The 60,948-nt window shown below is 34.4% G+C and overlaps 5 protein-coding genes and 1 pseudogene across 7 annotated transcripts in view; 4 read left to right on the top strand and 2 right to left on the bottom strand.

Moving 5' to 3' along the window:
* Positions 1-1,247: 1,247 nt before the first annotated feature.
* On the bottom strand, positions 1,248-9,913 carry LOC110682136 (trafficking protein particle complex subunit 11-like). The gene is made up of 9 exons (XM_021858383.1): positions 9,287-9,913; positions 8,194-8,255; positions 7,854-7,968; positions 7,647-7,770; positions 6,984-7,064; positions 6,172-6,513; positions 5,160-5,329; positions 4,237-5,063; positions 1,248-3,676 (listed from the first exon to the last, which is right to left on the bottom strand). The coding sequence occupies exons 1-9, from the start codon at positions 9,625-9,627 to the stop codon at positions 2,193-2,195; spliced, it is 3,546 nt and encodes a 1,181-aa protein (XP_021714075.1). The 5' UTR covers positions 9,628-9,913; the 3' UTR covers positions 1,248-2,192.
* A 1,841-nt stretch (positions 9,914-11,754) lies between these two features.
* LOC110682135 (ATP-dependent DNA helicase 2 subunit KU70-like) lies at positions 11,755-23,819 on the top strand. 2 transcript variants are annotated; one of them, XM_021858382.1, is made up of 19 exons: positions 11,755-12,171; positions 12,274-12,346; positions 13,355-13,471; positions 14,401-14,515; positions 16,049-16,154; positions 16,242-16,359; positions 16,443-16,526; positions 16,608-16,666; positions 16,899-17,032; positions 17,130-17,173; positions 18,215-18,291; positions 18,469-18,616; positions 20,032-20,093; positions 20,490-20,550; positions 21,306-21,398; positions 21,500-21,620; positions 22,211-22,313; positions 23,022-23,193; positions 23,340-23,819. In XM_021858382.1, exons 1-19 carry the CDS (start codon positions 12,140-12,142, stop codon positions 23,451-23,453), a joined length of 1,833 nt encoding a protein of 610 aa, XP_021714074.1. In that variant the 5' UTR covers positions 11,755-12,139; the 3' UTR covers positions 23,454-23,819. The 2 variants fall into 2 exon arrangements, with proteins under 2 accessions (XP_021714074.1, XP_021714073.1); XM_021858381.1 differs by having other exon boundaries at positions 12,269-12,346.
* Positions 23,820-30,926: 7,107 nt separating this feature from the next.
* LOC110682133 (3-hydroxy-3-methylglutaryl-coenzyme A reductase 1-like) lies at positions 30,927-36,557 on the top strand. 2 transcript variants are annotated; one of them, XM_021858380.1, is made up of 6 exons: positions 30,927-31,500; positions 31,708-31,984; positions 32,679-33,612; positions 33,709-33,893; positions 34,242-34,588; positions 35,445-36,557. In XM_021858380.1, the coding sequence occupies exons 3-6, from the start codon at positions 32,894-32,896 to the stop codon at positions 35,688-35,690; spliced, it is 1,497 nt and encodes a 498-aa protein (XP_021714072.1). In that variant the 5' UTR covers positions 30,927-31,500; positions 31,708-31,984; positions 32,679-32,893; the 3' UTR covers positions 35,691-36,557. The 2 variants fall into 2 exon arrangements, with proteins under 2 accessions (XP_021714072.1, XP_021714071.1); XM_021858379.1 differs by lacking the exon at positions 30,927-31,500 and having other exon boundaries at positions 31,634-31,984.
* Positions 36,558-37,634: 1,077 nt separating this feature from the next.
* On the bottom strand, positions 37,635-41,506 carry LOC110682132 (annotated as a pseudogene).
* Positions 41,507-44,443: 2,937 nt separating this feature from the next.
* On the top strand, positions 44,444-45,985 carry LOC110681697 (SKP1-like protein 1A). The gene is made up of 2 exons (XM_021857834.1): positions 44,444-44,893; positions 45,665-45,985. The coding sequence occupies exons 1-2, from the start codon at positions 44,615-44,617 to the stop codon at positions 45,836-45,838; spliced, it is 453 nt and encodes a 150-aa protein (XP_021713526.1). The 5' UTR covers positions 44,444-44,614; the 3' UTR covers positions 45,839-45,985.
* A 9,388-nt stretch (positions 45,986-55,373) lies between these two features.
* LOC110682131 (serine/threonine-protein phosphatase 7-like) overlaps positions 55,374-60,948 on the top strand; it is a 5,797-nt gene continuing 222 nt past the window's right edge. Inside the window, exons 1-5 of the mRNA XM_021858378.1 lie at positions 55,374-56,008; positions 57,493-57,999; positions 58,915-59,061; positions 60,448-60,555; positions 60,845-60,948. The exon at positions 60,845-60,948 is cut by the window's right edge and continues 222 nt beyond it. Of these exons, the coding sequence (XP_021714070.1) occupies positions 55,571-56,008; positions 57,493-57,999; positions 58,915-59,061; positions 60,448-60,555; positions 60,845-60,925 (1,281 nt within the window). The 5' untranslated portion in view covers positions 55,374-55,570 and the 3' untranslated portion in view covers positions 60,926-60,948. The remainder of the gene's footprint in view (positions 56,009-57,492; positions 58,000-58,914; positions 59,062-60,447; positions 60,556-60,844) is intronic.

Genomic DNA, 60,948 nt, shown 5'->3' with positions numbered 1-60,948 from the left:
TGCAAATTTGACGTGTAGGCCATACATCATAATCAAGATCTTTACATTTTTCACTCTATACTACTACTTTAAAGTACGAGTACATAGTTTCTTGAAGATCAAGAACTTTTTTTGAAACAATAAATGACTAAAAAAAAAAAAAAAAACTCAAATAAATACAAAAAAAAAAAAAATATACTTTGAAGTACAAAAAAAAAATGTTGAAAAGACTTGAGAAGAAGTATGTATACCTTTACGAGTACCCAAGAAGAAGACGGTTTTTTTTTGGGTTTGAAAATTGTGAGAATATAGAGGAATAAAAAGAAGAAAAAATACTCCGTATTACTGTACTCTGCAAAATTTAGTGGTTGGGGTAATTGTGAGCCAAACTAGGGAATGTGGGATTTTTTTTTTTTTTTCCTAAAGATTTGCTATACCAAAAAAATCTTGATGCTATCATTTCGATTTTCGAGGATAAACAGTGTACAAAATTATTTTTTTTTATTAATTTACTGTTTTGGTGAAAAGATTTTGTGATTTGGTGGGTCTCTCACTCTCTCTTGCGAAGGAAAACTATAATACGGAATATACTCTACTCTAATTTGCATTGATCTTCTTTTCTTTTATTTTCAAGATACATATTGTTATAGAGTATAGACCTTATAGTCCATTATAGTGCATAAGAGATGATTAATAGACCGAGGATTTGATATTACAAAGAAAAAAAAAATGAAAATAACTCGTATTGTAATTATACAATTGGGGTTTCTAAGTTCGATTGTGCATGGGTGGTTTTATGATAATATTTATTTTAAAAAAAATTAAAGCATATTGAAAAATTTTCAAGTTCAACTCTCAAGTCTTTAGTATGTACAACTAAAAGTAGGTCTATATTTTTATGGTTCCTTTTGGAGGAATAACTCATATAAAAATGTCCTTATTATTCCAAACAAGTATTGTGATTCTAATTTGTAGGTTGTATTACAAATGAGGTTAGTAACGTTATCAGAACGAAATGATAAATTGTTTGTTACTTTCTTGATAATATACAAAAATGTAGATATTGAGATTCAAAAAACATAGTTATTGAGATTTTTATTTTATCAAACCTGATTAGAACTATATTACTTTCAAATCATCTTGTCACATGATCCCTTTCCGTATGAGTAACCATTAGTTTATAAAAAAAATATAAAAAAAAAGAGCTTAAAATGTGATAAATTGAGTTAAACTGAACCGATAATAAGTTGAAAAACATAAGGCCTAAGTGCACATGAGATAATATTGCATTAATAGTAGAAATAGGTTTAATAAATCGAATAAATAACAAATATGATAACAACGATGGTGTGTTTGTCATTTGCCAACGAGATATGAAAATTTTGATAACCCCCTAGCACGGGGGACCACTAATATCCTACAAATCAAATATCATTCTATACAAAGAAGTGTTATTATCAGTAAAGAACATTAAATTATAACAAGAAACCACCAGTAAAATCGAGCTCAGACACAAGAGCAAGCAACTAAATGCCCCAGTCCTCGATCATTTCCTCGATGATAATGTGATATAAGCAGATGATACAAAAATTCACTGTTGAAATGTAACCAAGTACAATCCAAGTTCAAGAAACACTTTTCGGTTCTGAGACGTGCAATCAATGATTCTCAATGTGCCAGTACCAGTGCCAATTGGCATCACTTTTGGCTACTTCACAGTATCTAGGGTAATTGAGGCATGCTAAACTGTGCGTAATGTATTAGGGCAGATCCTTCTGAAAATTCTGAAAAAACAACCTCTTGGCAATTCAATTCATGAATCAAGCATCATAACAGCATGAAGTCTTACCAAGCCTTCCGAAAAGTTAAGCATATACTGTCAGTTTCAAAGAATGAAGGTTCGTTCTGCACCTTTTTGGGATGATGGTTTCTTGTACTATTTTCACAAGTCAGCCAAGGAAATACCAACTTTCAAACACTCATTAGCAACACCATAAGCAACAAATTGACATGAAGAACAAGGTCAGAGTGGCACATTAGAATCTATCTTCAGAGTGTTGATATGTAGACTGAAATGATTCTTACAACAGGCCAACAGCCATCTTCAGATTATTCGACCTCAAAGACCCATCATGTCAAAAGGTGAAAAAATGGTGTACTTGTGCAATCATGGATCCCAAGTAAAAAGTATAACTTATATGATGACACTAAATCTATTCAGCGGCAAGCATCATAGGTTCAGCACTATATTCCATAGTTTTCATCTCAAACTGAGGCTTTACAGGGAACACAAAGATAGTAGAGGCGGCAACTGAAGGTTGGAAAGTAGCTGAGTATCTTGAGGAAGTCACAGTAACTCTGGGAAGCTGTAGCGCACCAGAGGCCAGTGGAACAAGCTTGTAACTTAAAATATGCTCTGACTTAGGCAAGACAAAGATTGTATCATTGTGAGACCCAGATGAAACAAAGCTTTGTGAATCCAGCAATGAATACTTTATCTCCTGAAGTAACTCTGTCTGATTCTGCACTATGATGAAGTAGGTGAAAGGATCTCCAAGGACACCATGAGGTGGACATTTCAAGCTCACTATCAGTGGAGATTGTTCCACATTCGCATCAGGAAGTTTATGTTTGGTCAAAACCCCAGAAACTCCTTGGTTTAGTGGCCCTGTATCTCTCATCCATTTGAGGCACACTGTACCAATTCTCGTCCTTGGGGTATTAGCCACAGGGATGACAGAAAAGACTTTCTTATATTCCTCACCTGGCACAACAATATTGAGTGGTGCAGCATCCGTGTGTTGGTTACTGGCTGGATGTACAGTACAAGAGTTTTCCAAGGAATTATCATCTTTTTCAATAGTCATCGACAACACCCTTAATGGCACCTCAGTGCAATTTTTAGCACTGACAACAAGTATACTTGTTTCATTCAGTGGCAAACATGGCATCTTCTCAGCATCAGCAGCGGGCTTAACTCTAGAAAGCAGTAGTGCATCACGCCGAAATGGCAGTCTCATATGATGGCTAATCAAAACAGGAGTCTGCCCTTCAATCTGCAAGCTCTTATGAACATGAATTTTTTGCATATTAACATCATGACCCTGAGACGAATAGCTTAAGGAAACATACAACATAATCGGCTTTGGCCTGTGCCATTTTATTTCTAATTTACAGGACCAAGATTCTCCGCCGTTCAGAAATGGAACGGATATCAATCCAAATGAGTGCTGAATATTTCTGATGTTGTCAGAGGTTGTAAGAGAATTTTCATCACCTGGTCCAGAAACTCCAAGGAGCTCAACATGATGACTTTCAGTTGAATGTGGCTCAAATTCTCTTGGACTCACCAGTCCACCCCCTCTGGTGTCTACAAGGTTTATTTTCAATTCACCAGAGTAAACAGAATGGCCCTTCGAGGATATAGTAACTGGAACTATGAAGTTTTCACCAATCAATGCAGGACCGTCAGCATCCACACTCAGATCAACTTGAGCATCAGGTTCTTCTACTTGAATCGCCTTTTGACCAGAAAACGCCTGAGCAGGATCCTTGGTTGGGAAACTCTCTAAACACTCCTCGAACTTCCAAAGTGGTAGATCATCCATGGAGGCAGGACTTTCAGCCCTACAACAGATTGTGAAGTGGGATCCAATTCTTACAATTATCGATATGCAATCAAGCTTTCCACTTCGATCTGTAAAAAAAAAAGAGGCCATAGTCAAGGGAAACAATATTATTAAGCCAATTATGGACACAGTAAATTATGTGCAAAACCTGACAAAGATTGTAAATGAACTGAATTCTTTAACCTCGTCTGAAGATGAAGCATGTACAACTTCTAATAAGGATACACTACAACACTTTTGGACAGTGATAATTTTCCAAGTAGAATCCACATGGAAAGTGAATGCGAATAAAATCTGGGAGTTTAATTCATTCACCGTTTGATTACTTCATATACAAAATACTTTGTATTAAATTAGCAAACTGCAATATCTCCTCTGCCTTGCAACACTTCAAGAACCATTAATAAGACACAGTGAACATCATGTGCCACTGTCAATTTTCCAATAACACAGAATCAAGTGTTACACTGACTCGTCTTTCCTTTACCTCCCAGAGTTTTATACATTTTTTATATCACTGTTGTCCTTTTTTTCCCCGTTTTGGAATCAAGACAAGGTTTTAGACAGATTACACAAACACAAAGTAACATCTGAATTGAATTACAAGCAAATATGCTAAAATACTTACCAGATTTAACATCGTAGGTCAACCTTAGCCATTTATTAGTAGAAAGTGCCAAAGCTGGAGCAGTCTCTACTCGATAACCTGCTTGATTGGTAAAATTAGCAGGTGACGAAGTTTTTTGAGAGTTCTGGATGACAAAATTACATTCTGACTGATTGAATTGGACATCTATTGCATCAATCTCAAAAGGGAGAGGCAGTTGTGATAGGAGAGACAACGTAAATTGTGTAGGCATGCCTGGCTTGACTACTTGTTCATGAAATGCAACCGAAGCAAGTAGAACAACTCTTAAGGGGCTGACAAGATCAATTTCAATGTGAAGAGGAGAATCGTTAGTTACCCTAAGATTCTGATCAGCACCTTTCAATGCAAACTCGGATTCTCCAGTAACAAGGCCCAAAATCTCCTTGTGAATGATCTCCCTCTGTTGTAAACTTGGAGGACCAGCTGGGCCACATTCTTTATAAGTAGAATCTCCAGATGTAATCGGCAATGCAGCCATCTCAAGTGAATACTCAAGAAACTCTTTTAAAGAACCATCTTGACTAGCACACTCACGCAAATAACCCAAAATTTCCCAAAGCAGCGTTGTCCAGCTTTCATGCCTATATAATTTTACAGCAGAATCAAAATATTGTTTTGCATTTTTTATCTCACCGAGAGAATAATATTCTTTAGCAATGTGGAAACTGCAATATGATGCCATCCTTGGAAATTTTAAGCCAGTGTAAACTTCATAGGACTTTTTCATAAGAGCAATGATTTCAAAAGAATCCTGGAATCTCTTTCCTTCTGCAATTGAATAGCGAATGAACTCCTCATCCGTCAGACTGCAGAGGCAGAAACAATGAAAAAGGAGATTCAACATTAGTATAATAGACTATAGCTAAATACTGAAGACTGTGTCAGCAGCAATTGAAACTTACGGTTGCAAAGCCACTTCCTCATGACCTTGCTCTAGTAATCGTGCAAACTGCCCAACATAAGCAGAAGGTATAACTGATTCAGCAGGATTATTACTTTCACCAAAAATCTCCCACATGGAAAGAGCAAGTTCCAAGCAAGATCTCTTCTCCATCAAGTAACGAGATGCCAGCTGCCAAGAAGTAACAAATATTAGAACAACTAAAAAATCAACTACAAAACTTCAAATCCTCATTAGAAACCTATTTGAAGATGTGCACAACATGCTAGGATCGGCACATTCAGCAGGATATAGAGTACAAATTTCTTCTCACCATTATTGTCCATTAAGAATCTACTCATGTCATTGAAATATTACAAATGTATTCGCTGCAAGAGGCAATGCCATAACAGGATGTGATCAACAGGTGGTAGAAGGAGACCTGATACAAGCTCATGTACCAGAAAGAAAAGCAAAAGAAGAGAACAAAAGGGAAAGCATCAAGGTATTTCTCAAGAAGAAAGAATAATGAAATAGACACCTCCAAGGACATAAGTAATGCTGCTCAACAACATGCAGGTGCATATGGCTATATTGATGGCTCTTTCACTAATGAGTTTAAGTAACTTCATTACTTGTCCAGTCTTCTAATGATGAAACATCAACAAGACCTTGAATAAAGATCCACATCGTCATGATATGGTAAAGTTTATGACAGACACCTACAATATGCAAGCCTAATGGCCTTATTCCTTACCAAAATGAAGCAAAGGGTCAAACTGAGAGTTAGCAGCATAAACAAAGATGGATTTGTGAATGAAAAACACAAGCTTCCTGGTCTCATAGGTTCTATGCAACAATAAGAAGGTGCTCACGTGGGCTGTTGGGAATTTTGATGTCCTCTGCAGTACAGAGCACCCCCAAACAGAAATAGTAGCATTGTTCAATTAGAGTTGATACACTGTTTAGTGGCATGACTTCATAATATAATTTAAGTCCTCACCCGCTTTCAACAAAATTATATAGTTAATCACCTGATAGTAATAAGCTGGTTGAAGTTCCCACTCAGTCAGAGCCTTGTCTTTGACACCTGAAACTTGGGCTGGAAGGGCTGGAAGGTTTTTGGAACTAGTTTCTAGTAGTTCGGCAAAGACCAAAAACTGTCTACTTAGCCATTCCCAGTGAAGAAAAGTAGCTTCTGCTGTTCCAACAAGCTTCTTGTAAGAGGTACAGTGCTGACGGAACCATAAAATTGCTTCTACAAGTTTACCACCATGCAGTAACAAAGTTGATATCTTGAAATGCAGTTGTTCTGCAAGTGTTTTAATCTCTACTAAGCGTTGTATAGCAGGCAGCCTGGTAGATGTCCCAACCATCTGTATATTAAAACCAAGTGTCAATTTGAAAGAAAAGGTACATCAGTATTCAACATTTCAACTTGAAAAAATAGTATACAAAACAAAAGTGCATGCAGAACATTGCTTAGGAATTTATATGTTCAATTATACCATCAAAGTGTGTAGTAAAGCTTTTTTTGCAAGGATCACTGCATGAGATAGAGAAGTAAGATGACTTTGACCTATTGGTCAGAGGATCCATAATAGGCAATTCTCTTCTGGGAAAAAGGTAACAAAAATGATATGCCATATCTGGTAGAGAAGTTACATTTGCACCTACTACAGCCTAAGCTTCAATAAAGCTGTACAAGGGCTGTGAAAATCAATCAATTGATTATCACAGTAAAATGGTTGTCCTAATTCAATTTATTACTCAAGGGCAACTAGTTGCAATTGAACTTAACATATATGACAGGATCTTCTATGAGAGGGAGTATATGTATCAATACCTCTCTCAATGCATGATATGCATCCTCATAAAACTTTAGTGCTTCAACCCAATCTCTACGAAACTCTGCATATACAGCAACCTGCAAAATTAATGACACGATAACTAGATAGAAATTGTTTTAACTCTTAAAATTCAAAGATTGATCGATGATGTATTTGACAGTGACTCTCTGCCTTTAGCAGAATATTTTGGTGCCATAAACAGCATATTAATATGAATTAAAATTGGTAATTATCACTCTGTATTTAGATCGTTTGATAGGTATAAGGTATTAATTGAAAAGGATACAAATGTATTATAGGAAGGCAATCAATTCCATGTTGGAAAAAAAATATATAAATAAATAAAAAATTCTTTAAATGGAATTTGGGCAAAATTTAAAGAGCCTAACTTCCCTTATCCTCAAATGGAATTACCCAGGGAAAAATGTACAGAGCCAAGTGAATCTGTTCAGGGTTGTAGTGTCTTAACTTCGTCTGACACTTTCTGAAGAAGGTTTACATTCACACGGTAGTTACCAACAAACTAAAGCAGCAGTAAAAGCTAGATAAAAGAGGAAACTTGTGATGTAGTGATCATTTAAAATCCATTTCATATAACATAATACAGCTAAAAAGCGTATTCATCTCTTTCATTAGTAAAGTAAAGATGAGTGATCTACCTTGAAGCAACAGCGGATATGCAATTCTGAAGAGTTGAAATTTCTCTTTTCAACCCGTGTTTTTACACGTCTTCCTTCCTCCCGGTAATATATGTGTATTAAGTCGGCCAACACGCTTCCTAGCCTGCAAAAGAAGTATATGAGGAAAGGAATACACACAAGATGAAAAAAGATGCGCAAGATAAAGAAACAAGAAGACTATCATGCCTGTTAAGGGACTGCTTCACTTCAGATGAATCTCTCATAGAAAAGTTGACAATGTACTTGGAATCCAATTCCACGCGTTTGCGCAAGGCAGCCATACGATCTTCATTCATATCATCTGTTTAATAGCAAGTTAATAATAATTCATAAGATATTCCACGGCTCAAGATACAGTTCCATTATTCATAACAATTCCGTCACATGGACTCCAACGCATGTCATGATGGTTCCTATGGGCATAAGTTTGAGGCACAGCAATTGTTGCTCATTTAGTTCAAGACAATCATAGTATAAAATCAACTACTGAAGATTCAAGATCTACCCCTCAACAGCAAGCATTTACCTTCAGGAGATGTTTGCACCACCACCACAACCAGTTTGGTATTCCTTGTACGAATAACTGTTCTGCCAACGATAATAAATCCAAAGTGAGGAAAAAGACACTATAAAAATTATTATGTCCTTAACCATTAAATTACTCTTATTAACGCATCCAAACTACTGAAAGAACTGACAGGAAAAGAAGGATTGAAATATGAAATATTAATAAGATACACGTGGAACATTCAAGTGAGGAAATCATAAGAAACAGACACGGTGAAATCCAGGAGTAACCAATGAGATTGATATTGCATTCTTCCTAACTTACATATCCCATTTCACTTTCACCTTTTAACTTTTCCTCCTCTGCCTCTCTTTCCAGCAGAGAAAAAAAAAATCTTGATAGAAAGAAACTCTTAGATCATATAATTTGGGCGAACTAGAGATTACCTAAGCAATTTTTCTAGAATTAATAATTAAAACAAAAGGAAATAGCAACCACGGAACTATATTTTTACACAACACATCCAACTATGCTTCCAGTTCGTATATCTCAATCCTCTCTCAAAAATGTTTTCTAATATCAGAGTCACTAGAGTGAAACGCTAGGTCATAATCAAGCACGCTGCAATAGCTAGCATCTACCAGATCAAATTATGCTCAAAGCCACCAACAAGATTTTAAGTTACACCTGTGGATCCTTGATTTAGCTAGAAGGTTTGTAGGTCGAACGCTACATTTAAAAAGTACATAAAAGTGGAATTACCATGACTTGCCCAGCCTAACAATCCGAACTATACCCGTCTAAGCAAACTACATAGTGGTATGATTTAATACTTATTAAACTACTGCACAAAAATATAATGTAGGGCAAAAAAGGGTCATAGCATTGCATTGAAACATTGAATAGCATGAAACTATGAAATACCAGTTAATACGATTAAATTGCAATTCCAACCCATCAACATTCAGCAAACAATAACACAAATTGCAATTGAATTAGCATTACTAGTCATCATATATTCAAATCCCAGCTATAAACTCAAGCATTTCACAAATTAAATTAGGGCTTCATCAAAAAATTGTCAAAAAGGAGAGAGAAAGAGGGAAATTACTTGAGATGATCAAGAAGAGTAGAGAGCTGAAGCCACTGAGAAGGGTCACCAGAAACATGATCAGAAGAGAATAAAGCGACAGCAACAGAGGGGATCTTAGTGCGATGCTTAAGCAACCAATCTCGCTTGAGAATGCCGGCAGGCGGCGACGATGAAGAATCGGCGGAATCGATGGGTTTAGCGAAGACGGAGATCTTGTCGAAATCCGGCAATGCTAGGGTATTGATCGGCGGTTTCTCGGCGTTGAGGTGGGCGGAGATTGTGGGGTGGAGCTCCGGGAAACCCACCAAGGTTATCAATGGAACTGGGGGTGTTCGTAGCTCTTCTGGGTATTCCTCCATTGTTGTTGAATTGAGGTGAATTGGGGTTTGAATGTGATTTAGAGAAGTGGGATTGGATCTATCATCGATTTTGGATGAACAGAGGAGAGACAAAGTGTAGAAATGGGGTGTGGTGTATTTGACCCGAGTTTGATTGCCTGAAAGTGAAGGTGAATGGTGATCGATGATGGTCCAGAAGTTGGGAAATGGGGCTAAGGGAATGAACTCTCACGGTGAGGGGGTGGAGATCTAGTCAAAGTTGATTCGACACGATAATATAATAAGTACTTCCTCCGTTCTTTTTTGGTAAAGAAAAACATATTCACCTATGATCTTGTTAAAATCATCTAAATAAGTAATATCACAATATATAATTTTTACTTATAGAGTATTAAAGTTATTAATGGTTAAACTTGTGCATCGACAAGCGTGATAAAAGAACCATATCAAGTAAAAAAAAAAAAAAATCATAGCAAGATAAAAGTGTTAATAATTTCCAACACAAGCATGACTTTTTTTTTTACAAACAAATGAGGTTTGATAAATTGATGGGAATTGTGATATTCTTAGATTTATCAATGGATAATAATCCGTAATAATAATTTAATCATCAATAAACAAACGTAGTTTTATAATCTCTATGGAAGAACAGTTTTTCGAGGTCAATTGTAACCATCAAAAATGTGATAATAACAAATATTAACAATACAAAGTTGCAAGTTTTAACTACAATCCTCATGGTTTTTTAGGAAGTCCATCTAATTCACCAAAAATTAGCTTAAACTATCTATGGATTTTCAAATAAACTACGGAGTACTTAGCTTTAATCTCTCTAGTGGCAACCCCCACAAAAATCCAAAAAAAAAACCCAAAAATCAGATCAATTGGGGCTGCCATGGATGAAAATATTCATGGTAAGCCCCAAATCCCCTATTTAGTCTATAGTTTATGTAGTTTTTTCATAGTTTATTGGTCAAAAAGTGAGTCTCTCTTTATGAAAGTTTGTGAGTCTCTCTTTATGTAGGGGTGGCAATTCGGGTCAGTGGGTCGGGTTCGGGTCAATTTTCGGGTTATGTTAAGAAACAATTAAAAATAGTGTAAAACTTAATATTATTACAAAATATGAAATTTTGGCCAAATCGGGTCGAATTCAGGTTATTCGGGTTCAGGTTTCTCTCATTGACTCTGGGTCAGGTTCGGGTCGGGTCAGGGATTGTCAACTCTATCCTTTAATGCTGCACGAATTTGTGAGATTGCTGTATTTTGGAAAGATTCAAGGACGTCATCAATGGTTTACAACCTGTTTTTCGGTGGAGAAGTTAGTAGATTAGGAGAAAAATATGTTTCTGATGTGAGCTCTGTTCTTTGTAGTGTTTACTTGATTTCTGTAAGTGTCGTTTGGCTTGTTTAATTTATGCTATTTATATGGTTTCTCCTCAAAAAAAAAAAAACGAAGTTTCAAGGTTATGTCAATTTTTAAAAAGTCTTTAAGTTACGAGCTTTCATCGAAAAAATGAGGTGATGATTCTAAGTTTCATGGTGGCTTACCACCACACTTTGACATTCCATGTTACCATTATTTTATGAGTTCACTTAAGACTCATAGTGTTTCCTTTGAACAAGTTTTTCAAAGGTGAATTTTATTTCCTTTAAAATATAGAATAATCAAGGAGCTACCAGTTTTTCAAACTAGAAACCTAAATTATTGAAGGTGATCATCATTAGTCCATCAACCTCGTCAAGATTATTGTGGAATACTAATCATTAATTAACTAACATTATTAACAATGGAAAGAGGTATAAATAGAAATGAGAAGCATATGAGCACATGGTTAAGGGGTTTGTGTGTATAGTGATATGCTTGTGACTGGTACAAGTTGATGATCAAATGGTGGTTGACATGGGTAGAGATGGTAGTAAAACAAATTCTATAACCTCTTGCACGACTTGCCTTTTAACAATTGAAAAAAAAAGTAAATACTACCTTCGTTTTTTTATTAGTCAACACGTTTTGACTTTACCACTATTCACACACCTTCTTTTGACCATATTTTGTGATTTATATGCAAGGAAAAATATAGTCAGGTGAGATATTGGTCATTTATTACAATGTATATTTTCATATTATCAACTTTTTACTCCGTATAATTTTTCTTATCGATAATTAAAGATATTAATGATTTAATTTATGCATTGACAAACATGACTAAAAAAAAACGTAACTAAAAAGAAACGGAGGAACTCCGTAAAAATTTGTGACCAATCTTCTCGTGTACACTTTGGGTGTTCCAATTCTTTGTCTTGGGCGTCATGGTCGTGCACTCAGCTCCATATAATTTCAAAAAAATAAAAATAAAAACAAAAACAAAACCCCCCGCCTTCTCCACTCCCGAAGAACTCTCTTTTTCTTCCCAAAAAAACAACACAAAAACCCTCCAAAAATTATTTTGTGAATTTTTAAGTTAAAGAGTTGACAAGCAAGCTGAATCAATGTCAACATTGGATTTAGACCCTGACGAAGTTTTCGCCGACGATGAAGACGATCTCCACGCAAATTCTCTTCTTGTATTTGCTCTACTCTTTTTTTTTTTTTTTTTTTTTTTTTTTTTCATTTTTACAAAATTTTATCAATATTTGTGTTAATTGGGTTCTGAGTTTGTAGGACAGAGAATCAAGCAAAGAGTATGTGGTTTACGTTGTCGACGCTTCTCCCAAAATGTTCGACACTTCTTGTCCTGCTGTAAGTTTTCCTTCATTATTGTAGTATTACTGTAAATCTGTAATTACTTATGGTAGGCAATTTGTTGAATATAAAAAGAGAATTAAGCTCATTTATCATATTTATATGTTAGTGCATGTGTTGTTTGCCTAATTTTCTCGAATTTTCATTGGAAGTTATATTTGCTTGAAATACCTTACTGATTTATATATACTCCCTCCGTTGGTATAGTAAATGATTCGAACTTTTAGAAACGGAGGTGGTGCTACGGATCAAGTTTTATACTCCCATCTAGAAAGACGTTCTTGTTAAAAGTTCTATCAACTAAGGATCCAGAACCTTGGTTATTGGAGCAGTACTCAATACCCATTTATTTAAGAAAAAGTTAATCACATGGGGGTCTTGTTAGTTTCGTCTTGAATTTTTTATTACATAAAATTTATTAAATTGAATTATTGATGCTCAAAGACATGTCTATGTTACTTGGACTTGGGTGCCCATGTCCAACATGGGTATGGGTCCAAGTGTCCGGCTTGCCTTTTTTGTGAAACTTTTTCCATGATTTTGAACTAAAATGAAGGGTCCAACATGGGCCCTCGAGGTGAAATGAAGAATTTTAAGAGCATAGGATGTGCGTATGAAGTTATACTGGAACATCTTTCTGAGACAAAGGGAGCCGTATGTAATATAACTACCTAGATATGGAAAAAGGCCTATTATCTTGGACATATCAACATAGTCTACAAAAGCTTGGGCGAGGGGGGGGGGGTCGTATCTTGAGAAGTAATTGCTTTTTGATGGCTTAAAATTGAAAGAGTAATTTTTAAATTTTGGGCTATGAAAATGTCTATCATCTAAATAAGAAGGGAAGAAGATTAGGATGCATGGAAATGTTTTGAACTAGTGTGTACCATGACTTTATCTATCTACAGAGTGTGAGAATTGTGATAGTCTAAGTTGACCACACATCTATGACTGACTTATTTCATTTTTGTCGACATAACCTTTGTTTTTTTATTTTCCTCGCAGGAAGATAAAAAAGACCAGTCTCATTTTCAAATGGCTATCAGCTGTATCTCCGAGTCCTTGAAGATTCGTATTATTAATAGTTCCTATGATGAGATCGCAATTTGTTTTTACAACACTGTAAGGCATTCTCCAATGTTTGGTTAAATCTGTTGAGTATTGACCCATAGTTCTACCATGAGTTATATCGTTGGAAATATTGTTACTATATAATTTAAACTATTGCAGTGTTTTTTCCCGATAGTTCGCGCATTCATTTTCATGCTTCACTGGATATTGTCCTGAATGTAGCTGATGCATTTGGCACAGCTTGTCTATCTCACATGAGTGATTAGTCAATTGAAGTTTAAATGTCTTGCATCTGTACATTCTTGTGACATGTTGCTAACTAGCTTAACTTTTCAAAACAGATCGTGACTTGCACCTCTATATGCTGTAGTTGGTTGCTCATTGAAATAAAAAATGTGACTGATATTGACCCCTGCAATCCTTCAATTTGTCAGAGATAAGATTATACTGCTAGCCTGTTGCCTTGTAACCCTCAACCTGCAACTCTTGCAAGGAGCAAAAGAGTTAGGGTCTGTAATAGGAGATTTTAGAGAAAGGTTATTTTAAATTTCTATGTGTGCATTAAGGCCATTTTGGATTTTTTTGTTTTTTTTTTTTGTTTTTTTTTTGGTTTTTTGTTTTGTTGTTTATTATGCCCTGCATCGTGTTCTAAAATCCGTCAATCTTTGTAAAAGGAATTTTTACAGTGAATTGATATGTCTTTTCCAGTTATAACTCTATGTGAATCATATCAAAATTGATGTAGCTTGCTAGTGATTCGTCTGTGATTTCTGTTTACTCCAGTCTTTTCAATTATATACTATGCGTTTTGTGGTCATTGTTGAGTGTGATCTTAATGTGCCAAGTAGTTTGTGGTTCAGTGGATTTTCTAGGTCATCGCAAGTAGCAAGAATTGAATGAGTTCTATGTGCTTCAATATGAACTATGCTTTTATATCATGAATTTTTTTTTTTTTTTTAATTTCGATTCATCATTTGCAGCGAGAAAAGAAGAATTTGCAGGATATAAATGGTGTTTTTGTATTTACTGTTGCTGGTGAAGATGGTCTTGGCAGGCCAACAGCCAGGCTAATAAAAGAATTTGATCAAATTGAGGGTAAAGCCACTATTTTTTTTTTATTTTTTATTTTTTGAAACCACTAATTTTTTTATTCGATTTGCCACGCCATAGTTCTAATAATCTTATGGTTTTTCATTTATAAAATGTTCTCCACTTTTTCTCAAGTTACAAAAAGACGAAAAGTATGAGAAGATAATCAGCTATTATAGGTTCATGTTGCAATTGTCAAACTCATTGTCCTATGTCTGAAGAAACTTATTTCATGCTGTCTATTGTCTAACTCGGGTCTTCTAGTGTGACCTTCCCTATCATTTCAAGTATTTAGTGTGCCTGATATATTGGACGGTTTGTGAAGGGTTCTTAGTTTGAAAGTGATTTTATCTTAGATATTCTGTTTTCATGTTTCTGGGGATATAATGCTTAGAATTACTTAATGCTAAAAGTTTAAAACTATTCTTTTTTTTTTTGCTCTCTTTGATGCTTCTCCGTAGTGGTAGTCTGGTAGTATTGTCAAGCCTGTTGGAATGAATTGTTTTGGTACTGCGTGTGCTATCAGTTAGGACTTTGGAGGCTTGTTGCTTCGTCACTAGAAGTGGAAGCTATTTATTCAATTTGAGCATTGATCTAAGTTTATCTAGGGGCTTGTGGGATATTTTGTCCTGCTGGTTTTGTTCCCTGTCAACTCTTATGTGTCAGTTCTTCTTTCCGTATTAAACATAGAAGGAAAAGTATTTCTCTGGCAACTTGAAGATGGAAGGTTATTTCCCTAGAGAAATGGATGAGAAATTAAAGATAAGCCATGCCCTCTTGACTACAATCATCCAGGGGAATAAGATTTGTGCGTCTAAATACTCTGGACAACACTTCATGCTTAAGAATGATTTGACGTGCTTGGGACACTTTTGCTGAGAATAAAATGAAAATAAGTTTAGGCATTGTCTAGTCTTACTCCTATATCTTTTTGTTTGCCCTATTTGCTTTTTGCACATTTTCTAGTGCAATATTGTAATTAAAATATCTCAAGCTATGTATTACAAAAAAAATAGTAAGTTACATATTTGGAAACTAAAAATCGAGACAAATTTACGAAGATTCCACATGAGTATATATATATGTATATATACTACGTATGAAGTATTAGATTCCGTAAGCATTTGAATCTCTTTTAAAACTATAAAGATTCCAAATAGGATAATCAAATATAAATAGAGAAAGTATATGATTTTGGTTCATTTAAGGATTAGTTACTAATTTCTTTGTGTTTTAGGCATATCCACATGTCAAAGTTAACTTATCACTTGGATAATATATGTTATTTGATTATCAAGCATCTTTCAGTAACAGTGCCTTTACTTTGTTCTTAGATAGCCTATGGAAGAAAGTATAAAGGTGCACATAGAGGGATCTAGAGATGTAGGAAGCGGGGGAAATGAAATATGTGGGATGGATAAATGTAGAGTGACATTGCTTTTGTTTATGAATGTATTGCAAATTTGCAATTAAATAGTTGGGGGCCTATATGAATATGATCAGCATGTTTGCCTCACTTGGTTTTTTTTGTTCATTCAGAGTCCTTCATGAAAAACATAGGAAGCCAGTATGGCATTGTGTCTGGATCACGAGAGAACTCCCTCTACAATGCCCTTTGGGTTGCTCAAGCGCTTCTACGCAAAGGGTAATATCATCTTCTGAACAGTTTGTTGTCATTTTGCTCAACCTGTATCTCTTGAATTGAAAATATGACTGAAGGGGTTCTCTTCAGATCTACAAAGACAGCTGAAAAACGTATGCTTCTGTTCACAAATGAGGATGATCCATTTGGGACTTTGAACCGAGTAACAAAGCTAGACATGACAAGGACTACTTTGCAACGAGCTAAAGTAAAATCCTCAGGATCTATTGAGCAACTCTTATGCGGGGCTGAGATGTCCCTGTAATTTAATACTGTTTTGCATATTTTCAGGATGCACAAGATCTTGGTATCTCAATTGAACTTCTTCCCCTGAGTACTCCTGATAGAGATTTCAACATGTCCTTTTTCTATGCTGTATGTGAATGTCTTCCCTTACATTGTTCTCCATTAGCTTCTTTGGTTCATATAAATACCTGAAAACCATTGCCGGCTTAGGTCATGCTTGGATTGGAGGGTGATGCTCTAGCTGAATTCATTCCCTCATCTATAGAGAGGTTTGAGATCAAAACTTTTTCCTGGTTTTCTTACACATTCTTTGCATGATCTATGGGCATATTATTGCAATAAAGCTTCCCCCTCCTGTGTGTGTGTTACCTTTGATGAAATTATGTAAGGAAGGTTTGTTCCCCTCATGTATACTTATAAATAATTTGCTGAGATTGTGAGATTAGTTTTCTGTATATCATAACACAGATGGCGTAATTCTCATGTATTTATGAAATACAGATTGCAAGACATGAAGGACCAGCTGAGAAAGCGTATATTCAAGAAACGTAGATATAGAACATATACACTTTCAATTGCGAGTGGTGTATCTATACAAATGAGTGCATATGCTCTACTTCGTCCTACTGTTCCAGGTTTTTTCATCCTAATTTTTAAATTTTAATTGTTCTCCAAACTTTTATCTCAACCTGTTTGTTATCCCCTAATATGATACCTTGCTTGGTTTTCTAGGAAATATTACTTGGCTGGATTCTACGACCAATCTTCCTCTCAAGGTTGTATTTGCTATCCTATAACTATATATTTTCTTGGCTTTTAGCATGTTTAAAATTCTACATTTATTTTTTAGCTGTTAGTTGTTGTATTACATGCAATGGTCTACAACTCATGGAATTCATGAGCTTCGTTGTAAGATAGGAATATAGGATTAAGGTAGAATAATAGAATGCCTATCAGCATAAATGTTTTATAGCATCGCTATCTTTCAACACTTTTATATTTTGAGGGGGTGGGGAGGGGTGGACCCTGTTGGGGGAGGGGGTGGGGGGGTGGGGGGAGGAGGAGGTTGGTGTTATTGTGTTAAATAAGCAAAAGAGTATATATTAGCTGTAGTGGACCGAATACAAGCAAGAAGGCAAAATGTCTTATGATGAAATGAAAAATCACAAGAAATTCTAACTATCTTAGACGTGAAGTCTGCAACTTAAAAGCCTCAGCCAGCATGAAAGTGAAAACTGAGAAGATATGTGTATGGGCCCTTTCTTATCTATAAATCAGTCTCTCCGGTGAAAGATAGGATTGAAAAATTTGGGATGTTTGATAATGTTCAAGTTATAATAAGCTAATGTTTTTATTTTTATTTTTATTTTTATTTTTATGTCAACTAGAGATTTAAGTTGCTTTTTGTATTGTATGATTCAGTGGTTTGACTACCTCGGTTAACTGAGCATATGATTGCCAAATTAAGGTGACTAATGTGAGGAAACATGCGAGTAAAAGAAAACATTAATTTTGGAGTCATTTCACTTTGAAGTTTAGGTCCAATTTTGAAGGAAGTTGGGACTTCTTTATCTTCAGAAGTTTATTACTGTAATAGTCTTCTTCTCTTCTTTTTCTTGGGTCTTTTTTAAGTTCAAAATTTGCTCAAATAAATGTTGTTGTTAGCCTGTTAGGACGTCCAAATGCCATCTTCATATAAACTTTAAACAGTTGAAGTATGTAAACTGCTGTATTGATCTTGGAAAAATATAGGGGGTTTTAAATCCTTGTCACAGGAATCCGTAGTGTTTACTATTTTGTAAATTGACTTTGTGCAGACTGAAAGGTCCTTAATTTGTGCCGATACTGGTGCACTTATGCAAGAAGCTCCCAAGCAGTTTCAAGCTTATAGGGAGTAAGTCTGTACTGATTTTTGATTAAATGGTCCAAAACATGTACCTATTATTAGTTTTTGCCTGGTCCTTTATACAACTAATATAAAAGCAATGCTGTAGTTTAGTAAATTTTGTTTTTCAGATTCTTATAATTTGTACTATATTGATTAAATGTTTTGAATAAATGTGCCCTGCAGTCAAGAAATAAAGTTTTCCAGGGAGGAGATATCACAGATTAAAAGAGTCTCTTTAACACAACTTTGCCTTCTTGGATTCAAGCCATTGAGTTGCTTGAAGGATCATCATAATCTGAAGCCGTCAACGTTTCTGTTTCCAACTGATGAGGTAACTTGGTATACTTGCAGTATATGTTGATCATCGGTCTTCACGGCTGCACATTTAATCATACAATCCTACTCATCCACAAACTTCATTTGAAAACAACAATATTAAAATTCTACACTATAACATATGAACATATACATCAAAACAATGCATGCAGGAAAATACAGAGCCAATATAGAGCACCAGGCCAATATTAATCTCTTGCATAGAGAAGTCTGGTCTTGTTTCGACTTCTATAAAAAAATTTGAGCTAGCTTCAAGGCTTAAGATTAACTTGGGATGTAATGATATTCTTTTACTCTTGCTTTTTTTTCTTGGCAAGTTGTGTCATTGAGTCTCTTAACTTACCTTTGGGTCTGTGTAGGAGGACTTGGGTTTATAAAATTTGAGTTTCATTTGGGAATCTCCTAAGATAGTAGATAATTGGTAAAGCTTTAATTTTCCTTTAGAGACCAGATCAGACTTAACCAGTCTTGTCATTTTGGTCAACCCACCCCCACCCCCCCACCCCCTGCGCAGGGTGTACAAAATGTAGGAGGAAGGAATTGTTGAGCAGGCCTAGTTTTGGGTAGCAACTAATAATTTTGGAAGTAGAATGTAGCAAAGGAGACATAATTGTTAGGCAATCGAGCATTGGACAGAAAAAATAGAGTAGAAAGATCATTTGGCAGTTGGGACTATGTCTGTAAGCCCAAATTAACAAGTGGTCAAATCTTGGACGTATCTCTTTGCTCTCTGGCTTTAAGTGGTGCTTAATATGTACTGCAATATCTGACTTTCAGCTGTGGAAAAACTGGTGTCTGGTTCAAGGTTATTCTTATCCTTTTTTGAATATATTGTGCAGTATCAGACAATAGCTATTCTCTTTCCCTTCAATTTGTTATGCAAGATCCTGATGGTTGGGCGTTATACATCTCAATCTCAGAATTATGTTTGTGAGGTCTTCATACACATCATGGCAAAATGATGAACATAAAAAGAAAAGGAGGGCCTTGTGCTATGGAATATGGATTATCATAGCTTGAGCTTCATAAATGGCAGAAAATAGGAAGAAGATGGTGAATTTTAATTAATAAACTGAATCACAGCACTTTTGTATGAGAATTCCACTTTCGAGAGGTGTATTCTCTCCTAATTTAGCCTTCTAAAGCTAACCCAAAGCATTCGACAATATTTTGCATGATTATCTCTGTCTATTTAGCTTTATATATAGAGCATTTCCATAACAAACTAACTAACTTCTCCTTCAAGCTACTAAAAACTTTATTATGATACTCCTAAATTGCCTCTCTTCCCTAACATCAGTTCATTGCATTCTGTTACTCTCATCTATTTAGTTTTTGTTGGTCTTTTTCAAATTCTTGTTTCTCAAAATTCTTTGAGAAAACATCATGAATTATGTGTATGCTTTGTAGGATACAATTGGCAGCACTAAGATCTTCATCGCGTTGCATAGATCTATGTTGCGGCTTAGACGGTCAGTAGCCTAATCTTTGATCTTTGTGCAATCAACTTGTAGTAATTTGCCATGCATGACCACCTCGACTGAGGTAGATTTGACACAACTTGTCGATTATGAGATTAAGGCTAGTGACAAATACACATTTTGGTGACCTGTCATCTGTAGAATTGCCAGGTTTTGCTTTTTACACATGTTTTCCAGAAGTAATGCAGCTAACTAGTTGCTAGGTATATGAAGTTCCTTTGTAAGTTTTATATAGATAAGACTAGTATAGATATTTGTGAAAGACATGCAGAGAGTGCATTTTCCAAAAGCAAATGTTTGTTAAAGTCAAATATAATAAGTATCAATGTTGCTTCTGTAGCTTTCTGGCTTGTTATAGCTTTTCAGTCTTTAGTCTTCATGATGCAGCTTTGCAGTTGCATACTTTGGCAGTTCAACACATCCTCAGTTGGTTGCGCTTATTGCTCAAGTAAGTTTTATTCATTTGTATTGTTTCAAATTTCTTTTTAAAGTTAGATTCCAGATATATATGGTTATCTGAAGTGATATTTTTCTTAATTCCCAAGGTATGAGAATAAAACCCTAGTTCTAAGACACTATTACATCAGGAGGAAATTCCTTGTTACCAGCTTTAACAGGATCTGACCCTTTTATGGTTCTGCTCAAATAAGCAGGGTAGAGGGTTTTCTGAGCTAAAATGAACCTTTATAAATTTATTTATTTTTGGATTTGCTCATTTCTGAAATATATATAGTGGAGTCTGGTTGGTTCATTTCAGTGTAAAATCGTTGTACGTTATGCATTTATACTTCTAAACAAATGGAGAATAAGAGAGTGGAGTCATAAAGGCAGATATCATATCATCAGTGTATAGAGTAATATACAAATTATTTAGCTTCATTTTCTGGTACCAATAAAAGTTTCATATTCTCTTCAGAGCACATCATCCAGAATTCCAGACCAAAGTTACAGAAGTTAACTATGAACCTAACTAGTTTACGCTGTATTAAATTATTTGTGAAATGCTGGATTATACAACTTAAATTTATGTCTATCTGGATTTTCAATTTCTATCCTCTTTTAGCATTCATTTACACTCCCCTCCCTAAAAAAAAAAAAAAAAAAAAAAAAAAAACCACGCATCCCCTCTATGGTCTCTATCATTTTCGCATGCCATGAAACAAACTCAGTGCTGGTTTGATTTTGTTTTCTTGCTGAAAGCAGGATGAAGTAATTACTGCACGTGGTCAGGTTGAGCCTCCTGGAATGCATATGATTTACCTACCATATTGTGATGATATACGAAACCCTGAAGAGGCAAGGAATAATTTTGTAGATTAATTTGTAGGTATATAAGCCAGTTTTTCTCAATTTTCTGCTTAATTGATCTTTGGGAAATGTTCTTCAATCTTTTGCAGCTTCATATGGATGTCACTTTTACGACCCCTCGTGCATTGAATGAAGATATTCAGAAGGCTGCAGTCCTTATGAACCGTGTAAATTTAAAAGATTTTGCAGTATGCCAGTTTCCTAATCCCGGTAATTACTATTCAAACGGTGCCCACTATATAACCGTGTTCTTATTTGATGCACATTCTGGTCACTTGGGAGTTAGGGCTCAACTGCTCAAGCAATAGATAATAGTTACAAAGAATACCAATGCTGTTTTTAATATTTATTAGCTTTAAACTGCATAAACTTAGGGGTGAATGCAGGTGATATCCCCATGTTATAGGTTACACAGAAATTGGCTCAATTTATTCAACCATGTGAACGAGAAGAAACACTTGATCACTTGGTTTAGTTTATGGCAGTGATTGATTTGGTTTGTTAGAGGATATACAGTTGGCTATATTGTCTTAGTTTACATTGTATTATTGTTCATAGAGTTTGATGTTTCTTAGTTATTCTATAGATTTGTGTTGCATCACAACTTTTAGCTATTTCATCTAAAATCATCATCTCTTCGCACTAACCAAATTTTGTTGCAAAAATTGTGTATGCTGCTGGGAATATCCATACTACGATTTTGCCATATGTTGGCTATCACATTTATCCTTCCATTTTAATTTTTTTGTCGCTCTAGCTTCTAGTAAAAGGCTGTCAAAATATGAGGTTTATTTTCTCAGCCTTGCAGAAGCACTACGCAGTATTACAGGCCTTGGCTCTGGAAGAAGATGAAATACCAGAAATTAAGGACGATACCCTTCCTGATGAAGAGGGCATGGCCAGGTAATGTGCTAAACTAATTTGGTTTCTAGCTTATGCAACTAACTTGATTTCTTCACCGGCTCTTCAAACCTAATTGCCAGGCTTGCTGGATTTAATCATTTAAAAAAATATTGTACCCCTCCTGTTTCCTACTCTACTTTGCTGTTCCTGCTTGCTTTAACACCATTTTTAATGCATATTATTGAGCATTAATTATTACTTATTTTTAAAACTCATGAGAAGTTAATATTTGAAAACTACGCAAGACTTTAGTCATTCCACTATGAGTATGTTTTTTCTTACGCATCAGTCAGTATTCATGCATGGTCAACATATTGGCTCATAACCATGAGATAGTGGGATCAATCCCCACTAGAGGCAACTTGGGGGTGGGGATTCCCTTACTCCCCCCCCCCCCCACTCCCAAGGGGCCTTGCCCTTGTGCCCAGGCCGGGTTGACCAGTGCGAGGCTCAACCGCTCAACTCCGGTAGGGTGCATTCTCCTCATAAACCGAGACATTCCTACTAAAATGTTTTTTATACATTGCATCAACTTTTCAATTTTTCTAGGAACATCAATATGAAATGGAAGGAGTATTATCTACAAAGATCTAACCTTTTTTTTTTTTGTTATTCTCAAATAGAAGTGGACTGAGGCCACAGAGCCTTAATTATTTGTTTTTCATTTGTGCTTCATAACCTGAATCTGCTGTGTTATATCCACAACAGGCCTGGTGTTGTTAATGCAATAGAAGAATTTAAGTTGTCTGTCTACGGAGATAAGTATGATGAAGGAGAGAGTATTGTTTCTGAAGCTTCCAAAAAACGGAAAGCTATCGCTGAAAAGGCAGTACAAGAGTCTGCTAATTATGACTGGGATGATCTTGCTGATAATGGAAAGGTTTGATCTTAATTTGAAATCCTCTTGTTCATCATAATGCTCTGCCATATATACACTTTCTTAGATGATCTTTGCTTCTTTTTTATTCCCATTTTTTTCGTCTCTTACTCTCGATTTCCTGCTTGCTTCTGTTTTCTGTGTGGCAGCTGAAAGATTTAACAGTGCCAGAACTTAGATTTTACCTCACAGCCCACAAACTTCCTGTTACTGGAAAGAAGGAAGCTCTCATTAGCAGGATCTTGACTCACATGAAAAAATGAATCTGGCATTCACAGATATATTCTGGGGAGAAATTAGCTAGGATTTTGACTGTACAAATGTCTGTAGACAGAGGGCAAATTTTCACAACACCAACATCACTGCCTCTTGGGCTCTTACCATGCTTGTAGAGGTATAATGATGTATGCCATCCTTTTCAACTCTATTTTTTGAACATTTTGGTGTTATTCTTGAATGATTAGATGCCAAAGATGTCGATGGTTTGATGTTGTACAGGATAAACAATCTGCTTAATATTGGTCTCAGTTGTTTCTTGTTAGTTGTTACTATGTATTCATCGTTGTATTTTCTGCCGCTCTGATTTTGTTTGTGTTCATATACACCCAAAAGAACTTTGCAAAATCTGAACTTATTTAGTTGTATATTCGTGAGGTCGCTATGTGCCTTCAATTACTGCATGAGATGCAGAGTCCCGTATGGTGCTATATGCCTTTAATTACTGCACGAGATGCAGTGATGCACTGCCTTGTATGGCAGACAGACGAATAGCAGATAGTAAAGGCAGCATCATCTCTTTTTATTTTTAACTAGTTAGGTTGTGTCTTAGGTAAGTGTAACCTGGGGAGTGCATATTATGCTGCTAAATTGTTTTTATTCTTATCTTATTTTTTCTGTAACTTCATCTGACACTTTCCTGAAGATTCTTCAAAAGGTTCTCTTTTTTTCCACTCTTTAATTCTTTTGAAATCTTCTAAGAATCTCTCTGTTGATCAGTTATCAATCTTTGTCTGTTAAATCCCGTTAAATAAACTTAACAATGGCAGCATCATTTTCTGTCTTGGTATCTCTTTTTGGGTGTTTTTTGACTATAAATATGTTTTGTCTGATTGTTGAGGAAGGTATGGAGATAAAAGGATTATCGAACCCAAAAATACAAATTATTTATTGATAAAGTAGGTTTGATGTATCTGTATAAAATGTCCTACATATGGTACTCAAAAGTAGACAGAAGATTTTGATTCTATTTTCTCGTCGGCTCAAAATTTTGGTACAGGATATTGGTGGTGAGATTAGTGACAAGAGTATCTTTCAAATGTTCAGGGCTTTAAAATTATATTGAATGATTAAGATCAGGTATTTATTTCGTACTGTTTTTACCGGTTCGGAAGACGAGATCAATTGTACCCGCAATTTATCTTGAAGCATATTAAGCGACAAATTGGCCGGCAAAACTAGCTAATTTTGTTCAACATTAGTTGACATTTGAAATTATATTACTATCTTCGATTTTTTTTTTTTGGCAATTTTGGATTATTATTTGTGAGATATAAAATATTCTAAAGTTGCAATTAAAAAAAATTGGAGGTAGTAGATGAATATACTAGGGATAGTTTGACAATGGCTAAAGATTATGGCAATAATTATGAATCCTTAATATTATCAAAGTACTTTTATTTATTTATTTTTAATTATTACAAAGTAATTTAAAGGAAATTGGTAAAAAAAAAGTTTAAGGGTTGAGATTTAGTACAATTATGGTGGCCATTATTAATTAATTACTTGTATGTTATAACTAAAGCCACATAAAAGTCTACAGATTTACTTAAAAAAAAATTCCTTATTTATGATTGGTTTTCATGGAAACATTTATATAAAATCGCCCTTATAAAACCATTTTTGTGAATTATAGAAAATATGTGACTATCCTAGGTTTTTTTCCCTTGGCCCAACTCACTTCCAGCGTGTAATTCCTATTCACTACACCCCCCTTTAGCCATAAATACCTACCCCCTGAAATTACCGTAAAACCCTTACCCCCACTAACCACACCCCACTAATTGCATCCCACTAACCGCACTATTAGAACTTGCAGTTAATTCTCCATTTCTCTTCAACACAATATTCTCTCTCTTCAAATACTCAAAATCGCTACAATTCAAGAAAAAAAATCTTCAAAATTACTGCAAATTGCATCAAAACAACTAAAAATGTCTACATTCGAGATGAAGTTCGTCAATCGCAAATAAATTCCGAAAAAGAAGAGTAAGAATTTGTTCATTTAAGTAGAATTTTGAATGTAAACCCTAGTTTTTTTTTTTTTTTTTTTTTTTTTTTTTTTGCGTTTTGATATTCTAAAACAAACTCTACTATAATTACACTTATTTTTGTGCAAAATAGACTAAAATCTACTATATTTGGCGAAACAGAGAAGAATACTTCGAAGGTTCCGTCAGAGAAGACGATTGCTGAACAAACGTTCATTTTCAGTAAATGTTCATTTTCAATTTGATAGATGTTCATTATGATACTAGTATATGATCATTTATATTCTTACCTTATTTGGTGGTATCTACTAGGGTTCATTCTTGAGAGAATATTACTCTAATTTTGTTTATGATCTTTACATATTAATGAATGTTTACTGGTATATAAACATATGTTTATTTGAATGTAATTACGTACATTTTCATTCTCATATTGAAAATATCCACATAGATTATAATAATACATGTTTAACTTCATATTAAATTATATGCTCATGAGCATCATTTGAATGTTATACTACATACATTTTCGCTCAAATATTGATAGATGATTATTCGAATTTGATACATAGATGTTCATTTGGATATGTGTATATTATTCACACATATGTTAATGTATGTTCATTCACATGTCTAAAAATGTTCAAAAATAAATTACATATTTCTCATTTATCATAAACCTTTGATGATTTTATTTTAAAATATGATTTTATTTTAAAATATGTTCAAAAATAAATCACATATTGTCACTTACATTATTTGTGATATATATATGCTCATGTTATTTGTGATAATTTGTTCATTTATATAAAACAGAATGTACATTTTTGTTTTGCAAATTGAACATTTATTAAATTTGTAATATCAATATAATGTTTATGCATATATATTGATTTACAAACACAATATATATTGTAGTTATGTTCTATATAGAGTGAAACACACGTTGCAATAATTTAGAGATGAAAACTATGAGCCTAAATTTATAAGGAGATAATGCCATCAATTATATTGAAAGATAAAAATGAACAACATAGTAATATGTAGGAATCATATTTTGATAAAAGCATGTTGAACCACAAGTAAGTTAATTTGACATATAGCATAATGTTCATTTTCATAACAATGAATACACACATTGACATTGTAATTTGTTTGACTTACAGATACACCAAATCAAGAAGCTGAGAATACAATACATTGCTCAACTGATGCTATTTGGATTAAATAGAAGCTAGAGACAATAGAAAAGGAGCAAGAAGATTTATGGAAGCTTATATTACTACAAATATTATTCTTTAGGTTATTTGATCATTTATGGATTTCTAAATGATCAAGTACATTAATATTCATATTTTTTTTTTTAATTCATTATGACATCACCACAGACCAATTTGTTTTTTCGCTCCTTGCAGGCGGAGCGGCATTTCGACAGGGAGATTCTGAAATTGCGGAGGCTTGGTTCGATCAAGCCGCCGAGTGGCGGATGCCTCCGCTCGGTCAACCGTCTCTTCGTGTGGGCAAGCTACGCACCATTGTGCGAGCTCGAAGTGATGAAGTGCTTGTTATATATATATATATATATATATATATATATATATACATATATATATATATATATATATATATATCAATAAATTAACGAAATACAATAAAATGTTCATTATCAAGAAGTTATATGTTCAATTACGTAACATTATAACGAAATACAATAAAATGTTCGTGGTTATAACGAAATATAAAAAAATGTTCGTAACCAAAAAGGCAAATGTTCAGTGTCAAAACAAAACATGTTCAGTTACATATCACTTATCAGAAAAAAAAATTAAGCTGGAACAAATATATGTTGTTTCAATCCAAATTCTTACTTATTATTATTGGCCAACCTATTCGCTACATTAGTGTAAAAAAGAAAAAGCTAACAACCTATCATACTTAGAAGAAATATGTTGATTAGCTACTACGTTGAACACTTTGAACATCTCTTGGAACGCTTGAAGGAACTTGAAAATTTCTTGGAACACTTGGACGTAATTGAACCTTTTTTCTTGGCACACTTAAAGAAACTTGGACATCATTTGGAGCACTTGAATGAACTTGGCCTTTTCTTGGAGCACGCACTTGATCTAGTGTTTTCATGGTCGAATTTGACCTTTAAAACCAAATTTTCAAGTCAAAATTGGTGTTTTGCTTGGGTGGGTTGCGGGTTAGGGAGGCTGGAGGTGTGGGTGGGTTTCGAGCTGGCTGGAGATGTGGGTTTCAGGCTGGCTAGAGATGTGGGTGGGTTTCGGGCTCGCTGGAGATATGGGTTTTTTTTTTGGGTGGGTTGCGAAGGGTGGAGGTGTGGGGTGGTGGGTGGGTTACGGTTTGGGTGGAGATGTGGGTTTTGTTTGGGTGGGTTGTGGGTTACGGAGGGTGGAGGTGTGGGGTGGTGGCTGGGTACGGGGTGGGTCAGGGTTAGGGCTTCTGGTGTTAGTAAGAGTCGTGGTGGATGGTGGTGCTGATATTTGTGGGGGTCATGGTGTGGGTCGTGGTGGGCCGGTGGTGTTGGTGGTCGTGGCTGGTGTTTTTTTTTAAAGTATTTTTTTATTATTTTTATATAGAGCTGATTTTATTAGTTGTATTAATTTTATTGTTGTATTAATTTTTTTTTTGATGTAAATGTAATATTACAACAAATAATTAATAAAAATATTAATGTTTTTACATATGTTTGGTTTGTGAATCAATTTATGTGAAAAAAACCAAAAAAAAAAAATTTTTTTTTTTTATTTTGTATACCTGTAATGGGCAGCGGTTTGGCACCAAAACCGCTGCCCTTTCTCTAGTAATGGCAAGCGGTTCTGAACCGCTTGCCATTTAAATGGCTAATGGCAAGCCCCCTAAGCCCATGCGGTTCAAAACCGCTTGCCATTAGGGGGTTTGAACCGCTTGCCATTACGTTTATTCTACTAGTGATTTCTTGAAACAAGTTTAGAACCTTAAACATTTTTAGGAACACGAGGAAGAACTCCAACATTACCTAATGCTTCTATTATTCTGATCATTTCTAACAATATTGAATTATTGACACGAACATGAACATTTCTTGGACACTAGCGGAAATTCCAGCAGTATTAGAACAACTTGAACGAATTAATTAACTTGAACAGTAAGAATACATTGATCATTTATACAAACATTCGATTTCTTCTCTTATATAAAAAATATTGATCATTATCAAAAGCATATATATATGCATGTACATATATAAAAGAATAAATGAACATGATAAATATAAATGATCATTTAATATTATCAAATTGATCAAAATAATGAATTTTTTTTTTTTTAAAAAACACACCAACACAAAAACGAACATAATCATTAACATATATGTACAATAACAAAACACTAAACAATAAAAATCTAAATGATCACTTAGCATTATTATCAACTTGATTAAAATAATAAACAACTAATTATAATATTAATAACAATGTCAATTAATGAGCACCCAAAACTAACAAGTATACAATTATATTCCAACATTAATATATATATGATCATTTAGCATTATCAAATTTGATCAAAATAAAAAATCGAATTGAAAAATATCAAAAAAATACAGAAATTCTAATAGTGGAAAATAACAACAAATAGCAATCAAAATCAGTAATTAATAAACAAAAAACAACTAACAAAATGAAAAAACAGAATACACAAATTGAACTAAAATAGAGACAAAATTAAATATTAACAAAACTAATCAAAATTACTCACATTGATCAACAAAGTAATCAAGCAATCTAACACAAGAAGGTAAAATCACTTGACAATCACGATCAACATCGCCAATCGAAGAATGCAGAATTTCATGATCACGATCAACAACACAAATCAAAGAATCCTCCATGAATGAGAAAGAAAATTAAAAAAAAACACATGAATGAGAGAAAAGTAATGAAATAGTGAGAGAAAATTCAGAAAAACAAATGAAAAAACAGAAAATTAGGTATATAAATCATGAATTTATATGTGTGGCTTGGGAAGTAAGAAACAAGAGTAATAACTAATAAGAAGGAAAGAAAAAAAAAAAAAAAAGCTGAAAAAAACAGAAACTATATACAAAAAATTGAAACAACGTAGTTTAGGGAGGGGGAGTAGGAAACTCTACCTAAAGGAGGATGTAGGTAAAAATTTTCATCTAGTGTGGGTCTTACAATGGAAAGGTGGGCTAGGTGGCCTTATTGCTTCATATGACTCTTATTAGTCTTAGGGCTCGTTTGGTTACCATGGGAATTAAATTACCGTAGGAAGTTTTAATTCATGGGAAATAAATTCCCTTAGCTAAATCCATAGGAAGTAGTGCTGTCAAATTTCAAACCGAAACCGTTTAACTGCCCGAAACCGACCGACCCAAATGAGAACCGAACCGATTAAAAATCGATTTATTTGAAACCGAAAACCGACCAGAATCGTATTTTAGTAAACCCGAAACCGAATCGACCCGAATAATGTTAAACCGTATAAGAACCGAACCCGTTAACAAACCGAACCGAATATAAACCGAACTGAAAGAAAACCGAACCGTATCTAACCCGAAACCGTTTAAACTGGCAAAAAAACCGCTTACACCGAACCGTTAGCAAACTGCTACCCGTTTGCACCGAACCATTTAAAAACCGAACTGATTGTAAACCGAACTGGTTATAAACCGAACCGTTTATGAACCAAACCGCTTCTAAATCGAACCGTTTACAAACTTTTTTATATAATTAAATGAATTTTTTTTTCCTTTTTTTTTGACGGGGATATAATTAAATGGAAATATTAGAAATCTTAGAATATTTTTTTTTTAAATAGCAAGGCAAATCATTCATTAAGGTCTTCACGATAATCAATGTTCACAAACAAGAGCAAAACAAGCAGGCCTAGACCCTGCCTCAAACTATTAGCAACACTACTGCCTCTAGTCATATATACATTTGAGGTGATGAAACCAAATGAACAAAAAGCTTGTAATATTAAGTACCAAGGCTTGGATGAAGGCGTAATAAATAAAATTAATTCACTGAGACTATTAAGCATATGATTACATTGATTCTGTGAGTAATAATGAAATAAAGATGGGAGTGTGCTATAGTGACATGAATATACTATTAGGCTATGTTTTAATTCAGATTCAACTATAATTTAGTAAACTTGAAATGGAACCGATATGAATAACGTTAAAGTGGTTAAACAATCGAAGAACCGAACCAGTTATAAAATGAACCGAAAAAGAACTGAACCAGTTAAAAACTGAACCGAAAAAGAACCGAACCAGTTATAAACTGAACCAAAAAAGAACCGAACTGTTTCTAACCCGAAACCGTTTCTAACCCGAAACCGTTTCCAACCCGAAACTGTTTGAACCGGGATAAAAACCGTTTACACCGCACCGTTAACAAACCGCAACCCGTCTGCATCGAACCGTTTACTACCCGGACTGTTTACAACCCGAACCGAATTAAAACTGCTTAAGAATAAACTGAAACCGAATCGAACCGATAACTATTTAAACCAAACCAAAACCGACCCGTGAGACAATTAAACCGATTCCAAACCGACCCGATTAAATACCGAACCGATTTCAAACTGAACTGAAACCGAACTGTCAAACCGTTTTGACAGTGCTAATAGGAAGTGTGAAATATCTGTTTGGTTGACACTATGGGAAATAAATTCCCATGGTCAAATACACCTAATTAACCCCAAAATTACCATCCTCTATATCCTCTTCTTTTCTCAATTTCTCTTTATCACTCCTCCCCAATTCTCAATCTGAAAATTTCATCATCTCTCTTCACCCCTCACCTCCACGGCTCCACCACTACAACCACCACTAAAACAAAAATCCGAAATTTTCATCCACAAATTATACTTCTTTCTTTATGAATCTCACAATATATTAAATACCCACTTGATATAATCAAAGTTTGAAGCTTTACAATTCAAATTATACTATTGAATTTGGATGTTAACTTCAATTGGGTGTCTCAAAGTTTCGATTTTCATCAAGGTATTTGCAAAAAGTTTTGATTTTTATGATTTTTGGGGAAAGTTTTGATTTTTATGATGATTTTTGGGGAAGTTTTGTTTTTTATGAAGATTTTTGGGGGAAGTTTTGGTTTTTATGATGATTTTTGTAGTAATTTTTGGTTTTTATGATGATTTTTAGAGCAAGTTTCATGATTTTTAGAGAATTTTTTTTTTTTTTTTTATGAAGGTGGATGACGATGATGGTTAATAATGAAGGTGATGGTGATGATTAAGGCAAAATGATGATGATTATGGTGGATATAAGGAGTAAATAAGTACAGGAATTTTGATTCACCGTGGGAGGAGTCGGTGAATCAATTCCTCCATATTGTGGGAATTTCCATTTCCCAGGAAATCCCATCTCCTACATGAAAAAGGCAACCAAACAACAATTTACTGTAGCATTTCCCAGGAATTTTGATTTCTACCGAAATTAACTGTCGACTCCTTATATTCTAGTAAAGGTAATCTATTAACTTAATAAGGTTGGAACCTTTGCCTAACTAATTCACTTACATCCATTTTATTCGAATTTATGTCATAGGGTGATTACTAATTAATGGTGGGAATCCCTTTAGGACAATACAAATTATAACACAGTACGTACCATTATTACTCTTGGCAGTTGGCACTGCCTTTGGGTGGACTTGCATGTACCCGATTTGTTATAGTGGCAAAATCATTTCAAAATGTATATCAAGCTAAGTTTGGTCTAGGAGGATAGATTGTAGCCTAAAGGTTCGATGATTAATTCTCACTAGAGATATTTTGGACGGGGATTTCTTGCCATTTTTCCTCACTTTTAAAGTATCCTTACAATTATTGGACCAAAAAAATTATAAAGCTAAATACCATGTCAAAATATGTCAGATGTAACAAAGTAGGACTAAACTAGTTTATTAATATTAATTAATACTAAAGTTTGACTTTCAATCAATATGCTTATTAGAATAATATCATGTGCTCAATTATCTTATTTTTATAATCATACGACATGTTTCAATATAAAATTTAATTCTCCCAAATTTATAGATGTAGCTAACACATTATTTAATGATCAACGCTATATAGATGAGTGGATACCATCTTTTAGTTACATTACACATGTATAGTTAGCATCCTTAATAAAGTATAATAGTACTTCTGTTTTATTGACAGGAAGTTTACGTGGTCAGCTATATAAAACAAGCTTCACGTTACTCACAAAGCCACAAGATACTATGTTTAATTCATTATTAAATTACGTAGTAAGGTAGAAAAACCTATAGTTTGTTCTCTTCAATCCTCCCTTAATCTTCGTTCATGCTCTCTACATCCTTCCAATTTCCTTGTAAACTATCCATCTCTCTATCTACTTCCTTCGTTCCCTTACCATGTACCTTGTTCGCTGGCGATCCGCCAGCGAACCGCCTCTCAACAACCTTGTCAATGCGTTCTTCCTCATGTTGTTTTTCTTTGCAGCCTACTTCCTACTATGCTGTTGGAGAGTTAACATACATGATTATGAAACAGCAACGATGCCGGTCCCTTTATCCATTTCTTTGTTTGAGATCATTGTTTTTTTCTCTCTTCTTGCCTCTCTTGTTTACTTCATTGGGTTCTTCAGCATCTACTTTATTCTCCCACGTAAATCTAAAGTAGATGCTGAAGAACCCGTGGTCCCCGCCACCTCAGACTATGTGGAGTCTGTGGTGGCGGTGACTGACATATGGAAAACTGAACCTGAGCAAACCACGGGCAGGTCCGTAGAGGGCCTGCCTGTGGAGGGCTTTGACTACGAGGCTGCGTTCAGGCAATATCGTGAGATGGCGGTGGGGTACGTGCAGATGCCTGTAGGGGTGGTAGGGCCTTTGTTGCTCGATGGGAAGGAGTATTATGTTCCGATGGCCACGACTGAGGGGTGTTTGGTGGCCAGCACCAATCGAGGATGCAAAGCAGTGTACCAATCCGGTGGGGCTTACAGTAGGGTGTTTAAGGATGGGATGACTCGGGCTCCTGTGGCGCGGTTCGGGTCGGCTAAGAGGGCTGCTGAGGTTAAGTTCTTCTTGGAGGATCCTGGAAATTTTGATACCATTGCTGGCATATTTACCAGGTTTTTATGGTTTTATTATAGTATAAACTACTACTAGTCTACTAGTACTAGTAAATGTGCTCAATTTGTTTATAATGTTCATTTTAATATATGCAGATCATCAAGTGGTATTGTAAGATTGCAAAGCATAAAAAGTACAATAGCAGGGAAGAATTTGTACATGAGGTTTAGCTGCAGCACAGGAGATGCAATGGGCATGGATATTGTCTCTAAGGGTGTCCAAAATGTCCTTGCTCACCTTCATGCCCACTTCCCCGACATGGATGTTATCAGCATATCCGGTATATAAACATATACTTGACTTTTCATGGTTTTCAAGACGTATTTTGACTATCCTATCACATGACTTGATTACGTGTTGATATGCATTTTTAAAAAATCTATCTAGGACTAATATTTTTATTAATAATAATTAACAAGATTTTACAGGATAATGTTTTTTTTTTTCATATAGTACAACATTTTACTCATAGTTTAAAGTATATGTTGTTAATATGATGAACTTTGACCTTGAAAAGGTATAAAGTACTGCAATTATTTTGAGACGAAAGGAGTATCACGCCTTTTCAAATAGTTATAATAATAAAAATGATTAATGATTATTTGGTGTTTACATAAATATGGGACAGGAAATTACTGCTCAGACAAGAAACCAGCAGCAGTTAACTGGGTGGAAGGCAGGGGAAAATCAGTGGTATCTGAGGCAACCATAAAGGAAGAAGTGGTAAAAAATGTGTTGAAGACAAGTGTGGAGGCCTTGGTTGAGCTTAACACCCTCAAAAACCTCGTCGGATCGGCGATGGCCGGGGCTCTCGGTGGATATAATGCTCACTCAAGCAATATTGTTAGTGCAATTTTCATAGCAACAGGCCAAGATCCTGCTCAAAATGTAGAGAGCTCAAATTGTATTACTATGCTCGAAGCTATTAATCATGGCAAGGACCTCCATATTTCTGTTACCATGCCTTCTATTGAGGTAATTACCAACATCTTTATCAATATAATACGTTAATAGTAAGGTTTTTAGGACTAATCAACCATCAAAGCTTAAGCTCGAAAATCATGATCATAACTCATAAGTATGAAGCAGGGGGAGTATATACTATATAGTACTCTCTCTGTCTCAGAATATATGACATTGTCAACATTGCACACATGCCAATGCACTAGTTTGACTAATAAATAAAAAGTGAAAAACGTCCAACGTGTCATGTATTCTAGACAGATGGAGTACTATAGTAGACACGACTCATAAGAATGCATATATCGTCTTAAAAATTAATCTTGACGTACAATAGTCACATTCCCATATATATGTAGCTCTGCTACGGAAGAACAAGTTGTTTGTGTTGAAATTAAAGTATTAAACCACCTGATCATATCCTGACAACGATTCCAATTACTGAAACTATGAAAATCTTATTTCATGAATGACACCTGCATATTGTATTTCCATGCATGAACCATCCACTCGTATAATTAGTTATCAAAGTTCAGTCTGTAAATTCTGCTGCTAACAATAGTTTTATCATGTATACCTCGTTGGTCCCTTGTCATAATTTTACGAAAATATCTCAAGCAACCGTTATCTTACGGTGGCACAACGAACTACCCATTAATCAATTAAACAATTACTCTGTATGAAATGAAATTATTATGCGACCATTGTATATCTTCCTTGTACAAAATTGATTTTAGGTGTACTGTCCTATATAATAAAATATTTTTTTTTTTAAAAAAAAACTTTATTATTTATTAATGATTACTTTAATTAGGATAATAAGGATTATATGATTAATAAGAAGAATAATTAAAATGAAAAATTTTCTCAGGTAGGCACAGTGGGAGGAGGGACCCAACTAGCATCACAAGCAGCATGCTTAAACCTACTAGGAGTCAAAGGGACAAACAAAGAAAAAGAAGGAGAAAATTCAAGGGTTTTGGCAACAATTGTAGCTGCTTCTGTTCTTGCTGGAGAGCTCTCTCTTTTATCTGCTATTGCAGCTGGTCAGCTTGTTACGAGCCATTTAAAATACAACAGATCTACCAAGCATATATCACAACTTACTTCTGCATGATTAACGTTCGCTAATTGGGATTATGGACAATCTAATTGAACGTATGTGAATAGTACGAATAAAAATACATTAATAAAAAAAAAAGGTCAAAATGTTACATGTATTAAGAAACGCAAGAAGTATATATAAGAAAGATGAAAAACCTTTATAATTCAATGTTGTTCTTTTTTATACATCAACAAATGCTTTCAACTTTGGATTACTATATTAGAATTCCCACTTGATAAATCAAAATGTTCTACCCAATGAAAATAATAATAGTAGTTAGTTAAAGGGTAATAATCAGAATATGGATGATTTAACTTCACAATATACAAGACTATTATTTGGTAGCCACCACTGTTTACTTTCTAATTTTGTTGATTGTGTTCTATGCCAGATAAACTGTACTTTCCCAAAATTCCAATTGTATTCGAACATAAGCTAGCCCACATTCTTTAAATCACCTCCCATTGGCCATTTTCCTTTTGACTACTCAAGAGTCAAGATACTCTCGCATCCGTAATTAGAATTACTTAGCCTAAATTCTAAATATAACTCGGAAATTGTTGTAAAGATTTTTGTAATATTTTTTAACTCACGTAACTATGTTTTTTTCTTTTCTTTTCTTTAAGTTAGTCAAAGTAAAATTTGTGAATAATGTTAAGAAACAAAAAATGGATGGAATATGACTTGTAATTTCATAAATATTCAAATTACTAATATTAAAAATAATTATCAAAGGTATTCAGAATTATTTTGCCACTTCTTTTTTTTTTTTTTTTTTAAAAAAAATAATTATTTTGCCACTAGATGATCTCAACTCTCAAAGTCTCAAGTGGCTTTGTCTCCTTTCCTACGAAATTCTTCAAATAATTGTAACAAAAAGAAAAAAAAAAAAAAAAACAGTGATTTATCCAAACTAACCAGTAACCACAAAACATGAAAATTTTCCAAGCCTTTTAAATCATCTACATCAAGCTTACGGGTCATAGTAGTATCTTATTTAGAGAATTTTCCTCCCTTTTATTTTTCTATACAGTATACACCCCTTCCACGAAATATCCCTTTTCTAATGTCTTATTTAAGAGAATTAGCATAGCAATAAACCTTCATTTGAAGTCGGACATAAATTTTTCATATCATATTAAGTTACCAGAGAAAAGATGGATATGCAGAGAGGTCACAACTGGCAAGAAAGAGAACTACAGAATGACAAAAGAAGCAGAAGATCAGAAAATGGAAGGTTGAGCAGAAAATCGTCGAGAAAAGAAGCGATCAAGGTTGTGTACATCTCAACCCCCATGAAGGTTACAATATGTTCTTCAAAGTTTAGGGAGATAGTTCAACAGCTCACCGGGCCGGAATCTGACGTGGCGAGGTTCATGGAGAGTTGTGAAAGGGATAGTTGGAAAGTTCCTGATGATCATTAGGGAATGATCACTAACAAAAGTAAACTGGTCAAGACCTACTTCGAGTTTACTAGGGAAAGTTTGTTTAGCCATTGATGATGTTATTGTGCATAGGGAAATGGTGACACCCCAATTTTTGTAACAAAAACACACTTGAACTTGCTAGAATTCTGTTTCTATGTTTTGAAACTCGATATATTTGTGACAAGTCAAATATTATGTACTTGTATATGTTATTATGCTATGCATAATGAGATGGAGATGGAGGGATGTGACAGGGGTTCGAACCTCATCCCCCTAAGGGCTATAGATAAACATTAAATATACTCTTGGAAATTGAATAAAATTATAAATTCATGACAAAAATACGCGTAAATCGGTGTAATTAGTGTTTATATTTTCATGATTTCTATAGCATTTTCCTAATAATAATAATGAGAATTTATTTTTTTGTTTAATTCTTCACTATCACTCTGTCAATAACCATGAGGTCAAAATATGCAGAATAAACCAAAGCAACAGACAAACTAAAACATTATTTGGGGGAAGGAGATAAAAAAGGAAACTTGAATAGCATTAAGAACTGAACTGTTGCAAATAAGGAGTCTATCAATTACAATCCATAAATTATTTCATGAAGAATAGGAGCCTAAAATATCAGGGGCTAAATTTTAGAAACAATTTCAACTGGAAGCCATTCCGTGTCGTTCAATAGTCAATCGCTCTTGCCTTCTTGAGCACCAATTTCTTGCAAGTAATGTTCCGCATCTAAGGCAGCCATGCAACCTGAATCATCCCAATCAAAACTAAGTTTTTTTTCAAAAAAAATGACCCAGAATATAACTCACTAGAGTCCTCTCATTATATGCAAAGCACTTTCAATTACTACTGAGCTAAAACCAATCTATTTCTACTAGCCACATCAAGATATCATTTACGGAGTACTACAACTCTACAAGCAGGCAAGCAGCAGTTATTTTGACTTTAGCACGAAAAACATCCCAAATAAATGGAGAAAGCAATACAGATGGGATGTCGTAGGAAATAGACAGGATAAGTCCTATATGGCTATCTCTCTCATTTGCAGTCCTTTGGCAGTTAAGCAGCAACTTGTCCACTAGTCTTTCGGAATCATCAACCCCACCCCGAAAAAAAAAAAAAAAAAAAAAAAAAAAGCCACGCGCACTAAAGAAAAGAAAAGTTCTGCCTCCGTGAGAGGGGATGGTGTATATTATTTCTCAAATTTTAAAGGAAAGAAAAGAAGATTAAAATGGATGAAAGACATGGAACAGTGTTTACAAGGGGAAAATCCTCGAGTGTAAGTTGACACATGCTTGATAGCTATCCTAGCAAAATCAGGATCGAATTGAATAATGTCCAAAGCTTTATATGTCTACTCCCCTAATCAACCCTAGTGGCTGTTGCCAATAGAGATCCATGAGGAGCTTGGTGAACCATTACTGCCACTTCTAGTGATAATTTTTTCAGCTGATATTCTAACATTCACCTTATCACATAGGTTGATGATTGAACGCATGAAAACATGCATGTCACCTTTCACTAACAGCATACCAGCTACAGAGAACCATTGACATGAAAACAAAGGGGCAGGGAATGATAAATATAGTAGAGAAACCATTGCTTCCTCCCATCCTCTACTTTCAAACACCTATCTGCCCTTCAGCCACATAAAACTACAGAATCTCCAAGTAACAAGGAAACACCTATAGAATTCTCAAACCATACTAAAAACTAGAATGTCTTAGCAAATCCAACATTCTATATGGACACCAGAAAATCAAGACAAAAACATTATGACATATTTCCTTCCAAAGCTCAAGTAAACCCACTCACGAAAGACCATCATACATCTAAAGCTATATTGCAAGCCACTTGACATGTAACAGCACATAAACAAATCAAACCACACCATTAAAAAAAAAATAATAAGGGTGAAAAGCAGAAATTAACCACTGCCATTCTATTCAGCCAAATGCAAAGGATTAACAGCCAAGGGAACTGATATTGGACAGGAAATATAGGATCCTACACTCTCTCTGTGATATTGCAGTGGGAGTGGACATCAACTTATCATCATTAAAATAAACAAGAATCAATTCTCAAAAAACATAAGTGAATTAGCATTTCTTCTGAGTTCATACAAAGAGTATTCTTCAAGTGTGCCATTGCTATCATAGCAATATAGTGAATTGAAACTCAACCTCTCAATGATATAAATATAATCAGTAGCAAATTTCATCCTCCAGGGGCAACAAATAAGGCTAAACCCTTAATGGTCTATAAGCCTACACATTCTTCCAATCACACACAGCAAAAGAAACACCAAAATTCTTCAGACCTCTAAACCTACACCTTCTCCGAAAAACAGAGAAAAAACAGAGTTAAATAACCCAAATTTTCAAAATTCATCCAACCCAACTTGCTAGGAGCTATAAATTTTATTTTATTGCACAAAAGTACAAACAGAACTGTATTACCAAAAACAATTACAATGACAAATGTCCAACCTAAGCTCAACTACACCCATCCCCAAAGTGCATCATACCTCTGGCAACATTGCAATTTCAGCTTAACAAGATTTAGCATCAAAACACAACATTGCAAGTTTTGCGACAACACAAGCAAATCAAACCGAAAAATCACCAACGTCTTGGTAGTAAAATACAGGACAGAGATGTATGCCTAATCAAGGCTCAACTAAACCTATTCTTCCAGGGTTAAGTACACCTCTAACCTATATTATATACACTGCAATCTTAGATTTGTAAACAAACTTTTATGCACACTCTACCATTTCTAGCTTCTTTCCATTATCCCCAGGGGCTATAGCCTATAGGACAACAGTACCCGAGCCCTTCGACCAAGAATCTTGGAGTGGATTATGGATATAAACACTCCCAAACCGCTCAAGAATCTTCCAGCTCGAGTTTGCGACTAGATAGCCATTGTAATGTCTTAACAAATCCCACAATGACATATAATGACCAAACTTAGCTCAAACTAACACACCTAGCAAATAAATCAATTTTCTATATACACAACACAAGCATTCACATAACAAACACAACAATGCAAATATACAATAACACAATACAAATAAAAAACCAAAACCAAAACCATATAAACAAACACTAACCAGTCCCAGCAGCAGTAACAGCCTGCCTATACTTCTTATCCTGAACATCACCAGCCGCAAAAACACCCTTCACACTCGTCTTCGTTGTCCCGGGAACTGTAACCACATATCCATCGGAATCCAACTCAACCTCCTTTCCCAAAAACATAGTAGCAGGTTCATGCCCAATAGCAAAAAACAACCCAGAAACCTGCACATCCTTAACCTCCCCACTAACAACATCCTTCACCTTCAACCCTCCCAAAACCCTATTCTCCTTCTCAACATCCCCAAACGCCTCAACCACCGTCGAATTCCACAAAACCTCAATCTTAGGGTTTTCCAATGCCCTCTTTTGCATAATCTTCGAAGCCCTAAATTCACCTCTCCTATGAATTATATACACTTTGGACCCAAATTTCGTCAAGAAATTCGCTTCTTCCATCGCCGAATCACCACCCCCAATAACCGCCAACGGCCTATTCCTAAAAATCGGCGCCGCGCCGTCGCATACAGCGCAAGCCGATATCCCTTTATTCCAGAACCCTCCATTTTCACCAGATCCCGGAAAATCAAGCTTCTTCGCAACAGCTCCAGTCGCTATAATCACCGAATCAGCTAACACAGTCTTCTTCGCATCACCCCAAAACACCTTAAACGGTGTCGTTTTGAAATCAACAGCAGTCACCGTTTCGGTCTTTATCTCCGTACCGAAACGCACCGATTGCTGGCGAAACTTATCCGTAATATCCAAACCCGAAATCCCTTCAGGAAATCCGGGGAAATTCTCGACGTCGGTGGTGGTTGTAAGCTGTCCACCTGGTGCGATCCCATTGGCCATCCAACCTTCGAAGAGAATGGGCTTGAGTTCGGCCCGAGAAGCGTAGATAGCAGCGGTGTGGGCCGCCGGGCCGGACCCGATGATGCAGAGGCGGGTTCGGATTGCGTCCTTGAATTCCTCCATTGATGAAGTGGTGGGGTTATCAATGGCGGTGGAAATGGCGGCGGAAGAAGAAGGGTTGAGGAGAGGAGGGAGAAAGTTGAAGGATTTTTTTAAAGAGAGTTCGGAGTTTTAGACAACGAGACATTTGGTTGGTTGAATTATTTGAGGGAGACATTTTTTTTAAAAAAAATGGGCGCGTTTCTTTTTTGGGTTTAGGCGCGAAACGGGGTTTTCATTTCCTTTGTTTTTCGTTGTTGGGGCGTTTACATTGGAATTGGAGTGGGAAAAGGAAGAAAGAAAGGTTGTAATGGAATTGGATTCGGTGGTTGCCTGTGGAACAAGTTAAAAATTAGATATCTTTTGGGCTGGGTTTAAGTTATTGGGTTGTTTGTAATTTATAACGAATCTAAGTAGCCAATTAGGGATTATGGTTTTTTTTTTTAATCCGTATCATTTTTAATGGAGTGATCAATGATATTTTGGGGGCGTTTTGTTAAGATTTTTTTGTGAAAAAAAAAGGAAGAAGTTTAATCATTTGAAAAAACATTTGAGTTGTTTGGTAAAGAGCTGGTTAATAAATATTGATGGTTAAAATCGTGTTTTTGCACATGATTATATTATTTGTTACGAAATTTAGTAATTCAATATATTTAATTTTTTTTGCCTCTAAATTATGCTATCATACACACTCGTCCTCATCCACCTCCCATCAAACCATAAAAGTTTAATCCATCAAATCTCAATCTCTTTAACTAATCTTTTTAGACCCTAATCTTTCTGTTGACCCTTATGAGATTTTGATGATGATGTTAAGAATTGAGCAAACTTCCTTTTAATAAGGATTTTCTAGTGTTGTTTGCAGGTTCAGTAGGCGCTCAGGGCTGAAGTAGGAACTGGGACAAAGGAACTTTAGAAGATCCATGAGGACAAGTAAAAGACAGAAGAAGAGTTCCAGTAATGGAACTTCCCGAAGTTTCTCAACAGGAACTTCAAAACGGGTTGTAACGACCTGGTTCCGGTGTGATGCTGGGGCAAGCCTCAACAATCAAGGATCAGTGCAAAGATAAGTTTGTATAAAAGATAAGTTTGTTTTTGTAGGTTGATGTAAGCATATTAATGGTTGTTATGCATGGAACTTATTAGAAATCAGATAAAGCTTGGCAAGATGATTAATTCGTAAAAGATAACTTTAGTTTTATGAAAAAGTACTTAATTGATTTTATCTTATAAAATCTAATTTAACTTGGTTTTATCTTTTTCATAAAATCCTATCTTTTAATTAAAACGAATTTGATAAGATTTGGTTTTTAAATAAAACGAAATTAAATCTGTTTGGTTTCGGTTTTTAAAGAGATAAGATTAGATTTCAGTTTAACTTATCTTGTTTACGAAAACCTTACTTTGTGAGCTGAAGGGCCTCTATAAATGTAGAAGAAATTCAGTGAAGTAAAGTAAGAGTTTTAAGCGTGAAAACCACTTAGTGCTCAAGAGTAAGTTTGCCAAAGGTTTAAGCTTTATCATTTTGATTTCGGGTTTCATGTGTAGCTTTCCATTTATGTGTTAGAGTGTGTCTTTGCGTTGTAATTGGTTTTGGGGGTGAGATTGTGAATTCTCTTAAATTCACGTTTGAGTGTATGAGTTTGAATTCTCTAAAATTCGAGTGGTAGTCAGTCACCCCGAGTATGTCTTGGGTTGCACAGTGGGAAAAAGGAACCTGAGTGTGTCTTAGGTCGAAAAAGGTGCCTGAGTTTGTCTTAGGTCTGATAGGATAGGTTCTTATCAATTAGCAAGTGTCTTAGGAGAAACTTGCGAAGCAAAGGTCTGTGTAATAGGTTGTACTAGGAGAGTTGCCCATTATAGTGGAATTTGTTTATAAGTCCCAATAGGGCCGAGGTTTTACTTCCAGTTAAGCACTGGATGATTTTCTCGTAAAACTTGTTGTGTGCTTTAAGTTTCTTTATGTTTTTATTGTTTATTTCCGCATAAGTTCCGCGATTGGAACCTACTACCATTCACCCCCCCTCTCGTAGTAGTTCATCTAAACTAACACTTTCCAAGGTTTTAGAGCCCCACGTAGGATTATACTTTTTAAATGTGCTACGTACTTAAAATTATAATTTTGTGAAATTAATTAGAGCTTCACGTAGGATTATTATTATTATTATTATTATTATTATTATTATTATTATTATTATTATTATACCAAGGGGGCATCCCATTGCCCCTTCAAATCGGAAGTGCTTCAAACCGCGTCCCATTTGAAGGAAATGAGAAGTGGTTTAGGCTCCTAACCACTGCCTAAACCGCCTCTATAAGTGCTTTGGCAAATAGAACCTCTAGTTGTATTACTCCCTTCGTTTTTAAATATTTGTTCCATCTCCATGTGTTCTCCATGTGCATAGTTTTAGGAAAAAATGGAGAAAATAATAAAATATGGAGTTAGTGGGGTAGGTGACAGAATAAAAAATTATAAAAAAAACAAACGTAGTTGAGAGAATTAGAGGAGAGAAAATATAAAATTAATAAAATATGATTTATGTTGGGTCCGCTAGTTGAGATAAATGGATTAAATATAGTAAAAGTTTTTCGAATAAGGAAATGAAGCAAGTATTTAAAAACGTCCAGAAAAAGAAAGTAAAGCAAGTGTTTAAAAATAGAGGGAGTAGTTGTGTCTGTACAATGAATGGATTATTTGAAGGTTAATATAAACGTGACTTTGAATTTGAGTACTAAAGTTTGAGCAGTTATATATATGTGAAAATAAAATTAAATCTGTTGATAACAATAACGATTCAAAAATATAATTAGATGAAAGTTTGAGTAGTTATATATATGTCACTAGTAACCGCTAATGAAATTAGCTTAATGGTTTATTTTTAGAAAACCACTATTATAAATTTATTATTAGCAAGGTTTTAAGCTCGGACAATTTCAAAAATAGAAACTCTCACCAATCATATGTGGTTGGTACAATGGAAATTATTTTTAAATAATCAACGCATATAAGAAATTAGTTTACATTTTTAACATTAATCACAAACACCGCTCATTTTAAGACTTGTTTAATTCACGAGATTTTTCACTCGTGTTATGATAATCCAGATAAGATAAGACCCAAAAAAAAAGAGTTGTTATAAATTGTTACAAACGTTATGCGTGCGTGTTAATAGTTAGTAAATGGTTATCCCGATTTGATACTCCGTATCCAATAAGTTTAGATACGTACGTTTTAGACAATTATAATTAATTGGTAGAAATCAAATAATTATCACAGTACAAAATTTACCACACTCTTGTAAAAATGTGGAAGTACATGGTTGCTTGTGCAACAATTCTTCAAAAATTTCTATAAATACTCCTCTAGTCTTTCCTAGTCTTACCATCATATTCTCTCACACTCATTTCTTCTCAATTTTCTCTACTCTCCAAACACCTCCTTCTTCCTTCAACTGCAATGGCTTCCTCCAAAAAGATAATCCTCAAGAGTGCTGATAAAGAGCTTTTCGAGATCGCCGAAAACGCAGCAATGCTGTCTGAAACCGTCAAGAACATTGTCGAAGCAATCGGCGAAAGCAACGATCCAATTCCACTGAAAAATGTGAGCTCGAAAATTCTGTTGAAGATCATCGACTACTGCAACAAACATGTTGAGGAAGAGAATAATGATGTACTCAAGCAATGGGATGCAGATTTCCTCAATGTTGACCAGGATATTCTCTTTGATCTCATTCTTGTGAGTATTAATTTTCTTTCATCCATCTTCTTCATTTTGCGTCATTTTCGTTTATTATTTCAATTTCTTTCGTTTGATTTTGTTTAGGGCTAATTTCATGATTAATTATTTTATTGTTTAGAGCTTAGGGTTTTCGTGTGTTTTGATTGTGTAAGATTTAGGGTTCTGATGTATGATTGTTTATCTAATATTATGATTAATTATTCTAATTGTTTTAGCGTTTAATTTAGTGTTAACTTGGGTTTTAATTATTTTGTGACTAGAGTTCTGAAGTATATTAATAATTCCTTGTTTCGTTGTAATTTTTTGGGCTTAAATTAGTTTTTAAGTTACAAGAAATATTCGGCTAAATTTTATGATTAAATCTGAAATTTAAGTAAGATTAGGTGTTTTACGTGATGACAAAAGCAAATTTGAGTGCATTACTAGAGTTTATCTTGTTAGCGATCTATATAATTAATATCAAGGTGTTAAGAATATAGAGATTATTTTATCGTAGAATCAAATGTATGTGGAAATATGATTTTATGATGTATTGAATTTTGAATTTGATGTTACTGTATAATATTAGATTAATTTTTATGATGATCGACATATAATATTGAGTCCAACTTTTGTGCTTAGAAATGCCTGAGTTGTTTGTGAATATTGCAATGTGTTAGTTAACATATATACGTGATCGATCGATATACATTTAGGAAATGTGTTCCTGATTTATATAAATTATCATGATCGATTTATAAATTAATTATGTGTATGTGGTGGATGCAGGCTGCTAATTACATGGAAATCAAGAGTTTGCTGGATTTAACTAGTCACTGTGTTGCTGATATGATCAAGGAAAAGACACCTGAGGATGTAAGGAAGCTATTCAACATCAAGAACGATTACACACCTGAAGAAGAGGAAAAAGTTCGCAAGGAGAACCAGTGGGCTTTCGATTGATAGCAATGGTCATTTTACTCATTTACCAGTCACAAACTGTGTTTCTGAATTACCTGCATATTGCTGTAGTGTTGTAGTGCTGTAGCACAAACTATGTTTACTGCTTTATCAGTTTATCGTATCTACTTTCAAGTTTATTACCAAGTATAATTTTGTGTGCAATTTATTCTATTTCTAATTGATAACAATGCTTACTAAAGCTAGCTCTGTTCAATACTAGCTTGAATTTAATGTGTTTAACCTGCAAATTGAAATTGTTGCGGACATGGTAAAAGGAAAGACAATATACGTGATAAGTAGTACATCTATTTAGATAATGACTAATATGATTGCCTGAGGATGTAACAGAAATTAACAAGGTATATTGTAGGCCTTCAAGTAGTGAAATGAAGTAGCTAGTTTTCATGGCTAATATCTTTCTTGAGGATTGTATGCCCTGTTTTTATGTTAAGTCTGCATAAATGTTAACATATAAGGGGTCTGTGTTGATACAAGGGAAGGCAGCTAGTTGAGTTGGTAGCTGATTTGGGATTTGTTTTTTGAACTGCATTAGGGGAGGAGCTTGGGTCTTGGGAGGAGGATAGTTTACGTGGATTACGAGTAGGCTGGTTGTCATGCTTGTTACAACACCTCAAAGTGAGGGCTATAAGCTAATAAGCCTATACTCTGCATGACATTCAGAAAAAATATTTGGCTTTCAACATACTATGACTGTACCTTTGTGGCTTTGTGCTCTAGACTTGTATTCTACTTCGGTAGTCATTGTAGGCTGAGACTCAGAGTATAGGTCTTTATTTTATCTTACCTTCTTCTACTTGTGTATTTTCATTACTGAGATAAAAGGAGAAAGTATTTTCATACAAGACAGTTAAGTTACGCCTTCATCATTATAATAGAAATATTACGCCAACTGCGAGGGATTAGTACTAATATAGCCCAAATTAATCTCCACTCCGGCTTACAACAAATGGACTTCTCACTAAGAATTTGTTGCTTCTCCATGTGATTGCATGCCCCGAACAAATCTCCCATAACAGAAGAATCAGAAGTGGAAAATGTAACCATGTATTCCAACTTCTTGGTATTCAGCTGGCTCGATGTCATAAATTAATCCCGGATGTAATCCCCCAGTTGATCGGGTTCACCTCCCCTGCTCCAAGATCATATGGTGTGGCTGCCTCATCAAACGATTGTGTGGTAATTGGCCTATATATGTTATTGGTTTGAGTTGCTGCCATTGAAGTAATCACTTTGTAAGTATATAGTTTCCACTTTATTCCCTAGACAAAATAATGTCTGATGAACTAACAAGAAAGAAGAAATGAACAGCTTGTTTACATGGTCGTATCGGATTGATCGATGATTAAAATGCATGGATCGAAAATTATGAAATGTATATGAAAACATATATAGTATAAGAGCTAGAGGATGTGAGAGTTTCGACGTGTATCAACTTCTTAATTGATAAACTTTCATACACTTCAAAGATCAATGTCCAACAAAATTTTGGAGACCAAGGATGTTATCACGTTACTAAAGTGACTAGATCGATACTACATTTTTGTATAGAAGAGCAGGTAGGCTGATGAGTTGATGACAATTTTAGTACTGTCCAATGATTTTGTACATGTAATGCAAAACTTAAAGCATTGTCTTTGTCCAATTAATTATGCTAATTGGGCGATTAGTATATGGTGAATAATTTGAACCTATTTTGTTAGAATAAGTTACACTATTTGTGTAATTAAGACGACCACCTTGCTCTTATCATCATAAGACTTTCTAGCATGTGATCGGGTTGGGTTTGGGGGAGGAGGGGGAGAAATTGGGATAAGGTTACATGGTTGCATTGACTCATTGGGCCAAGGTCGAGAAGAGAGAAGTTGGGAAAGAATGAATCACATGTGTTTTGTAATATAATAAGACGGTCTTATATTAAAATTTGTATCATCATTATAAATGTTTTGAAGGTCAAGTACCTAGTTCGTAGAAGAGTATGTACCATGCGTGTGGTACATACGTTTTATTTTTTAAAAAATAAAATATTAAAGACGAAATTGAAAATCCGTTTCTAATTTGAGATGAAATTAAATCTAATTTAGAGACGGAATTTAAACTCCGTTGCAAATTTGGCAACCGTACTAATGATACCAAAAAAAAAAAAAAAAAAAAAAAAAAAAACTTCTATTATCCCGGAAGTATACAAATGCATATGTATGTAACAATGTAAATTCAAAGGCAATCGATCATATGACACAAATTTAAAAATAATTCTTTAAGATGGTCCTTGGTTTCATGATATGATGAACAGTCAAAAAGCAAAAAACAATTCATAGTTTAATTTTCTACAATCTTCATTCAATTTCAACAAAAAGTAGTTCCTCCACTTCCTTTACAATTTTCTATCATTCAATTTTTCTAAATATAAGTCTGTAAAGTCGTACATACATTATTCTTATTATTTACTACTAAAATTGTTTTAATTAAAGGTTAGTCAAATAATTCAACCATATTAGGTGCTGGCTAAACAGCTTTATTTGATTCTTCATTCCCACCAACCAACCCTTAAACTCCCTTAAACTCCGGAACATTTGCTTCCCTAGATTACTGCATAATTCATATGCAGCCCCCAAATTTCAACCAACATTAACATGATTATTCATTCATTAATCATCATTTTTCTTCATACTTAACTATTAATGTCTAATCCTTTGACAATGCTTAACCTACCCGACCATAATCAAGTTTTTCTAATTCTATCACTTCGTATTAGTAAACTCTTGTTCGATCTTGTTCTTTTGATACGCTCACATACATTGACACTGATGCGGAGTACTAGAGATTATAGAGTATGTGCATAATTAATTGAAAATGATTGAACAAATTAAAAAAACAAGCGCGAAAAATAGTTAAGTTGTCTCAAATATTTTAAATGATCATTGTTAGAAACTAGAAATCTAAGTCCTTAGCTTGTCCTCCTACTAGACACTTGATTCAAATTCCAACAATGATCACTTAAACTATTGAGGTACTAGTACCATGAAGTATATATGTTTAAAACTATAAAGGATAATTTAAGATAAAAACGAAGATAAGCTGATTAAACTACTCTGTATAGTAAAAAATAATCATATTTTTTGTCTTGTTTTTACTTTAATATTCAGTCCGGTCAGTAGTTTAATTATACTTGACCATCCGTTACCGAATTGAAAGTTACAAAAAAAATAAAACAGAATAGGGATGAGTGAAAACAAAACAATGAATGAAGAAACAATAATAAGTACTTAATTACTGGTTTACTGCAGCTAAAATGGAGCTTTCTTCTTTGTCTTCTACTTTTTTTTTCTTTCTTTTACTTTTTTTTTTTTTTTTTTCTAATTTTATTTTAGAGTAATTTCTCTCTCTCTCTCTCTCTATTTTTATTTTTATTTTTATTTTTATTTTTTCTCTGCAAGAGTTATAGGGTGTTTGGTGGTAACTGGTAAACTATCTAAAAATGAGTCACTAAACTTGTAAAGTGTAAACACTTGTTCATATTTGAAAATATTGCAGCACGCACACTAATTTAATTTCACTCAATTATATCCATTTATAACAAAATTACATGATTTTTTTTTCAAACCAAAGTTTCAACAAAATTTAAAGCACCATCTACCAAATTTACATATCCCAAAACTTAACCTTCTAAATTAAGGGATTTTTTTTTTAAAAAAAAGGAGAAAATTAAAAGGGTTGGTAATTAACCCAGAAAATAAACATGAATATCTACAAAAATTGTTCATATCTAATCCAAATATTAAAAAAAAAAAACCAATAATAATTAAATATAGTTTAAGAAAAATTATCTAAGAGCAGCAACAATGGGAGCAGCTTCATTTTCATCAGCAGAATAAGAATTACGCTTAATAAACTCCAAACAATCTGCAATAGCTTCAGTATAAAAGGAGTTGGTCCGACCCAAAGACCTTAATCTACAATCCATTTTTCTCTGATCTTCTGATATTAATCGACTTTTACCATGATTACTGCCATTGTTACTGCTATTCGTATTGCTGTTGTGGTCAATAGTATAACAATTTCTTCTCCCGCTTGATACCCCTTTCTTGAAAGATTTTACGACGCGGTCGTAGGATTTCCTCCACTTGAACAACACCCTGAAGAAATGAATGAACCTTACCCTTAGTCTTTGGATGGACAACTTCTTAATGTTGAGCCGAAAACCTCGAAAACTGTTGTTACACCTTGATGTTGTGCCTATTACTCTTTTGTAGCCTGTTTCATGATTGTTGTTGCTCATTTCTACAAACTTGTTGTTGTTGTTGTTGGGTTTTTTTGAAAGAGAAAATAAAGGGTGGAGGAAAGGTTTGAAGGAAGACTTTTTAAGGAGTGAGAGCAGAGGGAAAATATAAAAAGGAAGAAACTTGGAAATTTGGTTTGGTAGGATGTTTTTTGGACGGTTTTCAATAAGAGGGGGACTTTCTAGGGTTGTTCACTAAGCACAAAACATTTACTGATTAGTGTTTACTAATTGCCTTTTCATTAATTATTTCTTTATTACTTTGCTAATCATGTTGTATTGATCATTATTATATTATCATGCTAATAATGGATTTTACCTACCATTATCATGCAATTAACTCTTGACTGCAACTCTAGCTTGAAGTTAGTGTTATTTGAATTTGAATTAGGTAAATGAAAATGCCGTGTGTAGTAATTATCTTTGTCCACATAGTGTTAGTTTACTTACCTCCTGACCCTACTCTAAGTCTCAAACTGTTAAAATTACATTGTTTTGAGCATCTATGAACAATGATATCGCAACTTCATAATATTTGACTACTTAACTACTACATAATCCCATACTCTCTCTCTCTCTCTATATATATATAGTATAGATAGATTGGTTCGCATGAATTGTATAAAATTAGAATAACATTTTCAACTCCATCAATCTTACGGTCAAAACTTTAATTTAGTTCATACTACTTATTGGATTTAGTGATGATTGAACAAAAATAATAATGTATGAAAATACATATTACCAAATTGTAGTTCAAAACTTATAGGCCCTATAGAGTTTCTTAATATTTTGTGGTTTTGTTAATATCTTCAATTATGGGTGACATTAAGTTAATCATGCACATATCTCATCTTTAATTTTATGTATTATTATTAAAATTATTGTAAAATACTGTAAACATTATGTCACAAAACTTTCTTGGGCACTACCTCCCACACCCACGTACAAAAAAAAAAAAAAAAAAAAAAGGAAAGAAAACAATATTGATCAACCAATTTTGTTTGAGCATAATTTGTCTGGTCCAATTTGAATTCGATCTTGATGAAGTTAGGTTCGAAAAAGACTTATTTCACGTGTAAACAATATTTTTCTTTAATTAAATTTGTTTTTATTAAGATACTTTCCCATTTTATTTGCAACATATTTGGGATAAAATCTGACAAAAAATCCTGTATGATTTCGATAAATATATAATAATAAAATTCTAATAATAATAAGTAAAATTTGGGAAGGGTGGAGGGGACAGAACAAACCTAAATCAAGAAGAACAAGTGAAGAAGACAAACATCATAATATACCAATCTTGTTCAACGGTTTGTTACCGTACGTGTTCGTCAAACCAACGTTAATCGATCTTATGTGTACACAATTGTACACCCTCTTCTCATCTCAAAATAAATAAATTAATATATAAATCGGCTCAATAACCTATAATTACTTGGTACGAAGTATTTAAATAACAAGGAGGGTAGGGGAGGATAAGGAAATATCTAGTCATGTATTATATCTAATCGGGTTTGATCTCACGATCTCATATATATGAGATACAATCCTTATCACTAAATTAAGTATTCACTTGATTTAATCTTTTTATGATCAAAGTTTTTTTTTTTTTTAATATTTTTTTAAGGATATTTTGAAAATTTAATGATCAAAATTACATAGCTTGCAAGTGTTAGTATACATAATTGCTGTAATTTTACAGAAATGGATCAGTGTCATTTGTCAACAGCTTACGAGGATCACTGGTCCACTAATGAAATTTCATTAGATTAATAATTCATTCAGCTATTATTGGTTAGATTACATTATCTGAAAATATAAACTAAATAGGACTTGTTCATACTACGAATACTATATACAGTATTTGCATAATACTAGTATATTAATTTTAAAAAAGAATAGGCCATTGTAAGTTTGTGTAAGAATCAGATGCACTAGTAAATCAATTGGCAAAATATTGTCACCCATTAAAACATAAGTGCCATTTCAAAGCACAACACACACTGATAAAATACTACTCCCTCCGTCCCCAAAAGTTCGACTTTTTTGGTCTAATTTTAATCCCAAATCTTTTCAATATACTTTTATTTAACTTTCTTAATATCCGTGAAATCAACCGAAAATGGTCGTTTTTTACTTCTTTAGTGGACAGAGGGAGTACATATATAGCCATCTAGAACGAAAAGAGTTTTTTTTTTTTTTTTTTTTTTTTTGACAATAAAAGTCCCTACTTGATACTATGCATAGAAGTATAGAACACATTTTGTATTAGTGGAGGCTTTATTTTACTCATGTACAATTCATTTTTATTTTACACAAAATAAAGTTCGGACAATTTATATAATACCTCCGTTACATATTATTTGTAACGATTTGACATAAAGTAGAGAGGAAAAATGTCTAATCGTTGCAAATAATATGTAACGGAGGTGTATAAATTATTATTAAGTTTAAGAAAATAAATAAGAAAAAACAAATAAGTTTAGTATAATTTCGAGATACAAAAGGCTTTTGATCAATTAGCTCAATAAATAATCAGTAAATTAAACTTCCTCATCAAACTTTTGCTTTAAAAATAAAAAAGTACTCCAATTCATACTAAACTTTAATAATTTCAAATACATTAAAATAGATTACTGATAAGATTTATGTTGTCCTTTACAAATATCACAATCTTAATACGACATCATGAATGTATAAATTATAATTATGCAACCGTGTTCAATTTTTAATTTGATTAATTTAATTGCTGTCTTTTGCAATCCAGTTCAGAATTGTGTAAACAACATTCATACATGAACTACAATTTGTCGAATGTTGCTTATAATACTCTGTAACAATCAAATTACGTACATTTGTACTTTTGTAGCGTACAACTAACATTGTGGTGTATGGACAAATGCTTAATCTATATACTAATCTTAGCCTAAAACTCGCTTACACTATGAATTTGAACCGACCATGTTATTAATAGCTTTATTTTATGAGTGTTAACAATTAAATTAAAGGAAGGTGCACATCACTTAGCTAGCTATAGCTAGCAGCCAATGTTATTGCATATTCGGATCGGAATAACATTTGATTTGGACGGTAAGCCTACAAATAGGCTACACTATTGCAATCAACAGTCGGAGTATTTAATATCCCGACAAAAAAAAAATATATTCCGTCAAAATACAGAGAGTGGTAATTAGATTTTTAACAACAATGATATACGTAATATTAAGAGATTCGATCTCATGTCTTAGGTTGATTTATAGATTTGTACTTATATTTCATTTACATCATTTGGTGTTTGTATAGTTTTCTAAAACTAATTTTAAAGCCCTGTTCACTTCACCTTAAAAAAAATAATATTAAATAAAAATAATTTCAGTTTAGTAAAAATAAGTTCAGTTCAGTAAAATTCAGTTATCTTAAAGAAGAATTATAATAGAAAATTAGTAAAAATAATTTCAGTTTAGCAAAAATAATTTGAGTTCATTGAAATTAATTTAAGTTCAGTATAAATAATTTAAGTTTAGCAAATATAATTTTGTTTCAGTAAAAATAATTTCAGTTCAGCAAAAATAAGGTGAAGTGAACGAGGCTTAGTTGGTTAAAATCTTGATAGTACGTGATCGAAACCAAAATCGGAGATCAAAACCCGCCCATATTATTGCTCTTGATGGTGCTCTATGCCTACAATGGCTACAAATAAAATCATCAAAAAAAAAAAAAAAAATAAATAAAAAAATAAAGAGAGAGAGAGAGAATCATCTTCATTCTTTTCTACATAGGTTTTTTATTAGTTAGAAAATAAAAATGAATGGAGATAACTAATTTAAGGAAATGTCACCATAAATATTTTGTTCAATGAAAATGCGTCAATTTCTAGATTATAGTAAGCACCATGAAATCTAACATTGGGGGTGTGATTAGGGGTGTACACCGGTCCAAAACCGGACCGAACCTGGACCGGACCTGTTTGGACCGGGGACCTGAATTGGGTAATTATGAGGACCGGGGACCGGACCTGAATTAACAGGTCCGGTTCCGGGCCAGACCTGAAAAATCAGGTCCGGTCCGGGTTTGGACCTGAATTAACAGGTCCGGTTCCGGGCCAGACCTGAAAAATCAGGTCCGGTCCGGGTTTGGACCTGAATGGACCTGTTTTGTGTCTTTTTCGTTTTTTTTTTTTAATACAAAACCTGTTGGACCTGCATATGGACCTGTTTTGTGATTTTTAGACCTGTTGCATAATTTAATAATTACATACAAACCAAAATTATCAATTACAAAACTACATAAAGTGTATAAAGTCCCGATTCTCAAACACCAAAAATACAAATGAGTCCACCGAAAATACAAATAAGTCCACGAAAACTCAGTTTCAATTTTTCAGAGTTTGGTTTTCTTCTTCTTTTTTTTTTTTTTTAATTACGATTTTCCCGGGTTTCAGGTCCGGACCTGAAAACCCCGGGTTTGGACCGGGTCCGGACCGGGACCGGGAACCTGGATTTTTAAGAACCGGGACCGGACTTGAATCAACAGGTCCGGGTCAGGTCCGGTCCGGTTCAGGTCGGTTCAGGTCCGGTTTCAGGTCCGGGCCAATTTTTGTACACCCCTAGGTGTGATATCTTCAATTTGCTTTGTATTATCTTAAGTTATCTAAATTTATTCAAAATGATATAAACTTATTTTGTTTGAGCATGTAAATATACTTGTATATTTATGGAGGAAAATGACGAAAGAATAAAACCGTTGTTCTTTAGCCAATCTAATCAGATCCAAACTCAAACCATACCATACCATCCCATTTACATTCTTGAGTTGAGCATGCATGGGAACTTGCAGGTTGGTTGGATGATTTTACCCAAAGATGAATTGCATCAGTGGAAGAAACATAACTATACTCGTACTTCTGAGTAGCAGCTCGATTAATTTAGCTTAACATAGCAAACCAGCCTTGACAAGCTAAAATCGTACTCCTTTCACTCCAACTTGAACCACCACGAAGGCCTGTTTTGATTTACAGAAAACAGTTGAAATGAGCTGATTGCAGCGTAACTGAACTAAATTGAATTGTTTATGAGATAAGGATATTAGAAACTGCATTGAACTGATTAGAGCTAATAAACTGAATTAAATTGAAATTAAGCTGAACAGAACAAACCCTGACTCATCTATCCTATCTGCTAGAAGATGAATTCATGCTTCACGGATCAAATTACTAGCTCCAAGCTAGCTCAAGTTAGCCCAAGCTCATTTTGACCTAATTTTACCAAAAAAAAAAACAAGAGACCAATTTATTGACCCAAAGTCCCAAACACCCAATGGGCCACCTCTTGAACATAAATCTCCCAAAATCACAAAAAACCTCAAACTTAACTAGTTAACTAACCCGATTTCAGAAATTAACAGCTCATCACTTTAATTTCAACTTCACTATGCAATTCGATGCAGATTCTTCTGCATCATCAACAACTGCAACCAACATTCAATCTCCACCCCCAATTCAATGGCCGCAAGACGGAACCCTAACCCTAGAATGGGTCCTTAATCTAATGTCCTCTTTCGATTGGTCTTCGCGTAATCTCTCTCCTACTGATCTTCCCTCCATTCTTCCGGTCCCTGATTTCGATAAATTAATCCTTTGTGGCTCGAAGATTCTTCACAAAGAGCCCAATTGTGTGAGAATTGACGATATTTCTTCCGATTCTAGGGTTGTTGTTGTTGGGGATGTTCATGGGCAATTGCATGATGTAATTTTTTTGCTGAATGATGCTGGGTTACCTTCTGATAATCGGATTTTTGTTTTTAATGGCGATTATGTTGATCGAGGTGCTTGGGGGTTTGAAACGTTTGTGTTGCTTTTGGCTTGGAAGGTCTGTTCATGGTAGTACCTTTTTATCTTTCTGAAATTTTACTCATTTAATTTTCAATGTTTGCTTTTATACTAATTTGATTTTGATCATTTTGTTCTGTGTTTTTTGAATTGAGTTTGAAATTGATATTATATTGTTCTTATTTTTGATCAATTTATAGTCATGTTATTCTGTTATTGTACATTGGAGTTTAATTGTAGTTATCAAGCTGGTTGCTTTACATATTAAATGGTTGGGACTTGGATGTGCTACTTGGTTTGAATTTGATTTTGATGAATTGGCTTGGCTCTGGTTAATTTGTATATGTAATATTAGTTCATTTTCGTTTCGGTTTCGGGTCATTGTGCTTATCTGTTATCACCACTTAGGTTAGTGCTATAGTTTGGTGGCTTAGGTAAATCTCTATGCTTGTTTGGTGAGTAATTCAGACTTTTGAGGGACAGAGATCGGGTTAGCTTGTACGTGTTATCTTATGTATCTAGAGATATTTTGCCTTTTGAAAACGATATTATATGTTGATATATTATAGATAATACGTATTTGCCCTATTTTCTAAGGGTTATGGAAATGCCCTCATTGAGTTATTGGAGAGAGGTTAATAAGTATACGATATGTAATTCGGTAGATGGAAAGCTAGGCCTTGGATTGGAAGTGGGTAAGATTATCTGGAAATAATGAAGATCAAATGCCAAATTTATGGAATAGCTTGGACTTCTAAACTCCTATGTTGGAGCCTAAATGTGAGTATATTTGATGCACTCATTGAGGTATTGAAGAGAGGTTAATAAGTATACGGTATGTGATTCAATAGATGGAAAGCTAGGCCTTGGATTGGAAAAGAGTAAGATTATCTTGAAATAATGAAGATCAAATGCCAAACTTATGGAATTGCTTGGACTTGTAAACTCCTATGTTGGAGCTTAAATTTGAGTATATTTTTAGCATAAGTCAGTCGATGAGCTGCCTGGTGGTCTTTTATGGATTCTCATTCATCTTTAGTTACGTTTTCTTTGTTGTGTAACTCATGTCATAGCCAATGATACTTTTTTTTTTTTCAATTTAAATATCTTCAGCTTCTTAGTTGCTGAGGTGTTTCTAAGCTGGGATATAAATAGTGGCTTTATAGATGGCCTGAAGGCCTTGAACAGCATTTTGGACTCTGGAGCAGAGGAGCACTTTTAATTGTTAATTAGCTTGTATGAGCTCATAATGTTGTTTTTCTAGCATAAGTGGTCAATGCAATTTATAGATGGACAACTTAGGTGGCCTAAGATTTTGTTGATTGCTTTTTTTATTTTTATAATTGAGGTGTTGCACCAAACATGGGCATCTCTAAATGCCTCGGAGGGCTGAAAATTGGGAGAGGGTTTGGGGGGGGGATTCTTCATTCATTACAATACACTTTTCTTTTCTAATTTTTATTTTATTTTTCCTTGTTAATTCATTTTTATGCATTCTTGTAAAACAACATATTTCCTTTTCAGATTTATTTGCCCAATCGAGTATATCTTCTCCGTGGAAATCATGAGTCCAAATATTGCACCGGTGTTTATGGTTTTGAAAAAGAAGTTATGACCAAGTATGGCAGTCAAGGGAAGCATGTCTACCGCAAGTGTTTAGGTTGCTTTGAAGGACTTCCTTTGACAACTGTTATAGCTGGTCAAGTTTATACTGCTCATGGAGGAATTTTCAGGAGTGTAACTGCTCCTCCGTCCAAAAGAAAACAAGGCAAGAAAAGAAACCGAAAGATTAGTATCAATTCTGAGGAAAACTCTGATGACAAGTTGTCACTTGGCTCCTTTGAGGAATTGTCTAAAGCTCGAAGAATAGTTCTGGACCCTCCTTGGGAAGGTCCAAATCTGATACCCGGAGATGTATTGTGGTCTGATCCTTCACCGAAACCTGGCCTTTCACCAAATACGCAGAGAGGCATTGGACTTTTATGGGGTCCTGATTGCACTGACAATTTTTTGAAAAAGTTCAATCTGAAGGTGACTGTCAATCTTCTTATTCTCCTAGTTTTGTTCAGTTTTTAACTTATTGCAAAATGATGATTTAACCAGTAAAACAATGAAACGCATAGGTCCCCTTCTAAGCATTAGAAGTTGTACATTGAAACCACTGGTTGTGAATCTTGTGATGCAGAGATGGAGCATCTAGCAGACATTACATTGAGTTGCTATGACATATTCCATTTTCATCAGCTCAAATGAGACATAGTTAATTTCAAATATTGTCAAATATGTTAGCACCTTGATTAACTGGAGAAATGCCGGGTTTTAGTTATTTTAAAAGCTGAAGTTATAAAGAAGCATTCTCCTCTGGAACTTTACTAGTTTCTTTGTGTAATGACTACCATAACCGACCACTAAGGTTGCGCACTGGTCCATGTGATAAAATAATAGCCAGTAGCAACTAGCAAGTATCACGGCATGATTTTCCAAACCATGTCACATATTGGTTCTGTACCAGAACTACTTCTTTTATGTGGGTCTATTAGAGCCACTCTTTATTCATCAGTTAACGATAGTGAAGTTGTGTATTGAGTCCCCCTGGGGTCCTAACCATGCATCTGTGTATCTTGACCTCCTATATCCGTGATGAGTGGTGCTGTTGTGTATTCGTAAAGCTTCTTGTTCCATAATGATAATAGAATAATCTGACATTCAATTTAGCACTTTTGATGGAGATAAGATGGTTGTCTCTGTTAGCTCATTATAACTGTTGGGTGCAAAATTTGATGTGTTATTTATTATGCCCTTTGCTTTTGAAGTTTATTGTTTGGGATTTAATGTGATTGTCATTGAAACATTTGCTCTATTTTCTCTGGTTTACCCAACTAGTTGTAACAACTGTTTACTAGAGTGCTAGTATTGAAAATACCATTGACATTTGTTTTATGATAGTTGATTATTAGATCACATGAAGGCCCGGATGCAAGGGAAAAACGGCCAGATCTTGCAGGAATGGATCAAGGCTACACAATTGATCATGATGTGGAGTCTGGAAAGGTTATCACTCTGTTCAGTGCTCCAGACTACCCACAGTTCCAGGTAATTTCCATTCCTGATATATCCTGCCTTTTCTATATCTGTTTTCATGTATTATACTCCGTATGTTTTATTCTTACAGTTTGAATTTAGGATAAAAATGTCATCTGCTCATGCTTGATGTTCCTTTTTTGGGAAGTTTGTCAAGGTTACTGATTAAAGCATTTGTATGTAAGCTCTTGTTTTTCTTATCATGGAGAACATTCTTCCATGTGCTAACTCCTCATCATGGGCTATCAACATTATTTGATGCCTTGCTTTTTTGATATTTTAAGGCAACCTGTGTTGCACTTGCCCCTGCATGTGCTCTTTATCTGCTATAGGTATTCATTCTGTATCCTTATTAAAAAAAAAGTAGCATTAGCGGCATCTTATTACACCTAAATGCAACTAAGTTTTTGAAGGAATTTTTATTTTATTTTATTTTAATACAAAAATAATGTTTCCCAAAGTATATATTCTCGAGATTCTCCTGGTTTATACTCCATGTGGCTTATCTTAAGTTGTTTAATTATGATTGAAGAAACAGTGTAATTCTTTCTGATTTTGGAGTAAGGGCAGAATTTACAGATTTTTGCTTTCTAATAAGTTAAAATCCTGTACCTTAAGACTTAAGTGATATGCTCCTTCTGTATCAAATTATAAGATCGGTGACGGGCCTAGCCATAATTAATATTGCAACTGGAAAATATTCCTTGCAAGAAGATTGTCTTAGTTGAGGATCTTGCAGTGCAAGCTCTCCAGAATTTTAATTGGCTAAGTTGAAACTCCTGCCCATCCCCAGACCAATATGTGTATGGCACTCAATTTATTCAGGTATTGATGGTGAAACTAATAAAATGTCATGTCCTTTTGAAAGTGGACGAATAGGATGCGATTTATATTGTCTAAATCTTGAAAATGTAGGTTAATATAAGTATAATGTCCATCCTCTATATATTTTTTTTCCTGGTAAGTGTGGATGGGGTAAGGTCTTCCCATAGTTACGGAATAAAAAGAATCTAGTTTTATTGGTGAAGCTTGAACAAAAACTTTCAACAGGTGAATGCACCATGTAGCTTTTTTATTGCAAGTCTTTTTGACCCTACCTTGATGCCTAGTTGTTTTAAACATAGAAGATGTGAATGAATTTAGTTACTTCTTTTTATGCTGGTGCAAGCTAGATGTAAAAGCTCCTTTAAAAAGTTGGTATATCACACTGATGATTGAAATATCAATTGACAAAGAGGCAATAAGAAGCTTTTTCAAGTGCTATTTTTGGTGTGCAGTTGCATGTGTAGGTCATGTATTATTAAGTTGTAGACTGCCTTTAATTTTTTTTTGGAGATTTGGAGTGCTCTATATTGGAACTAAATGATAAAATTTACAACAAAGTTTCTTCTATTGCAGGCAACAAAAGAGAGATATAGAAATAGAGGAGCATATATTATGCTGGAGCCTCCTAATTTTGATACTCCGATATTCCACAGCTTTGAAGCTGTCTTGCCTAGACCAAAGGTACAAACTGTTCTACAATTGATTAGTAAAATTGACATACCTGTTTTTCTTTGGGTGATATGGTGCATAGCCTGCATTAGAGGCGGTGCACAATATGAATATTTTGTAAATGTATTAATGAATGGCCCATCATTTATATGCTCTTTTCATTTGACCTTCATCCGCATCTTTCAACTTTTAAAATGTAATTTTCTTCCAATTTATACATTCATTATTCAGAACATTGCTGTTTGGAATTTTTGCTATGTTTATACGATAGTAAATTTATATAATTTGATCTTTGTGACAGGCTAATCCTTATTATGACTTTGAGGAAGTGTTGGATTCTGACGAAGAACTGGACTTAGCATCTATGGTGTCATCCGCATGAAGGAATGCTTCCCCTTAAGAGCA

This window comes from Chenopodium quinoa, unplaced genomic scaffold, assembly GCF_001683475.1.
Source record: "Chenopodium quinoa cultivar QQ74 unplaced genomic scaffold, ASM168347v1, whole genome shotgun sequence".
Classification (NCBI taxonomy): Eukaryota; Viridiplantae; Streptophyta; class Magnoliopsida; order Caryophyllales; family Amaranthaceae; genus Chenopodium; species Chenopodium quinoa.
Note: the sequence above shows the minus strand (reverse complement) of the source record. Positions and strands in the feature narration are given on the sequence as shown.

Coding starts and splice junctions, on each gene's coding strand:
- LOC110682135 (XM_021858381.1), top strand. CDS start 12,097: ATGTCAACATTGGATTTAGACCCTGACGAAGTTTTCGCCGACGATGAA. Junction 18,292..18,468: donor CAGTTTCAAGCTTATAGGGA/GTAAGTCTGTAC, acceptor TGTGCCCTGCAG/TCAAGAAATAAAGTTTTCCA. Junction 21,621..22,210: donor ATGCCAGTTTCCTAATCCCG/GTAATTACTATT, acceptor TTATTTTCTCAG/CCTTGCAGAAGCACTACGCA.
- LOC110682133 (XM_021858380.1), top strand. CDS start 32,894: ATGTACCTTGTTCGCTGGCGATCCGCCAGCGAACCGCCTCTCAACAAC. Junction 33,613..33,708: donor ATTGCTGGCATATTTACCAG/GTTTTTATGGTT, acceptor TAATATATGCAG/ATCATCAAGTGGTATTGTAA. Junction 33,894..34,241: donor GGATGTTATCAGCATATCCG/GTATATAAACAT, acceptor AATATGGGACAG/GAAATTACTGCTCAGACAAG.
- LOC110681697 (XM_021857834.1), top strand. CDS start 44,615: ATGGCTTCCTCCAAAAAGATAATCCTCAAGAGTGCTGATAAAGAGCTT. Junction 44,894..45,664: donor TTCTCTTTGATCTCATTCTT/GTGAGTATTAAT, acceptor TGGTGGATGCAG/GCTGCTAATTACATGGAAAT.
- LOC110682136 (XM_021858383.1), bottom strand. CDS start 9,627: ATGGAGGAATACCCAGAAGAGCTACGAACACCCCCAGTTCCATTGATA. Junction 7,771..7,853: donor GTGAAGCAGTCCCTTAACAG/GCATGATAGTCT, acceptor CTTCTTTTGCAG/GCTAGGAAGCGTGTTGGCCG. Junction 7,065..7,646: donor ATATCCGCTGTTGCTTCAAG/GTAGATCACTCA, acceptor TTAATTTTGCAG/GTTGCTGTATATGCAGAGTT.